Genomic DNA, 72,089 nt, shown 5'->3' with positions numbered 1-72,089 from the left:
CTAACTGGGCCCTGCTGGAAAGTCAGAGTCTGTTTATCACATCTGCACACACTATAGTAATTCCTATCCAGATGGCATAACTTTATTTAATTTCCTTAATTAATTTTAATATTATATCTTAATTACTTTTATATATCTTCCATATGTTTTTATATTTCTATATATTTAATTACTATAACATTATATTACTACAACAAATGCCTTTTGTAATAAGATTGGTAGTTTAGATCAGGGGAGGGCAGACTTTCTCTAAAGGACCATATCATATTTTAGACTTTGTGGACCATATAGTCTCTGCCACACTATTCAACTGCCATTATTGTACAAGATAGTGCATGGCTCTGTTCCAGTAAAACTACTTCTGGCTGCAAACTTGAATTTGATATGATTTTAACTTAGAATGGAATGTTAATTTTGGTTATTTTTCAACCATTTAAAAATATATAAACTTTTTCTTTTTCTTTTTTTTTTTTTACAGAGACAGAGAGTCAGAGAGAGGGATAGATAGGGACAGACAGACAGGAACAGAGAGAGATGAGAAACATCAATCATCAGTTTTTTATTGCGACACCTTAGTTGTTCATTGATTGCTTTCTCATATGTGCCTTGACTGTGGGGCTACAGCAGACCGAGTAACCCCTTGCTCGAGCCTGCGACCTTGGGTCCAAGCTGGTGAGCTTTGCTCAAACCAGATGAGCCCACTCTCAAGCTGGCAACCTCGGGGTCTTGAACCTGGGTCCTCCACATCCCAATTCGACGTTCTATCCACTGTGCCACCACCTGGTCAGGCTAAACTATTTTTAACTTGTAAATCATACAAAAACAGGTGGTGGGTTATATTTGGCTCATGGCCCCTAGTTTGCTGACTCCCACAAAAAGTGATACAAGTACTGTGGGTTTTTTCTTATACTCAGTCTTCAAAATTACAAATATTCATGTCTCTTGCTCTCCTTCTTTCCACTCTTCACACTCACACAATCCCCAAGGACTGTCTTGAGGGTTTACCTCAGCTCTATCCTTACATCTCCACTATTATTCAGTCTTTTCTTAACTCCTAACTCATCTCCCTGTGCTATTTACCGTATTTCCCCATGTATAAGACAATCCTATGTATAAGACACACCTTAATTTGGGGGCTCGAAATTTGAAAAAAAAATGTATTAAAGTTGTTGAACTCAAGTTTTATTCATCATAAAATTCATACAACACCTCATCACTGTCAAAACTCCCATCCATTAGCCTGTCCTCTCTGTGTCTGATGACAAATCATTGTCTTCAAATATGATCTCAAAAAAAAAAAGCATGAAAAAGCAGGAAATGCAAGTAAAAGAATCTACAACCACTGTATAAGATGCACCCAGTTTTTAGACCCCAAATTTTTTTGGGGAAAATGCGTGTCTTATACGTGAGGAAATGCGGTATTCCCCAAACCATTTTTTCTGCTCTCCTATTTCAGAGTTATTTAAAAAAATATAAATCCCACGATTATGTTTAAAAACCTTTATTGAATAAATCACTCAAGCCTTTTCCAATTATTCTAGCTGCTCTTGAGGAAAGATGTTTTGTTCATATGCATATGTTTTTTTTTTTTTAAGAAAATTAAATTTAACAGGTTGATATTGATCAATAAGAGTACATAGGTTTCAGGTAAACATTTCTATAGCATTTGAACTGTTGATTATGTTATATACCCATCACCCAAAGTCAAATCATTTACTGACACCTTGTATTTGTCCCTCTTTACACCCTTCCCTCCACCCCCTTTCCATCCCCCTTCCTGCATCCCTCTGCCCTGTAACCATTTCACTTTTGTCTATGTCTACGAGTATTAGTTTTTTTGTGGGGTTTTTTTGTATTTTTCTGAAGCTGGAAACGGGGAGAGACAGTCAGACAGACTCCCGCATGCGCCCAACCAGGATCTACCCGGCACGCCCACCAGGGGCTATGCTCTGCCCATCAGGGGGCGATTCTCTGCCCCTCCAGGGCGTCGCTCTGCCTCGACCAGAGCCACTCTAGCGCCTGGGGCAGAGGCCAAGGAGCCATCCCCAGCGCCCGGGCCATCTTTGCTCCAATGGAGCCTTGGCTGCGGGAGGGGAAGAGAGAGACAGAGAGGAAAGGGGGGGGGGTGGAGAAGCAAAGGGGCGCTTCTCCTATGTGCCCTGGCCGGGAATCGAACCCGGGTCCCCTGCACGCCAGGTCGACGCTCTACCGCTGAGCCAACCGGCCAGGGCCTACGAGTATCAGTTTTGTATCTCACCTTTGTGTGAAATCATACAGTTCTTAGCTTTTTAAAATTTACTTATTTCACTCAGTATAATGTTCTCAAGGTCCATCTGTGTTGTCGTAATGTCACTATGTCATCATTTCTTGTGGCTGAGTAGTATTCCATTGTATATATGTACCAGGTCTTCTTTATCCAATCCTCTATCAAAAGACACTTTGGTTGTTTCCATGTCGGCCACTGAATAATGCTGCGATGAGGATGGGAGTGCATGTGTCTTTATGTATCAATGTTTTCGAGCTTTTGGGGCAGATACCCAGTAGAGGAATTGCTGGGTCGTATGTAGTTCTGTTCTTAATTTTTTGAGGAACCACCATACTTTCTTCCATAAAATGCTGTACTATGTAATTTGCATTCCTACCAACAATGAATGAGGGTTCCTTTTTCTCCACAGCCTCTCCAACATTTGTTATTACCTGTCTTGTTGATAATAGCTAATCTAACAGATGTGAGGTGGTATCTCATTGTAGTTTTGATTTGCATTTCTTGAATAGCTAGTAAAGATCAGCATCTTTTTCATATATCTTTTGGCCATTTGTATGTCCTCTTGAGAGATGTGTCTGTTCAGGTCCTCTACCTATTTTTTAATTGGATTGTTTGCTTGTTGTTGTTGAGCTTTGTAAGTTTTTTTGCATATTTTGGATATTAACCCCTTATTAGAGTTATTGTTTGCAAATATCATCTCCCATTTAGTTGGCTGCCTATTTGTTTTGTTGTCAGTTTCTTTTGCTGTGCAGAAACTATTTAGTTTGATGTAGTCCCATTTATATACTTTTGCCTTTACTGTACTTTGCTTGCCTTTGGGGTCAAATTCATGAATTGTTCTTTACAGCCAAGGTCCTTGAATTTAATGCCTATGTTTTCTTCTATGTAATTTATTGTTTCAGATCTTATATTTAGGTCTTTAATCCATTTTAAATCAATTTTTGTGCAGGGGGACAAACTGTAGTCAACTTTCATTCTTTTCATGTGGCTTTCCAATTTTCCCAGCACCATTTATTGAAGAGGCTTTCTTTTCGCCATTGTGTGTTTTTGGCTTCTTTGTTGAAGATGATTTGTCCATTGATATGTGGTTTTATTTCTGGCCTCGATTCTATTCCATTGGTTTGTATGTCTGTTTTAGGTCAATACCATTCTGTTTTGATTATTGTGGCTCTATAATATAATTTGAAGTCAGGTTGTGTGATACCTCCAGTTTCATTTTTTTCCCCTCAGGATTGCTTTGGCTATTCAGGTTTTTCTGTGGTTTTATACAAACTGGTAATCTTTTCTATTTCTTTAAAAAACAACATTGGGATTTTGATGAGGATTGCATTAAATTTGTATATTGCTTTGGGTAATGTGGCCATTTTAACTATGTTGATTCTTCCAATCCATGAAAATGGAGTATTTTTTCATTTCATTGTGTCTTTTTAAATTTCTTTAATGTTTTATAGTTTTCATTATATAAGTCATTCCCATTCTTTGTTAAGTTGATTCCTAGGTATTTTATTTTTCTTGTTGCAATTGTAAAAAGAATTGTTTTTATTTAGTTCATTTTTTGAAGCTTCATTGTTGGCATTTAGGAAAGCAGTAGACTTTTGTATATTGATTTTGTATCCTGAGACTTTACTGTATTCGTTTATTGTTTCTAACAGTTTTTTGGTGGAGTCCTTGGGTTTTTTATATAAAGGATCATGTCATCTGCAAAAAGTTATACCTTTATTCTTCTTTCCCAATATGAATGCCTTTTATTTCTTTCTCTTGCCTGATTGCTCTGGCTAAAAATTCCAAAACTATGTTGAATAAGAGTGGAGAGAGTGGACAGCCTTGTCTTGTTCCTGATTTTAGAAGAAAAGCCTTCATTTTTTCACCATTTGATAGGATATTAGCTGATGGTTTGTCATATATGGCCTTTATTATGTTGAGGTACTTTCTTTCTATACCTATTTTACTGAGTGTTTTAAACATAAAGGGATGTTGTATCTTATTGAGTGCCTTTTCTACATCTGTTAATAGGATCATACAATTTTTGTTTTTTGTTTTGTTGATGTGATATATTAATCAATTTTCGTATATTGAACTGTTCTTGTGCTCCTGGAATGAATCCCACTTGATCATGATGTATTATATTTTTAATGTGTTGTTGTATTCGATTTGCTAGTATTTTGTTGAGGATTTTTACATCTGTATTCATTAGAAATATTGGTCTGTAGTTTTCTTTTTTTTCTGTTGTCCTTGCCAGGTTTTAGTATGAGGGTTATGTTGGCCTCATAAAATGTGTTGGGAAGTATTGCTTCCTCTTCTAATTTTTGGAAGACTTTGAGGAGAATAGGTACCAAATCTTCTTTGAATATTTGGTAGAATTCACTAGTATAGCCATCTGGTCCTGGACTTTTGTTTTTTAGGAGGTTTTTGATAGTTGTTTTTATTTCCTTCCTGCTTATAGGACTATTTAGGTTTTCCACTATTTCATCACTCAGTCTAGGAAATTTGTATAAGTCTAGGAATTTATCCATTTCCTCTAGGTTGTTGAATTTGGTGGCATATAATATTCTACTATGAACCTGTGTATATTTATCATGTCTGGGGTAATTTCTCTTCTTTTAGTTCAGATTTTATTTATATTAGTCCTTCCTCTTTTTTCTTAGTGAGTTTTGCCAATAGTTTGTTGATTTCTTTGATCTTTTTAAAGAACCAGCTCTTTTTTGTATTAATTTTTTCTATAGTTTTTTGTTCTCTATTTCATTTTGTTCTGCTCTAATTCCTACTATTTCCTTTCTTCTCCTGACTTTGGGATGCCTTTGTTCTTCTTTTTTTAGTTTCTTAAGATGTGATGTTAGGTTGTTTACTTGGGATCTTTCTTGTTACTTGATATAAGCCTATAGGCTTATATATAATGATATAAAATTTAATGATATAATGATATAAAATTTCCTCTTACTACTACTTTCACTACATCCCAGAAATTTTGATATGTCATATTGTCATTTTCATTTGTCTGTATATATCTTTTTTTAATTTTTGTTTTTTTTATTAAGTGAGAGGTAGGGAGGCAGAGAGAAAGACTCCTGTATGCATTCTGACTGGGATCCATCTGGCAAGCCCCCTGCCAGGGCAATGCTCTGCCCATTTAGGGCTGCTGCTTTGTTGTTCGGCAACTGAGCTATTTTAGCACCTCAGGCAAGGTCATGATGCCATCCTCAGCGCCTGGGGCCAACTTGCTTGAACCATTCAAGCCATGGCTACAGGAGGGCAAGAGAGGGGTTCGGGGGGGGGGGGGGAGAAGCGATGGTCGCATCTCCTAGGTGCCCTGACTGGGAATCAAACTCAGGACTTCCACACACCAAGCCAATGCTCTACCACTGAGCTAATAGGCCAGGGCTATATATATCTTTTGATCTCTGCTTTTATTTCTTCTTTGACCCAGTCATTTTTTTAGAAGTATGTTGTTTAATTTCCACATTTTTGTGGGTTTCTTTATTTCCTTTTTACTGTTGAATTCTAATTTCAAAGCCTTATGGTCAGAAAATATGCTTGCTATAATTTCAATCTTCCTGAATTTATTTTTATTTTTTTATTATTATTTTTTTTTTGCATTTTTCTGAAGCTGGAAACAGGGAGAGACAGTCAGACAGACTCCCGCATGCGCCCGACCGGGATCCACCCGGCACGCCCACCAGGGGGCGATGCTCTGTCCATCCTGGGCGTCGCCATGTTGCGACCCTCCTGGGTGTCGCCATGTTGCGACCAGAGCCACTCTAGCGCCTGGGGCAGAGGCCACAGAGCCATCCCCAGCGCCCGGGCCATCTTTGCTCCAATGGAGCCTTGGCTGCGGGAGGGGAAGAGAGAGACAGAGAGGAAGGCGCGGCGGAGGGGTGGAGAAGCAAATGGGCGCTTCTCCTATGTGCCCTGGCCGGGAATTGAACCCGGGTCCTCCGCACGCTAGGCCAACGCTCTACCGCTGAGCCAACCGGCCATGGCCTTCCTGAATTTATTGATGGTCGTTTTATGGCTCAACATATGATCTATTTTTGAAAACGTTTCATGCACACTGGAGAAGAATGAATAATTTGATGTTTTGGGAAGAAATGTCTTGTAAATATCTATTATGTCCGTTTGGTCCAGTGAGTTGTTTAAGGCCAATATTTCTTTATTGATTTTCTGTTCAGGTGATCTGTCTAAAGCCATCAATGGTATGTTGAAATCTCCAAGTATGATTGTGTTTTTGTCTGCTATTTTTAGATCAGTTAGTAGATGTCTTATATATTTTGGTGCTCCCTGGTTCGGTGCATATATATTAAAGAAATGTTATATCTTCTTGATGCAATGTCCCTTTTATCATTATTAAATGTCCAAATTTGTCTCTAGTTATCTTTGTTGTCTTAAAGTCAGCATTGTCAGATATGAGTATGGCTACATTTGCTTTCCTTTGGATATTATTTGCTTGGAGAATCATTTTCCAACCTTTCACTTTAAGTCTACTTTTGTCTTTGCAGCATAGATGTGTCTCTTTAAGGCAGCATATGTTTGAGTTTTGCTTTTGTTCTAATCTGCTACTCTGTGCCTCTTTATTGGTGAGTTCAGTCCATTTACATTTAGGGTAATTATTGACATTTGAAGATTTCCTATAACCATTTTATATTTTGTTTTCTGGTAGCTTGGTGTCTTTGGTTCTTCTCTTTTTTGTTTCTGTCTGTTGTTTTGGTTTGGTGATATTCCATACTTCCCCTCCACTCATTTCTTTTTTTTTTTAAGTTGTGTATTTCAATAGTGTTTTTATCTTGGGTGGTTAACATTAGGTTATTATGATAAAAATGTTCATATGTGCAAAAATTTGTCTTACGAGTGCTCCTGCATTCCATTCTCCTTTGCTACTGCAGATCTTTATCCTCTCCCCTTTTATGTTATTGTTGTCACGGATTATCCTTATTTTTATGGTGACCTTATTGGAGCTTTTACTTATAGTTTTGATTTGTTTTGTTCTTTGTATCTTGTCTGATAACTCCCTCCTTCAGTGGGGGTTTTCTGGTGATAAATTCCCTCAGCTTCTGTATGTCTGAAAAGTTTTTTTTTTAATTTTTTAAAATTTTATTTATTTATTTTTAGAGAGGAGAGAGAGAGGGAGAGAGAGACAGAGAGGGAGAGAGAGGAGAGAGAGACAGAGAGAGAGAAGAGGGGAGGAGCTTGAAGCACCAACTCCCATATGTGCCTTGACCAGGCAAGCCCAGGGTTTCAAACTGGCAACCTCAGCATTTCCAGGTCGACGCTTTATCCACTGCGCCACCACAGGTCAGGCTCTGAAAAGTTTTTATTTTTTCTTTTTATTTGAAGTATAACTTTGATAGATATAGTATTCTTGGCTGGTAATTCCTCTCTTTCAGTACTTTGAATGTTTGGGTCCACTCTTTTCTGGCTTATAGAGTTTCTGCTGAGAAGTCTGGTGATAACCTAATGGACTTTTCTTTATATCTTATGTTCTTCTTTTCCCTAGCTGCTGTGAGGATTCTTTCTTTGTTATTTTTGACAATTTTATTATGTTGTGCCTTGGAGTAGGTCTGTTTGGGTTGAGGTAACTCAGTGTTCTGTTTGCTTCTTGGATTCGAGGCTCTAACTCTTTCCATAGGCTTGAGAAGTTCTCATCAATTATTTGAATAGGCTCTCCATTCCCTTCTCCCTCTCTTCTACTTCTGATAAACTCATAATTCTTATATTGCTACTTCTGATGGAGTCACGCAATTCTTGTAGGGCTTTCTCAGTTATTTTAATTCACGACTCTCTCTCCTCTTCTCTTTGTAGCATCTCGAGTTGACTGTCTTGGATGTCACTGATTCTTTCCTCTATCTGGCTTATTGCATTAGCCAAACTTGCTACCTCAGTTTTCAGTTCATGTATTGAGTTCTTTATCACTGTTTTTAAAGTTTCAATTTCCTTGGTGAGGTATTCATTTTGTTTTCTGAGCTCATTAAGTTGCCTTTTGGTGTCTTCTCATATCTTGTTGAGTATTTTCAGAACTTCAATTTTTTTTTTACAGAGACAGAGTCAGAGAGATGGACAGACAGACAGGAAGGGAGAGAGATAAGAAGCATCAATTCTTCGTTGCTGCTCCTTAGTTGTTCAGTGATTGCTTTCTCATATATGCTTGACTGGAGGCTACAGCAGAGTTAATGACCCCTTGCTCAAGCAAGCAACCTTGGGCTCAAGCCAGTAACCTTGGGCTTCAAGCCAGCAACCTTTGGGCTTAAGCCAGTGACCATAGAATCATATCTATAATCCCACGCTCAAGCCAGGGACCCCTCGCTCAAGCTGGTGAGCCCGTGCTCAAGCAAAATGAGCTCGTGCTCAAGATGGCAATCTCTGGGTTTTGAACCTGGGTTCTCTGCATCCCAGGCTGACATTCTACCCACTGCACCACCACCTGGTCAGGCCAGAACTTCAATTTTGAATTCTCCATTATTTAACTCCAAGGTTTCCATGTGATTGAGATTTTTTTCTGGAGATTTTTCATTTTCTTTCTGATCTTACCTCTGTCTTGTGTAGCCATGGTATTCAATTTATTCTTTGATGGTATTTGAGAGTGCTGTTGTTATGAACCCTAACAAAAATCAACTAAAAAATAATAAATTAAAAAATACAATAAAGTTATAAAAATTTTAAAAAGTGTGCCAAGTAAAAAAGAACCACAGAAAAAAGATCAAAAACAATATACATATATATATATATCAAAAACAAAACACCTAAAGAATAATAAGAATAAAATATATAAAAATCAAAGAAGATGAAATTTAAAAGAAACAGAATAAAGAATAAGAAAAAAAGGATAAATAAATTTCAGTTTTGAAAGGTTTCTTCCAGTAGGTGTCGCTGTATTACAAGTTTTAGCTATGTAAAGTTCCTGTGCTGTCCTCTACTGAGATGTTGCTGTTACAATGGGGTAGGTGGGGTTGCTTGCTCATTGGTGGGTGGGGCATGTTGTGATGGCTTTACAACTTCAGCCTATGGCTTTAGTTTTACTGCTTCAGCTTCCTGGATTTATGTCTCTAGCAATGGTGATCTCAGGCTTTTCAGGTGCTCCTCCCCACATCTCCATAGACCTGGGTACCAGATGTAGAGCACCTCTGTTCTTCAGGGGAGAGAGTGGCTTTGGAGAGCTAGATGTGAGGTTTGTCACTCTTGGTACCACGGGTGAGCGAGGTGGGATCTGGGAGACTGGGGGCCACACTTTAGCTTTCTTTGTCTCTGCCACATGTGAGCTGCAGACAGATCGTGGGGATACTGGCCATGACCCCATGCTCTGGTTGCTTTGGTTTATCTCCCCCTCTGCTTCTCTACCTCACTGCTCCTTCCAGCAGAAGGAGTCCCAGTCACTCCGAGTTTCCCTCTTTGTATCCCTCAGACAAAATCGAAACAGCCTGAGCTTCCCTCCTCTCCATACTCTGGCAGAGAAAAAAAAAAACTTTGAGTTTGTCTCCTCCCAAAAGCCAACTGCCAAAGTGTTTTATCTTCTGCCCCCCTTTCCACCCCATCCCACTTTTACTCTATTCGGTGTGTGGATACTTCAGAAGCATTTGTGATCCCTGCTGGGGTTCCTTTGGTGCATTATAGTTGTTCAATTTGTTGAAATTTCTAGGGGAGAGATCAGGAGCATCTCTCATGCTGCTGTTACTCTGACATCATCCTGCATATGTTATTTTTCAGGTACATGTAGATGCTATTATGATAAAGAAAATTTAAGTTTATAAGAAGAGTTAGTTAAATCCTGGCGGCTTTTTATGATCTGTTTCCACAATCAATGGCTTACTGAAAGTATAATTTATGACTTGAAATATTTTGATGTTATACGAAGGATTTCATATTTGAAATTGATATATCAACCAAATAAAACTTTCTGTAAAAACGCTTTTTTAGTTGCAGAGCTTAGAGACCTTCCCCAGCCACCAGTATTTCATTGCTGTGGATCTTGATGCCAAAGGCATATTCTTTTGTATGCTACAGTAATTGGGTATGTGTGGGAGTATGTGGAGGCATTAGGTGGGATGGAGGTAATGATAGCTCAAGTGCCTTTGCTTCATAGGAACTGAGTTTTTTTTTCCTTTGAAGTGAGAAGGGGGGGCAGCAGACAGAGAGACTCCCACATGCGCCCAACCAGGATCCACCCAGAATGCCCACTAGGGGGCGATGCTCAGCCCATCTGGGGTGTTGCTGTGCTGCAACTGGAGCCATTCTAGCACCTGAGGCAGAAGCCATGGAGCCATCCTCAGCGCCCGGGCCAACTTTGCTCCCATGGCGCCTTGGCTGCAGAAGGGGAAGAGAGAGACAGAGAGAGAAAGGAAGGGGGAAGCGTAGAGAAGCAGATGGGTGCTTCTCCTGTGTGCCCTGGCTGGGAATTGAACCCGGGACTTCCATACACCGGGCTGACGCTCTACTGCTGAGCTAACTAGCCAGGGCCAGAACTGAGTTCATTCTTTTTTTTTTTTTTTTTTTTTTCTGAAGCTGGAAACGGGGAGGCAGTCAGACAGACTCCTGCATGCGCCCCACCGGGATCCACCCAGCACGCCCACCAGGGGGCGATGCTCTGCCCATCTGGGGCGTTACTCTGTCGCGACCAGAGCCACTCTAGCACCTGGGGCAAAGGCCAAGGAGACATCCCCAGTGCCCGGGCCATCTTTTGCTCCAATGGAGCCTCGGCTGCGGGAGGGGAAGAGAGAGACAGAGAGGAAGGAGAGGGGGAGGGGTGGAGAAACAGATGGGCGCCTCTCCTGTGTGCCCTGGCTGGGAATCGAACCCGGGACTTCCTCATGCCAGGCTGACGCTCTACCACTGAGCCAACCGGCCAGGGCCCTGAGTTCATTCTTAATAGCACAATTCAAAAAAAATTTTGTAATGTCTCCAGCATTTATAAATTCTAATAAATCAATGGGTCAGGAGTCAGAAAAAAAATATTTAGTGATAATATAGTGATAATTTTATACCATTAATACATGACATTTTGTTCTTCTGTTGTGTCTTGTAATATAAAAAAAAGATGATGAAACTGATTCTACCCTAGTGAAGCTAACTAACCAAATCAGTCTCATAATATATGAACAATACATTAGAGTTCAAATCAAATAGATTTGGGTTCAAATGCTGGACAGACATTGACCAACCCTTTGATTTTGGGTGGGTTATATCTTTGAATATCAAATCCATCACTAAAAATAATTTTTAAAAGGAATAAAATATGTAAAAATAGTATCAGTTTTAAATGATTACAAGTTTGATCTTTTGAAGATTAATAAATAGTATTTTCAGTACTTAAAAGTGTCATATTTTACTAACTCACATCTATGTAGTGTAAGAATTCTAGAACTAAGAGGAATCTTAGAGTGTATTAATCAGCACTCATTTTAACAGGTGTAGAAACCTCAGGAGGGAATGCAAGCTGCTAGTGGTCACATACTAACTCAACTATGTGATTGGGGCTTAAGCCTGTTAGCTAATTTTTCTTAGTTTTGCATACAGTGAGTGTTGTGGGAAATCTTAGGTAGTAGGTGGGGAAGTGTGTTGATTCCTCTCCACAGGTTTGGGGGATGAATTGAGCTACTGGCTGGACCAGAAGCAAGGCCTCTAAGCCACAACCGTGCTGTGAAGCCAAGGGTGAGAACCAACATCAGGTCTCAGGTTCGTAATCAGAGATGTCACATTTTTTTCAGCACCCTTTTGTGTAAGGCTTTATGTTACATATCTCTAAATTTCCAGTGAGCTCTAATTTATATAATTGGTGCTGGAAAGTAATTTTTCTATTTCCAACAGACAGGAGAAAGAACCAAAACCCAATGAAATAAAACCATTTATTCAACATCACACAACTTGCAAGTGATTTACCCAGGACTCTAGCATTCATGTATTATCTGATTCTAAAGCCAAATTCTCCCACAGATTCATAGCATGAACATTATATCCTGGGCTGTCTCTTGCCTTGTGTTTCTTTTTATTATTATTAGATTAGAGGTGTGGAGGAGGAGACAGACTCTCGTATGTGCTCCAACCAAGATCCATCGAGCAAGTCCCCTACCAGGAAATCCTCTGCCCATCTGGGGCCGCTGCTCTGTTGCTTGACAACCCAGCTATTTTAGTGCCTGAGGCGAGGCCATGGAGCCATCCTCAGAACCCTGGGCCAAGTTGTTTGCTGTGACACCTTAGTTGTTCATTGATTGCTTTCCCATATGTGCCTTGACTGCAGGCCTTCAGCAGATGGAGTAACCCCTTGCTCAAGCCAGTGACCTTGGGTCCAAGCTGGTGAGCCTTGCTTAAACCAGATGAGCCTGTGCTCAAGCTGGCGACCTCGGGGTCTCGAACCTGGGTCCCCTGCATCTCATTCTGATGCTCTATCCACTGTGCCACCGCCTGGTCAGCAGGGCCAACTTATTTGAACCATTCAATCCATGGCTGCAGGAAGAGAAGAGAGTCAGAAAGAGAAAGAAAGGATAAAGGAGGGGTGGAGAAGCAGATGGTCATTTCTTCTGCGTACCCTGACCGGGAATCAAACCCAGGACTTCCACACACTGGGCCAATGCTCTACCACTGAGCCAACTGGCCAGAGCTGCCTTGTGGTTTTTAATAGCACTCCTTTTATTCTCAAAAGTCCTGGGCTAGACAATAAATTATATGATCATCCTACCAATATTTCAACAAGTGTGCTATAAAAAATAGGCTTTAAGTATGATTGTGTCTAGGTGTTATCAGGGAAGGAGATGAGCTGCAATGTCCTCTTAGTTGGTCCAGAGGTGGCTGGCTGATATAACAATGAGTTTAAGAAGAGTGGGGGTCTGTGAGTTGGTTGAAGAGCAAACAGTAAATCGGAGAGAAGGTCTGGACAGACAGTGTGTGCACTCTGAGTGCAGTCTCTGTTCCCTGGGAGTCAGGCTTCACAGAAAGCATGGCTAACTGGCAGTTTTGACATTTAGACACTTAGAAAATGGTGAAATTCGACCGCATGAAGAAAGCCAAAGTCAGTAAGTCATGTGTACTATGGCGATGTCTGGATCATAGTTGCTTTAGTTACTGTAGGCCAAGGTGATAAAAACCAAAGCCATTTAACTTTCACCCTCAGTCTGGAGTCCAAGAACTGCACTATCCTGTCTACATTAACTTGGCCTTGCTATTCCACTGTCTTTGTTGGCGTACTTTACTTTCAGGAGTCTCCTGCCCAGGCAATTTGTTTTATTGTTTATTACTGGAGATTCTTGGAAGACAGAATAATGTCTCCCCAAAGATGTCTATGTCTTAATCCCTGACACCTGTATTTTTATTACCTTGCATTTTTTCAAGATAAAATATGTTACCTTACCTGAGAAAAGGGGCTCTGCAGATGTGATTATGTGAAGGACTTGAGATGGGAAGATTGTCTTGTGTTATCTGGGTGGGCCTAGAGTAATCACAAGAGTTCTTACAAGGAAGGTAGGAGAGTCAGAGTCATACTCAGAGAATGAGAGGTGACAACGCTGGGAGCAGAGGTCAAGGTGATGTGGGGAACAGGCCATGAGCTCAGGAACACAGGCCGTCTTTAGACCCTGGAAAATGGCAGGAAATACCTGCTCCCCTGGAGCCTCCAGAATCAGTGCAACCTGACCAGACGGTGGCGCAGTGGATAGAGCGTCGGACTGGGATGCAGAGGACCCAGGTTTGAAACCCCGAAGTCACTGGCTTGAGCACAGGCTCATCCGGCTCAAGCATGGGCTCACCAGCTGGAGTGTGGGGTTGGGGGCTTGAGTGTGGGATCATAGACATGACCCCATGGTCGCTAGCTTGAGTCCAAGGTCGCTGGCTTGAAGTCCAAGGCTGCTGGCTTAAGCAAGGGGTCAATTGGTCTGCTGTAGTCCCCCAGTCAAGGCACATATGAGAATGCAATCAATGAACAACTAAAGAGACTAAGGAGCTGCAATGAAGAATTGATGCTTCTTATCTTTCTTTTTGCCTATCTGTCCCTCTCTATCTTTCTGTCTCTATCTCTCTCTCTCTCACACACATAAAAACAAAAAACAAACCAGAATCAGTGCAGCCCTGTTGACACTTAGATTTGGGAACTTCTGACCTCCAGGGCTGTGAGATATTGTTTACAGACACTAAATCTGTGGTGATTTGCTATAGTAGCAACAGGAAGCAAATACAGACCCACCAACTCTTCAATGGGAAGCATTGACAAAGAGTTTGCACCCAAAATTATCTTAATCCTTTGGCTCAAAATCATTGTCTTGCTGTTTTCACTACTTCTGGACTTGTGACCCTTACCCAATCCTAATTGACCTCCTTCTTGTAGCTTTGAAAGAGCCACTTTGACCTTGCCATCCATTCCTGGACCCGCTCCCTGAGAATTGCCAAAGCTCTGTGAAGCTAGTGATCTCTCTTACCATAGTTAACAATAAACTCAGCTCAGTCTTATCAACAGATGGTATTTGCTGATATTTGAGCAGCCAGCATTTGACAGTTGACTGAATAAAGCCATCACCACTAGGTAGTTTTCCTTTTTTATCTTTTTAAATTTTTGTTAATTTCGGAGAGAGAGGAAGAAGGAGAGAGCGGCAGGAAGGGAGAGAGATGAGAAGCATAAAATCATAGTTGCAGCAGCTTAGTTGTTCATTGATTGCTTCTCATACATGCCTTGACGGGGTGGGCGGGTTGCAGCTGAGCCAGTGACCTCTTGCTCAAGCCAGCAACCTTTGGCTCAAGCCAGCAACTGTGGGGTTATGCCTATGATCCCATGCTCAAACTAGCAACTCCACACTCAAGCTGGCTAGCCTGCACTCAAGCCACATGAGCCTGTGCTCAAGGTAGCGACCTTGAGGTTTCGAACCTGGGTCCTCATAGTCCCAGGTTGATGCTCTATTCACTGCACAAGCACCTGGTAAGGCCGTCTGTGGAGATCTTTTTAAAAAGTACTGGTGTCTGCGCTTTAATCTAATAGTACATCTCTATAAACATCTCAGTGGGTGGAGATAAGATTGTGTATTTTGGAAAACTACCAGATAATGTAAAATCCTGTTCTTGACTGGCTCCTGAATGTCAAGAACCTTAGTATAACCTGTACAAAACAAATTGTTTCCAGTCCAAACCTCTTCCCCTCCCTCTGTTCATATGTATTAATAAAGTTACTATCCTTATGAATTAAATTTAGGAATTTAGGCTGGCCCCGTCCGGAGAGAGAAAGCACACTGCTATGAGAAAGTTTAATTAAAAAAACTATTAACTGTAAAAGGGGATAGTAGTCGCAAAAGATGGTCTAAGAAGAGGTGAAAAGAGCTGACGTGAACGTGGGAATGGAGAAAGAAGGAGCAGCCACCGCCCCAGGGCTGAGATCTGTTGCACTTAAGTCCTTCCGGGCTGATTCCAGACCTTGCTGCAGCGGGCACAGCCAGCTCACTGGGTGGCGAGCCGTTGCTCTGGTGCAGTACTCATAGAACTTGCCAAAAACGAGCTCTCTAAAGTGCCAAGGAAAGCTTTTTACAGAGGGAGGTGTCTCAGTGGAGGTATTTTACTACAGAACCTTGGGGAGCGGAGTGAGTGGGGAAGCTGCCGCCACTGGGAACACTGTGGCTCCAGTGCAGCTGCTGGAGAAGAGAAGACGCGCATGCGCTTCACCAGAAGCAGGGAGCAAATCCCTTTCCTCCTGTGCCCTCTACTGACAAAGCTCAGCATTGTGCCAGCTGGCACGGGGGAAAAACAGAGGGCCCAGATTTACTTCACAGGGCAGGCTTTGGGTGAATTTGGAGCTGAGTGGCTATCAATGGCCAACTAGTACATGGGGGAACCATCCCAGAAATCCCCCTTCCTCATCTTTCTGGTCCAGTTGGTACCATGTCCTACACAGAAGCGGATTTAATGGCGGGCACACTGGGCGTGCCCCCTGGGCCCTGGCTTCTGAAGGGCCCGCAAAACTTCAACTTTACCTTTTTTCCTTTCTTTCTTTTTCTATCTATCTTTCTTTCTTTCCTTCTTTCTTTCTTTCTTTCTTTCTTTCTTTCTTTCTTTCTTTCTTTCTTTCTCTCTCTCTCTCTCTCTCCTCTCTCTTTCTTTCTCTTTGTTTCTTTTATTATTATTATTATTATTATTATTAGTGACAGAGGCAGAGGTAGACAGAGAGAGGTACAGATAGGGACAGACAGACAGGAAGGGAGAGAGATGAGAAGCATCAGTTCTTCGCTGCAGCACCTTAGTTGTTCATTGATTGCTTTCTCATATGTGCCTTGACGGGGGGGGGGGGGGGGGGGTGTGTGTGTGTGTGTGGCATGAGCGGGGGCTACAGCAGAGCAAGTGATCCCTTCCTCAAGTCAGTGAGCTTGGGCTCAAGCTGGTAAGCCTTGCTCAAACCAGATGAACCGGCGCTCGAGCCGGCGACCTCAGGGTTTCCAACCTAGGTCCAACGAGTCCCAGTCCGATGCTCTATCTACTGTGCCACCGCCAGGTCAGGCTATCCTTTTTTCTAGTGACACTAAGTTTGGTTTCATATATGCAATTTTAACATTAATAGTACATAATTTTTTTGTTAATTTAAAAATATGGTTAACATGTATTTTTATTTTCCCTCTCTCTCTCTCAATCTACTTTAATCCTCCTCTGGTCCTACAGAGCTTGCCCTGGAAATGCCCAGGCTTCTCCACAGCTGCATCATCGTCTTCTGTGTCCTTACTGGCTTCCTGCTTCTCAATAGTTCACACTTCAGCTCTCCTTCCTATTGCTTCCAGAGACATTGTTCTTCAAGCCAAAATGCATCTATTGATGGACTATGTTAATTCCTCTATGAACTTATACAGGATGCGCATGAAACCTAGAGATATAGTTTTAACTGGTATAAAATGACAGCAAATGAGCATGACAATACTATATGCAAATTAGAAATTCTCTTCTTGATTTTTTATTCTCATTTTTTTGTTAAGTGAGAGACCAGGAGACAGAGACAGACTCCCACATGTGCCCTGACTGGGATCCACCCCACAAGGCTTCTACCAGATAATGCTCTGCCAGTCTGGGCCACTGCTCTGTTGTTCAGCAATGGAGCTATTTTAGTACTGGGGTAAGACCATGGAGCCATCCTTAGCACCTGGGGCCAATTTTACTCGAACCATTCAAGCCATGGCTGCTTGAATGAAGAAGACAGAGAGAGAGAGAGAGAGAGAGAGAGAGAGAGGTGAGGAAGAGAGGGGAGAAGCAGATGGTCATTTCTCCTGTGTGCCCTGACTGGGAATCGAACTAGGGACTTCCACATGCCGGGCCTACCACTGAGCAAACCAGCCACGGCTTGAATTTTTCATGCTGTTTTAACCTGTTGATTTATGGTTCAGAAGCAGTCAGTACACCTAAGGAATTGTGAGACACAACCGATGGAGTGGAGAATTAAAGATTAAAAGTTTACTTTCTCAAACCTGCATTTCAAATACTGAAATAGAAGTCCTTTAAGACCCTGGGTTAGAGAGATGAGAAATACCATGACTATTATCTGAGTTATTGGTTAATAACCAATTTACTATGAGTGAGACCTTGCTAGTTACACTGCCCGGAAGATGCTGACACCTGGGCGGGGCTGGCTTCTCCAATAAGCACAGTATTGAAGACCCACAATGAAAATATTTTCATTTCTTTTAAATCAGAAGGAAAAAATGAACTTTTAGGTCAAAGAAAATATTTTAACATAATATTAATATATTTGTATACCAAAACAATTATGAAAGATAAAATTTTGTAATTTTTTTTAAAGGGCAAGTTCCACAAAACAAAGTGCTTAGAGCCCCTGAAAAGTCATAATGTGGCCCCCTGGCTGGGGACTCTGACTTAAGTTGGGGATCAGGTTCAGCGTTTTCTAATCTGTGGCTCAGAGACTTACAGTATTGCTCTTGCATATTGTTTGTAGACTGAATAATAATCTCTGAAAAATAATTAGGTGTATCTTAGTAATGAATAAGATAGGAATTTATTTTAAAGAGTTTCTAAAGTCATTCTTTCATATACAGTCTCAGCAATGATTAACAAGAGAATAGCTACAATGATGTCTGTCTGGAAGGGGTCTACATAAATTCGTGATGCTGGGAAAGTTATCCATAAACTGGACTGGCTAAGAAGCATTGATTTAGTAGATCTACATAGCAACCATATCAACATTTTAAAAATCTTTATTAATTATAATAGCTGACCCTTTCTGGGCTGAGACAGGATTGGTTTATGCAGGCCAGCAACTTTCGACCTTTTTAATCTCATGGCACATAAACTAATTACTAAAATTCTGCGGCACACTAAAAAAAATATATATTTTGCCAATCTGACAGAAAAAAATAGGTATAATTTTGATTTATTCAGACTAGATGCTATTGTTGTGCTGGCTGTTGTCATTTTTTTTTTTTAATTTGACTATCTAAGGGAAAAGAAGTCAGTGTCCCTGACTGAATAGTCAGGTATTGCATGTTTTAAAAATTCTTTTGGCACACCGGTTGAAAATTGCCAGTTTAGGCCAAAAGCATACATGTACCATAGGGTAAATCAGAGAGATGACTCACCCTGGTCTTCACTTAGAAGGGGAGGATTTTATTCTGATTATTCTACGACTTAGTTAAAAGACTGATAAGTTCTTCCAGTGTTTACATCGGGTCTCTAAATTGTGAATGGAGTTAAGTTTGGAGATGTGCATATCCAATTTCCTTTTGTTTTGTGTTTAATTTTTAAAAGAGAGGGTACTTATTATTTTTCTTATCCAAAGAAAGCCATTCTACCTTGAGTCAGTACCTCTAGATGAGCAGTGTTATAGTAAAATACCAGCCTCCCCCCAGCCTAGAATGTTCTGATGTTAGAAAGAGAACGGGTTCCAGGTTTGGACAAACCTAAGCTGATCTTCAAGGAGTTTTTCCCGGTTATGTGCCCTTGGAAAATCACTTAACTTCTTTTCATTGTAAGTTGATTTGTATCCTTGTAAAATGAGGAGAAAAATGTTTTTCCCTCAGTTTTTCTCATTCTTACCGAAGCTGTCTTCTGGTTTCAGTATTCTTTTGTTTTGTCAAACACAGGGTCAAGGAGAGAGAGTGAGTGCAGTGTTGTCCGGAAACCAGCATAACATTGAAAGTTGCATTTTAACTCTATAAAACTTACTGATTTTATTTGTAAAATAAATATTGTTTCCTTAAAAGTTATTATTGTATTAAATTCTTAATTGCCAAATTAGCAAATTTCTTGCACATCTTACTGCTATTGTTTTATATTTTCATCCTTCTTTTATCTTTCCCACGGCCATCACTCTAATTCAGCCTTTTATTCCTTTATAAAATTTAAAAAAATTTGTTCTTTACAATGTTTTGCAATCACCATTTCCATCTAATTCTAAAATATTTCAATCATTTCAAAGTAAAATCCCTCACCCTTTAAACAGTCTGTCCCCATTCTCCCCCCCCCCCAATTCCTGGCAACCACCAGTCTGCATTTTGTTAGAATGAAATGATCTATTCAGGGTATTTCATATAAATGGTAAGATACACTGTGTAACCTTTGTCATTTATGGTAATGCTTCTGAGGGTCATTCATGTTGTAATAGGTATCTGTACTTCATTCCTGGTTATGCCTAAATTTGTACTTAGATCTCTATGTTCTTTAGAATGTATTTACCACAGTTTGCTTATTCATTCATCCATCAAAGGATATTTGATCACTCTGGCTATTGTAAACAGTGTTGCTACAAACATTCTTGTTATATGTACTTCTTTGAGTAACTGTTTTCGATTCTTTTAAGTATATTGCTGGGTCATATGGTAACTCTATATCTAACTTTTTCCACCCTTTCATATTCTTCCCATCCTCAGCTGCTTGCATTTCCTTTCCTTTCCTTTCTGACTTAAGAAAAAACTGCCAAGATGCATTCTGCAGTGGCCGAACCGTTTTACATTCCCACCAGTGGATGAGGGTTCCAATTTCTCCACATCCTCACCTTCGTGAAAATATTGACTTTGCAAGGTTTTCGAGTGGCTTTAACTGCGATGGGGGTTCCAGAAGGGAAAGCAGTGAGCAGCCATCCTCATCTCCTTTCCTTCTTTTCCTGGCTGAGCCAACCGGCCAGGGCCCCCGTCATTAATTCAATGAATTTATCGGGAGCAAAATGTCCCTTGCAGGTATTGTGTTTGACACATCTGAGAAAAGATAACTGACTGGAAGTCAAATAAGAAATTATCATTCCCCAAACAGATGTAAAGGAATGCCAAGGCTCCCTGTTTTACAAGCAATAAACCAGGCAACCTCCACGTAGCAGGCAAGGCAGACCTTTGGAATTAAGACCCAGATCAGCCCTGGATTTCTATTATTCTGATAGGCATTTGTGTTCTGACGTTGGGCTCAAGATACAGCTTGCGGGCTTTTCTCCCCTCCCCTTATTCTTCCTCCCTACTCTTGCTTCCTTCCTCTGACCTCTTTTCTTCTCATCCTACAGTTTAGAGTTGGCCTGACAGCGGCAACAAAGGCCCCACCCTGTCTGGAGACCTGGTTCACCCTTGCAGAAATGAGGTAGTGTCGGCAAGAGCAATGAAATACTGTGACAAGCAGCAGTGGGAGGAGCAGAGGGAAGGCTGAGAGCAGCTGAAGGCAGATGGAGTAGCTGAGGACAGAGGGAGCCCCCCACCCGGTTCTCCCTTCCCTCTGGACTTCAGAGTAACCTCGTGAATTGCCATATGCCAGAAAGTTTAGTTTTACATACATAAATCCATATAACTTTGTATAAATCCCTGCAAATCTATGAAGCGTATGAAGTGACAAGAGCCCTCTAACGTACTACCTCCACTCACCCACCTGATTGAGATGACTTTAGCTTCCACCCTTTCATGTTCTTCCCATCCTCAACTGCTTGCATTTCCTTTCCTTTCCTTTCTGACTTAAGACCATGGTCTATTGCAACATGTACAACTGTAAGTGGGAATCCTGGTCCTTGTGCTACAACTGGATTTTGTGATGTGCAAGGGGCGGGTAGAGGGAAGATTGGTGAAGGGCAGGGCTTGAGGTCCCAAGTGGACAAACTTGAGGAAGGCTATTTAAAGGGAACTGTCTACAGTTGAAAGAAGTTATGCTATTTATCCAATAGGGTATTTAAGATTTAAAAATAATTCACAATACTGGTCCAGGGGAGTAAAACATAAACACTCCATGAAGGAGTCACTGTGTTTATTCCGGAGAGCAGTGAACTAAGGAAACCACGAGATTTTATCTTTCAGGAAACATGACAAGACGTTCTGCTTAGTATGGAAGCTGCTTTTTCTCTTCATCAATTTTGCCCCTTTTTTGACCACGAGCCACACTTGTGTCCTTATACATCTGGGTCTGGACAAGTTTTAAGTGTCAGGGAGAACAGGTTGGTGTGTGGTAGGGCTAGCAGGCAAGTTTTTTTTTTTTTTTTTTAAATTTTATTTATTTATTTATTCATTTTTTAGAGAGGAGAGGGAAGGAGAGACAGAGAGAGAGAGAGAGGAGAGACAGAGAGAGAGAAGTGGGGGAGGAGCTAGAAGCATCAACTCCCATATGTGCCTTGACCAGGCAAGCCCAGGGTTTCGAACCAGCAACCTCAGCATTTCCAAGTCGACGCTTTATCCACTGCGCCACCACAGGTCAGGCTAGCAGGCAAGTTTTGATTGGGGATGAGGGGTGTGGAATTTGGCCTCTTATGCTCTCAGGTCAAAGGGCAAGAGAAAGCTCAAAGGAATTCCAGTCTGACAGAGTTTGGTCAGTTCTACATTCATCTCTATTTGGCCTAGGCACTGGATCTTCCTCATTGAAGGAGCTCTCACTTTGTAAAGGGCTCCAGTGGCCACACTTCTGTTACCTGAGTTCTATATATTGAAGAGTCTTGGTTCCAGGGTCATCCTGAGGGTGGGGTAACACAGCCACAGGGCCGTCTCTGTAAAATAACTCAAGGATCGCATTAACCACCAGGCTGCTATGAGGGAGCAGCACCAGTTTTAAGCCAATCACTGTGATCTGTGTGCTCTTTCAGATAGAGTATTTTGAAATTTCTGGAAAGATTCAGGCTTATGTTGAGAATCATCAGCATATAAGTTTTTAAAAAGTCATGAAACTGGATTAAATTGCCAAGCAAGTGATGAGTATATTTAAAAAAAATAATAGAGGTCCAAGGACTGACCAATATTAAGAGATCGAATGATAATAAGGAACCAGCCAAGAAGATGGAGTGGCTGTTGATAAAAAAAAAAAAAAATCAAGAGAGTATGTGTCCCGAAAGCCAAAGGTTTAAAGGGAGGACAGCGATTAGCTGCACAAAATGTTGCTCACAGGACAGCTCAGGTGAGGACTGAGGAATGCCCTTTGGATTTTGCAATGCGAGGGCTATTGGCAATTTTTGTGGAATGTGGGAGCAAAATCGTTTTGGAGTGGGTTTAGGAGAGAATAAAAGAAAACTGGAAATGGAAAGTTCAGATCAACCGTTGGAAGAGGTTTACTGTTGAAATGAGGTAGATGAAGGGAGAAGTAGAGTCATAGAGTGAATTATTTGTTGTTTGTATTGTTAAGACGGCAGGGAAAGTTCCTGGAGAGATCCACTTCAGCTGTGTCAATGTATTACCGTATTTCCCCATGTATAAGATGCACCTTTCCCCGAAAAATTTGGGGTCTAAAAACTGGTTACATCTTATACAGTGGTTGTAGATTTTTTACTTGCATTTCCCACTTTTTTGCGTGGATGAGCAGTTGTATGAATTTTATGATGAATAAAACTTGATTTCAATAACCTTATGCTTTATGTAATACATTTTTTTTCAAATTTCAGGCCCCAAAATTAAGGTGAGTCTTACACATGGGAACTCACATACAAGGTGAGTCTTATACATGAAGAAATACGGTAATTAGCCCCTTCCTGTTTTTAAGCTAGATTACATTCTCTCTCTTAGAATTGTATACCTACTTTTTTTTTTTTTTTTTTAACAGAGACAGAGAGTGAGTCAGAGAGAGGGATTGACAGGGACAGATAGACAGGAACAGAGAGAGATGAGAAGCATCAATCATTAGTTTTTCATTGCTCGTTGCAACACCTTAGTTGTTCATTGATTGCATTCTCATATGTGCCTTGACCGCGGGCCTCCAGCAGACTGAGTAACCCCTTGCTGGAGCCAGCGACCTTGGGTTCAAGCTGTTGGGATTTTTGCTCAAACCAGATGAGCCCGCGCTCAAGCTGGCGACCTTGGGGTCTCAAACCTGGGTCCTCTGCATCGCAGTCCGACGCTCTATCCACTGCGCCACCGCCTGGTCAGGCTGTATACCCACTTTTAATAATTAAGCTGACTCTGTGTACTGCTTCTACCCTTCCCTCAAAGTATTCTTTGTTCAGGTCAACAGAGACATCCTCATTAGCAGATCTAATGGTTAATTTTCTGCTCCTTAACTGCTTAGTAGGTTTATTCTGATCCATCCTCCTACTTGTTGCCAACGTTTTCACTGGCATCCAGGCCGCCCCTCCCCTGACTCTCCTGTACCATCTGCTCCTGCTCGGTCTGTGCTGCCTGTCCCTGCTGTGCCTGCCCCTCCAGGCACAGGGCTGGCTCCCCACAGCCCTGCCTTTAATTATCCACTCTCACTTGCTTCCGGTTATCAGCACCAATCCTCTGGCTTCAGTTTCTACCTGTATTCATGGTTCAATGATCTGTTGTAATAATAGTGGCATATAACACTTACTGGGCAGTTACTGTGATGTGCCAGGCACTTTGCTGACTGATATATCTGCCTTGTCTCATTCAGTCCACACCAAATACTCATCTGAATTGTACTGTTTTCATTTTCAGATAAGGAAGTTTGTGCTCAGTAAGGCTCCAAATTTTGTCCAACCCCACAGAGTTAGTAAATGGCAGAGCTTTCATTTAACCCAGTGGTCTCCAACCCCCGGTCTGTGGGCCATTTGGTACTGGTCCGCAGAGAAAGAATAAATAACTTACATTATTTATACTTAAGTCTGAATGATGTTTTATTTTAAAAAATGACCAGATTCCCTTTGTTACATCCGTCTAAGACTCACTCTTGACACTTGTCTCAGTCACGTGATACATTTATCCATCCCACCCTAAAGGCTGGTCCGTGAAAATATTTTCTGACATTAAATAGGTCCATGGCCCAAAAAAGTTGGGGACCAGTGATTTAACCCATTGCCTCCTTGACTCTAATGCAATTACAACTACTGTGTTTTATCTTTTACAACTCTAACTCAGATCTCCTTAGGTTTAGATTGGTACACCCATCCAGCTGCCTGAGGGCACTTCTATCTCCGTAGATATTAAACTGAACTCAATACTGCTTGTCCCTCATTCCAGCCCTACCGACCCACAAATGTCCCTTCTTCATGATCTCCTCTTCTGATATGCCTCTGCACCTTCTCCTGCTGGCACCTCTTTCTAATTGACCTCCTGCTGAGGGGCTCCCACTCCAGTTGGTTCCCAGCACAGCCTTCCAGCTTAGCTTTTGAAAGTCAACCTGATCATGCCACTCCACTGTGGCTCCTGTCACCTCCGTTGTCATTTCCATTCTCCCTATAATATCACTCTATAATTGGCCTTGCCCACTTGCCTATCAAGACATCATGAACACATGTGAAAAATTATATTTCAAGATATATGTGGATGCTGTTATGCTGAAGAAATGAAAATGTTCCAAAATCTTTACTACTTTTGAAGTGGCTGATTAGTTATTTTTCTCAATCAATGGGAAAGTAAATGTACAATTGTTTTCATGTGAGACTGCTCATTTTGACGTTAAAAAAGACATTGTTATTCATAACTACATACCAACTAGATTATTTTCCTGTAAAAGCTCTTCTTTTCATTAATCTGGACCCTACAGTTAGCAGGGGTCTCAAACTCGTGGCCCGCGGACTGTATGCGGCCCGCCGAACAATTTTGTGCGGCCCGCAGACTAATCCATGAAGTTCAAAATATTTTGGATAAAATTAAGTAAGCCTAGGGGCCTACTTGTATTTTTCATTTCTCTAGCATCCTAGCTAGATATTAGCTTAGTTAACGGCAGTTGTGATGCGAACTACAGTTTCTGGTCGTTTTGTGACACTGAAAAGTGTTGCATAACAGTTGCCTTTTGTAGACCTAGTGCGGCCCGCCAAACAGCTGTGATCTTGCTCTGCGACCCACATGCTGAGTTGAGTTTCAGACCCCTGAGTTAGGGCATATTAATTTTATATAATAAACTTTGGAAAAATGTGACAGTGGGGATGGGTAAGAAGAAATGTTATAAATTAAATTACAGTGGCCTGAGGATGAGAGAAAGGGACAGAAATAAACTGCTCACAAAAATTAGGGGATATTTTATAGCTTCATATTCATTTTGAAATATCCTCTAAGTTTTGTGAGCAGTAGAATTAACCAGTTCATAGGTATGGGCTAACTAAAAGAAGACTGACCGCATTCCAGAATATATGTTGGAGCTGTGAATCAGCCTTTAGGTGTCTATTAGCAGACTAAATTCACCACATCCTGCTTTTGCATAACTTTCCGGACTGTCGCCTGTAACCAATCAAAAGTAGTAACTGGCCTGGCATGCAGGGGACCCGGGTTCGATTCCCGGCCAGGACACATAGGAGAAGCGCCCATTTGCTTCTCCACCCCCCCCCTTCCTCTCTGTCTCTCTCTTCCCCTCCCGCAGCCAAAGCTCCATTGGAGCAAAGATGGCCCGGGCGCTGTGGATGGCTCCTTGGCCTCTGCCCCAGGCGCTAGAGTGGCTCTGGTTGCAGCAGAGCAACGCCCCGGAGGGGCAGAGCATTGCCCCCTGGTGGGCAGAGCATCGCCCCTGGTGGGCGTGCTGGGTGGATCCTGGTCGGGCGCATGTGGGAGTCTGTCTGACTGTCTCTCCCCGTTTCCAGCTTCAGAAAAATACAAAAAAAAAAAAAAAAAAAAAAAAAAAAGTAGTAACTATTTCATCCTTACAGACTGCACCTAACATGGAACTGCCCTCACTTCACCTTCTCCCTCTCCCTTTCTCTGTAGCCTGTATAAATTCTTTCAAAACAACCTCTAATCTTTCTTCCCCAAAACACAATATATAAAAGAATTGTCAACTCCAGGAGGGCGGACGTGCTGCCTTCTCCATCTAGCGCTGCTGCTGGTGGGCCCGACCGCATGTCCCAGGACCTGGTCCTTTTCTGGCTAGCAGATGGTTCAATAAGCCCTTTCTTTCGAAAAGCTTTAATCTTGAAAAAAAAAAATTTTTTTAACATAGTGATTATATCCCTAAGTGAAATGCAAATAAATACTGAAGCACTTTCTTTTACGTAAAGGCAAACTGGGCAGGCTCCAAATAGCTGGGGTTAAGGTTCCTTCTTCACCCCAGAAATAACGCTCAAACTCATCGTTCAGAGGAATTTCTAACCACCTGGCTCACATATGTAGCTTTAATACTTTCCTTCCATTTTTGTCCCTTCCTGTCTTCCACTCCCCCTTTTCCAGTGTTTTCTTTCTCCTTTTTTATCCGCTAGTCTTCTGGTATTTGGAACTACATAAGCCTTTTGTTGGAAGAATAGATGGTTCTCAGTTTTAGAAAATCTGTGGTTCTACAAAAAGCGTATGTACACAACCCATGTTAATTAATATTCTATTTTTGTTTTACTGAGACTAAGTAACAGATCTGGGAGTGACAAATCAAATCGTGTCATGATAGACTAATTCTTCTGGATTTTTTCACATTATTTTTTTAGCCTGCGGACTTAAATGTAGATATCACAGGGAATTTCTATGAAGTTAAAAGAGAAGTAGGTGTCAACGTAAAACAACTTTCAAACCTGTAAGAATTTTTCATGAGTTTATTTGAGCCAAACTGTTGACAATTGCTAGAAAAAGCAAAGTCTCAATGAATTGAGAAAGTGCTCCAGAAAATGGCAGTTTCACCACTTATTTTATACATTAGAATCAAAAGGGAAGACTTAAGGGGATTACATGAAGTTGACTGATGGTAGATTAGGGAGGCAGGAGAAGGAAAAGTGGGAAAATCTCTGGGATTGGATAACAGTGAAAATGTATATGTTGTGAAACGTTTACATAGCCAGGAACACGGCAGTCAACAGTTAATGGTTCACATAACAGTAACAACGAGGGGTCTTTTGGCTTCTGCTCTGGTGGGATGTCTAGCCTGCTGGAGAAGGAAGATGATCCTCACATCCCAAAGGCATGTTATCAGGTGCATGATCATAGATACAAAAGAGAGCAGACAGGTTTGAGTAAAAGCAAGCATTGACTTTTGTTTAGGAAAAGTTCTTTCCTAGGACATGACTATCCACCATAAACTGCTTTCAGTGAGAAAGGTTTGATTTAGATCAGGGGTCTCAAACTCAACTCAGCATGTGGGCCGCAGAGCAAGATCACAGCCGTTCCGTGGGCCGCACTAGGTCTACAAAAGGCAACTGTTACGCAACACTTTTCTCACTGCAGTTGAAAACAAAGAAAAAATCAGTACAACAAGCACAATCGTACATGCAGTTTACTCAGTGTCACAAAACGACCAGAAACTGTAGTTCGCATCACAACTGCTGTTAACTAAGCTAATACCTAGCTAGGATGCTAGAGAAATGAAAAATACAAGTAGGCCCCTAGGCTTACTTAATTTTATCCAAAATATTTTGAACTTCGTGGATTAGTCTGCGGGCCGCACAAAATTGTTCGGCGGGCCGCGAGTTTGAGACCCCTGATTTAGACCATCCTGTGTGTAACTTAGTTCCCTGAGTTCGCAAGGCCATTGTGTAGGCTTTCCCTGAGCTTGTCAGGTTCAGTTTACACATCTCTATTTACTGTAAAAAAATTTTTTTCATCCACATAGGGGACAGAGAACTAAAGATCAGAAGTCCTATTTCAAGTTGTATTTCAACACCTGATAGAAAGCATCATTAAAAATTTGATCAAACAGCAGAGAAACAAGCATAGGGCTGGTGAGAAGGTGTGTGGCCAGTAGTTGTTGTTGTGGCCATTCACATGCAGGTTCTCATTGAATTCGGACAGACAGAAGAGAAACAGCGGACCCAAAAAATGGTGGGCCATTCCTTTATTAAAGTCTCGCACCAGCTGACGAGCAACACACAGGGAAAGCACTTCCCTTTCACTCATTCAGAGCTCTCAATGCCCTGACATACTCTCTGGTTCCACAACCAGGAGAATCTTCTCTGGTTTCTCCTAGAATCAAAGGCCCCACCAGTCTCAGCAGAGCTTGCAAAAGCCGCTCAGCTCTGGTTCCCCACCTGCACACCTCCTCTTTCCCGGCCAACATGGCTTCTTCTTCAGCACTCTGCATTCCCTCCGCTCTCTCACTCATGTTTGCTCTGCAAACATGGTTTCTCTCTGCCTCTTCTTCTCTTCTTTTCAAAACTTTCTGGCAAGAAAACCACTCCCCCAGCAAACATTAGCAAAACAATGGCTCTTTCCAAGCAGGAAGGTAATCTGCAATTTCACTGACCACAGATACCTGGCACTGCCCAGCCCCCAATGCAAACCATAAGTGAGCAAACATAAAAATCACATTTTATGAACTTATTTGACCAACAGAAGGTCTTAAACATTTGAGAGACAAGGCAAGAATTTGGAGGCTGCAGCTCTATTTTTATCCTACTCTGAATCCATCCTGAATCATGAGAGCTCACCTACACAGGTGGCATCCTGAATTCTGCCCTGAATGGGCAAGGTCATGGCCAATGGAAAGCTCAAGTATGGGTGCTAGGTCAAGGGCTCTGGTTATTGTGATCCAAAAGTGGCTCCATTGCTGAAAACCCATCTAGTGTTTAGGAGAGTGCTAACATGTGGCCTACTCTAGAAGCATTTTCTGTTTTGGTGGGGAGGGGGGTGAGATGAGGTGGGCTTATAAACCAATAAAATTCTGATTCAGTGTTATTTAACATGTGGGTTGTAGGATCCTAGTAGCTTTGGATTTATTGACAGGGGTTGACAAATCTGAATGATTTTATAGCATTTTCTATAGACTTAATAATTATGTCTTACTCATTAAAAATATTAATTTTACAAAGGAATACTGTGTTGAAGAAAATGCAGCTTGTTGTTACTAACATGAATGAAGCTTTTTATAATGTACATGTTTTTAGTCAATGAATACTAAAGAATAGCTATTACTATCATGTGATAGGCTAATTATAATATATATATTTTTAATTCTAGAAAATGGATCTGACAAAAAACAATTGAGAAAAACCAATTTAGTTGACATTTAAAAGAACTTTAAAGTTATTTAATATAACTTCACTTTAATTAATGCTCTCAGGGCAGAACAAGTGCCATCTTGTGTTGTCTATTACAAGATAGCCTTAAGGTTTTGTTTGGCCGAGGAGAATTTTATTTGGATTCCTCAGTGACTCAGGTCAGAGAATTGTAAATGCTCCAAGGCTGCTTTTAGAGTGATGTTTTAATGTGAGGGTAGGATAGAATGTGGAAAAATAGGCCAACGTAATTGAGTTTTGATTTGTGTCTAATAAGAGAGGATATGAGTCATCTTCCATTGTAGTTAAATCCACCGCATCCTCAGTTATATCTTAGATCAATGTATCGGGTAGGGTTCTGATAGGAAGCAGATGGTACAATGCAGTAGGGACTAATTACAGAAGTATGGGCAGGGTTTAGGAAAAGCAGGAGAGCTCAGTACCCAAGGGCTAGGACTGAATGGGAAAGAGGAGAGTTGCTTCAATCTGAAGAGGCTATGGAGAGAGACAGCTGATAGGCGCTGTGGACTTCAGGAGAGGCGCTGTCGACTTGCGATAAGGGAGTCAGGGGAAGGAATACCCAAAATTTCTCCTTTCTACCCTCTGTATCTCCTTGAAGTGTCTCTCTTTGGACATTTGAGCCAGGGCATAAAGTGAGGTGGGGAAGGATGGGAGTGGCTCTGGAGGGACAAGTGGAAGCTATCCATTCAGTGCAACCAACCACAGTAGGTAGTATATATTTATCAATCAAGTGTCTGTCTTCCACTGCATAGGGTGGTATGGGAAACAGGCTCTGGATTTATACAAATCACGAGTCAGTTCTTTATGATTTAATTCAACCTGTGTGTGTCTGGCTAAATCCCTCATTTTTATATTTGTAAAATGTGGATTGAAGACCTACTTTCCCAGGTTGCTGTCAGGTTTAAGGGTTACTGTGTAGATGAGGCTATAGGAAAATTTGTTTGATGATGAAAACTATAGGGCAAAACAAAACCCTTAGAACTTAGTCATCTTTCATCTTTGTTCTTGCCTGTGAACCACTATGTCCACTGCATGCTCTGTGCTTGGGTTATTTGTATTCTTGGCAATTTTTGGAGTAGCCAGAATTTATTGTGCAGGGATATCAAACCTAAACTTGTACACTCTACAAGCATTGACTGTAGTCTGACCTTAGTATGTCTTATTATTTTTCAATTTATTTTGGTGCTGATATAATAAAATACAAATTTACTTAAGAGTTATGAAGTCATGATAACTTGGTTGTTTTATCAAGGTGGTACATTTTCTGTATCAAAGGCATACTAAAACACACTTGTGGGGTCAGGTCAAGAAATTCTTTTTCTGTGTGTGATTCTAAAAGAAATCCTTGTACTTAAAATGTTTAGGGACCACTGATCTATTTTGGCTATCAACTGGACTTCGATTTTTATTTTTTTTGGTGACAGAGACAGAGAGAGGGACAGATAGGGACAGACAGACAGGAAGGGAGATGAGAAGCATCAATTCTTCGTTGCAGCAACCTAGCTGTTCATTGATTGCTTTCTCTTATGTGCCTTGACCCGGGGGGCTACAGCAGAGCGAGTGACACCTCGCTCAAGGGAAGCGACCTTGGGCTCAAGCTGGTGAGCCCTGCTCAAACCAGATGAGCCCGCAGCCCAGTTCGATGCTCCATCCACTGCGCCACCGCCTGGCCAGGCCGGGCTTTTTTATAAAGACATTTCAGGCCTTAAACATCAGTTTCTGAGGACAAGTCTTTCCCTGCACTGCACAATGAACTTAAGGGTAGTGCTGGTACCAGCTCCACAGTACCTTTGAAATGAAGAGTCTCCCCTTTCAAACTCTCAGTGCAGGAAATAAATAGGAAAAATATCTTTTTTTTTTTTTCATTTTTCCGAAGCTGGAAACGGGGAGGCAGACAGACAGACTCCCGCATGTGCCCGACCGGGATCCACCTGGCATGCCCACCAGGGGGTGATGCTCTGCCCCTCTGGGGTGTCGCTCTGTTGCAACCAGGGCCATTCTAGCGCCTGAGGCAGAGGCCACAGAACCATCCTCAGTGCCCGGGCCATCTTTGCTCCAATGGAGCCTCGGCTGCGGGAGGGGAAGAGAGAGACACAGAGGAAGGAGAGGAGGAGGGGTGGAGAAGCAGATGGGTGCTTCTCCTGTGTGCCCTGGCCAGGAATCAAACCCGGGACTCCTGCACTCCAGGCCGACGCTCTACCACTGAGCCAACTGGCCAGGGCCTAGGAAAAATATCTTTTTTTTTTTTTTTTTTTGTATTTTTCTGAAGCTAGAAACAGGGAGAGACAGTCAGACAGACTCCCGCATGCGCCCGACCGGGATCCACCCGGCACGCCCACCAGGGGGCGACGCTCTGCCCACCAGGGGGCGATGCTCTGCCCATCCTGGGCGTCACCATGTTGCGACCCTCCTGGGTGTCGCCATGTTGCGACCAGAGCCACTCTAGCGCCTGGGGCAGAGGCCACAGAGCCATCCCCAGCGCCCGGGCCATCTTTGCTCCAATGGAGCCTTGGCTGCGGGAGGGGAAGAGAGAGACAGAGAGGAAGGCGCGGCGGAGGGGTGGAGAAGCAAATGGGCGCTTCTCCTATGTGCCCTGGCCGGGAATCGAACCCGGGTCCTCCGCACGCTAGGCCGACGCTCTACCGCTGAGCCAACCGGCCAGGGCTAGGAAAAATATCTTAATTGGAGCATGATGTCCCATTTGGGACAGGATGAAATCTGGAAATAAAAATGTATTTAATCCTGAATGGAAAGCATTCGTGTTCAGTTAAAGTGAGAGAGGCTCTGTAGGCCCCTCGCCCTCTGTCAGTGTCTCCAGCACAACCCAGCTCTCCCTGCCCTTTTACTCCACCAGCAGTCCGGGATGAAAAGAGAATGGCCTGTCAATCCAGACAGCCCTGACTTCACATCCTGTGTCTACAAGTACCAGGAGCGTGAATTTGCATCATTCATTCTAACTGGGCCTAATGTGAAAATATCAAGGTTGCAAGGTTATTTTGTGAGGATGAAAAAAAATTAATTTCCCTCCTTGGGTATTATGGCTATACAGAGTTCTCATCTCTTTAGTACTTAGAGTTTCAGGACTGGTGGGACCCCAGTGGTCTCTGATTTCCTTATTTTAAAGGTAAAAGCATAAGGAGCTTATAGGACATACCTATGGTCGTATAAGCCTTAGTGGTAAAATTCAGACTGGAGCTCAGCCTTTTCCTGAAAAGGAAATTTGTCAGTGACCAAATGTAGTAAGGAATCAAACTAAATACACGTTTGAGAATCTATCAGTGGTATCTGCTGAGCTGATCCCGGGACTCAAAAGGTGAAGATGTCAATGCAACCAAGAAGGTGACCATCTGGTGGAACACAAGTACAGTGCAACCACATCACAGGTTTTTTGGTGCTCTGTCACAAAATACAAATACACTGAGCTGAACATCCAAAGGAGCAATTTAACTCTGCCTAAGGTAAAACACAATGAAATCTAATTTGTATTGAATAAAAAGAAGAAATCGTTCCAGCTACTCCTGCCTCACTGTTTATTAATTTAGCAAATATTTGTGTACTCACATCTACATATCAGACACTTTCTCAGGAGTAAGGAGGAACTCCAGTACTCCTAATGACCTTGCAATTAAGGGTAAGAAGGAGATCTAATCCTGAGCAGATACTGCAACCAATTTGGTGAGGATTTCCCTAAGAACAAAGTGCAGAAGACCCCCTAATTTTCAGAACAGCAGGCAAGGTAACCCTAGTTACCTTGGGGTCCCTGTCTCCATTAACTCTTGAAGGAGCTGGTAACCGAGCAGCGCCTCTCTGCTCCTCCGCCCCCTTAGCTCCCCGCCCCATCCCGCCCGGCCACGCCCACGCCCACGGCCACGCCCACGCCCCGGCACGCACTGGTTGGTCCTTGCGGGCATGATGAAACTTCCCGCACGCATTACAGGAGCGAGGCGGCTATAAAGTGCGCGGAGAGCCGCCGCGCCGCCCTGGCCGCGTGCTGACCGCAGGTCGCATCTCCGCCTCCGCGCCACCTGCTCACTCGACCTGCTCTCGCCCAGGTAAACGGGCTCCCGCGTGCGGCGGCGCTGCCCCGGGAGCGGGTGGAGGGTGCGCTGCAGCCTGGCCGGGAAATGGGAGGCGGACGCGGCTCCCGGCTCCCGGCTCCCAGCTCCGGCAGATGCTGCGGCTCCTGTCGGGTAAAGAGGGCGGGACCTATTGTTGCTCACCTGGGGGCGAGCGCGAGAGGAAGGACCTCTGTCATGGTCCCCGGAAGGAGGGGTCAGTGAACCGAAGAGGGGGGGCCGGCTGCTTCGGAAGGAGCTGGCGGCCTAAGTTGCTCTCTGTAAATGTTATTATTTTTTGTCGTATTGCGTCGAAACCTTTGGAAACTGTCGCAGTCGGGCGGCCTTCCCATGCAACAGCCGGAGGGTGCACGTGGCCGGCGTGCGATAGGGGTACGGGGGGGTGGGGTGGGGGTGGCGGTGGCGGTGGCTTGGTAGCGTAGACCTGGTTTAAGAGGGAGGGATTCCGGGGTTGTGGGTCTGGACTTGGGGGTCTGTACTTACTCCGTCACCTCCGGCTGCCTTCCTTTTATCTAGACACCCCTACCCTCTACTCCAGTGACTTGCTGAGCAAACCCAGCCAAAAGAGATCCGTTGAGGAGGGCAGGCGACGTGGTACGAAAAAAGGGCACAAGAACTGGCATACCCATTTTCAGTGGATATCTCTTACACAGAACTGCCTTCAGATTGTTGATATTTTGAATACCGGGCCAATTTTCCTCTCGTCCCTTGACCCACATTATTCACTGGCTATTGCCCCGTGTGTTTAACCGAGAACTCTGTTTTCATTGATTGCTCTCACATTGCTGTAAGATTAATTATAAGCAACTTAATCTTGAACCTGATTAGGAGTTGATTGTTGAAATCTTAATGTAAAAATAAAGTGATAAAACGCTTAAGTACACTGCTCACAAAAATTAGGGGGCCAGGGAACGTGCAGATACTCCAGTACTTTCAGCCTTTTATATAGTGCATTTTCACCAAAGTAATAAAAGTTGGTTTTGCATCTCATTTGCATAATTGAACAACTTTCTTTGACTTGTAGGTTGCTTTTCTTATGTTCTTGTTTAATAAAAAAATCAAATGCTTTTTTTTAATTGCTTTATGTTTATTTTGAAATATCCCCCAATTTTTGTGAGCAGTATAAGTGGTAATTAGTATAGAATGCCCTGAGACAACGTTATCCTGTTCAATAGAGGCTGGCCATATGTGACTCCACTGAAAACTTGAAATGCCGGCTAGTCTGAATTGAGATAGGTGTGTTATAAATGTAAAATATACCAGCTGTTCATGATTTAATAGAGAAAAGCAGTGTAAAATGTTTTCTTGATAATTGCTTATACTGCTTACATGTTGAAATGATACTATACTATTTTTGGTGAATTGTGTTAAATAAAATTAATTTTATATTTTCTCTCTTTTTTTGATGGAGCCACTAGTATATTTAAAATTCCATATGTGGCTCTCAGTTATATTGGACAGCACTGTTCTAGAAGTTTATGAGGAAATACGGAAAATTATTGGGAACCGTGACAGTAGCTGGACCTTTGCCCTTTAATGAGACTGACTCCAATAAAAAGCATAGGTGATGGTTTTACTTGCTTTTTTCTGCTAGAGAAATAAGTGTTCTTCACAAACTTGTTCTCCCTTTTTCCCCTCCGAGGTAGTGGTTAGTATTTATCTTTGGCAGACTTAATAATGGGATTCTCTAAGCAGCATTGGGGGGGACCTGGGTGAATAAGTGATTCACTAATGACCTCAGGTAATTATCAAAGCACTTTCCCAGTCCACTTTTTTTTCATATAAGTTTCAGTTGACAACGTTGTAATTTGATATGATCACCCCCATAAGTCTAATTGTTATCTGTCACCATGCAGTTGACCCCTTCCCACCTTAGCCCACCCTCCATCCTCCTTTCTCCTCTGGTAGCCACTCATCTGCTGTTCTCTGTATCTATGAGTTTGTTTTTGTTTTGTTTTTTAGATTCCACATATAAATGAAATGACATAGTATTTCATGTGACTTCTTTCACTTAACATTATACATGTTGTTGCAAATGGCAAGTTTTCCTTATTTTTTTTATGCCTGAGTGGTATTCCATTGTATACATATGGTGTAAAGTCAAAGGTAGATGACTTATCAATCAATAGTCATCTCACTTCAGTCTTAATGAATTTTCCCACTAAATCTCAAAGTAAATATCTCAGTATTGGCTATTTGGACCAGTGTATGGAAGGGACTGCATAAGACGTGTGATATTTTATTTCCAAGTTTCTTGAGTTAATACCACATTCCATTAATTTTATCTAGTCTCTTTAAAAGGCCAGCAGAAGCTTTGGTTTATTTAGATACGAATGACATGCCCTCAGAGGATTGCTCAGAATGATTGATATAACTTGAATATATATGTTTTCTTTATGATCTTTGTCCCAAATTATCTAGAAATCTGTTGCAAAGTTGCATTTTTTAAAAATACCAAAATCATTTCCAAATTAATAGATATTTTGGTAAAATAAATATTTTGAGCAACGTCCAAATAAAAAGTAATTAACATTTGTAACAATTATCTATTTGCTTCTTGGCCTACAGGGATGAGCCCAGCTGTATTTCAGAGATGTTATCACTGTCCCTGTCCTACCTATTTTGCTTACTTATTGACCAAGACAGCTTTGAGAGAAAAATACTTGACAACATTATGTCCATTAGGATGTTTTGATGGTGAACATTTTGTATCTCTGCAGTGTAATTTCTTTTTTTGTTATAAAGCCAAGATATCTGTGTCAGATAGTATTGGTTTCTCTTTCTCTTTATAATTTACTTTATTACACTTAAATAAATCACTTAAAGCAGGGGTCTAGAACCTATGGCTCACGAGCCAGATGTGGCTCTTTTGATGGCTGCATCTGGTTGCAGACAAATCTTTAATAAAAAAGTAATAACGTTAAAAATATAAAACATTCTCATGTATTACAATCCATTCATTTCCTACCACTCATGTTCATGGTTGCGGGTGGCTAGAGCCAATCATAGCTGTCTTCCGGGACAACACCAAATTTTTATTGGATAATGCTTAACGTACACGGGTCGTTGTGAAGTAAGGAAGCAAACTTCCCTTCTTTAATCAAGTAGTCAGCTAGCTAATTGCAGAAACTTTTTTTTTTTTTTTTTTTTCCAAAGCTGGAAATGGGGAGGCAATCAGACAGACTCCTGCATGCACCCGACCAGGATCCACCCAGCATGCCCACCAGGGGGTGATGTTCTGCCCATCTGGGGCGTTGCTCTGTTGCAACCAGAGCCATTCTAGCTCCTGAGGCAGAGGCCACAGAGCCATCCTCAGTGCCCGGGCCAACTTTGCTCCAATGGAGCCTTGGCTGCGGGAGGGAAGAGAGAGACAGAGAGAAAGGAGAAGGAGGGGTGGAGAAGCAAATGGGCGCTTCTCCTGTGTGCCCTGGCTGGGAACCGAACCCGGGACTCCTTCACGCCAGGCCGACGCTCTACCACGGAGCCAACTGGCCAGGGCTGCAGAAGCCCCTTTTAACGAAGAAGATGGCTAAAAGAAAAAAAGAGGACTATCGTACTTTTCAGCAGGAATGTTCAGAGGAATTCGCTTTTGTGGAGAGAGCAGGTTTTGCAGTGTGTCTAATATGCAATGATAAAATTGCATCCAGGTCAAATATAAAGCGGCACTTCGACACACGCCATACATTTGCATATCGAAATATTTAGTGGGGAACAGCAGGAAGAAAGCACGTCAAGAGCTACTGTGCAGAGTGCAAGCTAGTTAGCAGCAACTCCGTGTTTGGACCCAACAAGGTTACTGAAATTTGGCTAACTCTGCTGGTGCTTTAGCAATTGTGAGAAACAGAAAGCCATTCACAAATGGGTTGTATGCCAAAACATTCATGGTTGATGTTGCCAATGAACTTTTTGACAACTTTTCGGATAAAGACAAGATAATCAAATGAATAAAAGACATGCCTCTGTTGGCCAGAACTGTTCACGATCGTACCATCATGATGGCAAATCAAATTGAGGCAACACAAGTGAAGGACATAAATGCAGCACCATTCTTTTCTCTCACTTTGGATGAGTCAACAGACATAAGCTATTTATCCCAGTTCAGCGTAATTGCAAGGTATGCTGTCGGTGACATACTATAAGGAAAGTCTTGCTGTTTTGCCTATGAAAGAGACCACAAGAGGGGAGGATTTATTCAAGTCTTTCACTGAGTTCGCTAAAGAAAAAAATCTACTGATGGATAAACTTATTTTGGTGTGTACTGATGGTGCTCCGTGCATGGTGGGGAAAAACAGGATTTGTAGCGCTTCCTCGTGAATATGAAGAGACCCATCCTAAGTTTTCACTGCATCCTACATCAGGAGGCGCTTTGTGCTCAGATGTGTGGCAAGCAGCTTGGTGAGTTGATGTTGCTGGTCATTCGGGTGGTCAACTTTATTGTTGCCTGAGCTTTAAATGATCGCCAGTTTAAAACACTGCTGGATGAAGTTGGGAATAATTATCCTGGTCTGCTTCTGCACAGCAATGTGCATTGGTTGTCAAGAGGGAAAGTGCTCAGCCGTTTTGTGGCTTGTCTGAGCGAAATCCAGACTTTTTTGAAATGAAAAACGTTGAGCATCCTGAGTTAGCTAACACTGAGTGGCTCTGATGTTCTACTATCTCGTGGACATGACTGAACATCTGAACCAGCTCAATGTGAAAATGCAAGGTATTGGAAATACAGTCTTATCCCTTCAACAAGCAGTGTTTGCATTTGAAAACAAGCTGGAACTCTTCATTGCAGACATTGAAACAGGTTATTTACTACACTTTGAAAAACCGGGAGAGTTTAAAGATGCATGCACAGCAAGTGACCCTGCTCAACATCTTGATCTCCAGCAGCTAGTGGGCTTCACATCTAATCTGCAGTCATTCAAAATGTGCTTTGGAGAATTTCGTGAGCATACTCGTCTTTTTTTTTTTTTTTTTTTTAGCACACTCATCTTTTTAAGTTCATCACCCATCCACACGAATGTGCAGTGGACAGCGCCAACCTGAGTTACATCCCCGGTGTCTCCGTCAGAGATTTTGAGCTATAAGATGCTGACCTGGAGGCCTCAGACATGTGGGTGAATAAGTTCAAGTCACTGAATGAAGATTTGGAAAGACTTGCAGGACAGCAGGCAGAGTTGGCGGGCAAACACAAGTGGGGAGAAATGAAAATACTTCAACCCACGGACCAGCTGATTGTCAAAACTTGGAACGCGCTTCCCATCACATGCTACACACTGCAGAGTGTGAGTATTGCTGTACTGACAATGTTTGGCTTTACGTATGCATGTGAGCAGTCTTTCTCACATCTAAAGAACGTGAAGACCAATCTACGATCACGTATAATGGATGGAAGTCTCAACGCCTGCATGAAGCTTAACCTCACCACATATCAACCAGACTACAAAGCCATCAGCAAAACCATGCAGCACCAGAAGTTGCATTAATGGTAAGAAGTACTTTATTCATCATTGGTTAGCAACAGCACAACAACGTTATTAAAAAGAATTCAGAGACTTATTGTATGATACTTTAAAAGTGTTGGTCTTACATAAAATGCACACATTTACTTGTATTTAGTGTTAAACATATTGTATGGTTCTCAGGGAATTACATTTTAAAATATGTGACATTCATGGCTCTCTCAGCCAAAAACGTTCCCGACCCCTGGGTTAAAGCTAAGCTAGAAATTGTGAAATACTTATAGGAGTTGTATCGCTTAATATTATATTTTAGCAGTATGTATCATCTTCCATTCGACCCACTGTATTCTATGTGCAGTTAGTGGAGGTAAAGAGAGTACATTTAATTGTCAAGGAGACCTTTGAGGAGACTGCAGTAATCTAGAGAGTCTGGTAGATTTTTGAGGGCTTTTGAGATTCAGGACCGGAGAGAGTAGAGCTGGGATATCTGGGTAGATGGGAGCCAGCCTACCTGTGCCTTTGTATCATGGGAGTAAAACTAGGATACAGTGCAGGAGGGGGCCTGAACACCCAGCTCTAGCTGATCAAATCCTAAGGTGAGAGAGATGCAGGCTTTGGGTGCCACGTGGACATAAAGTTCATCCATCTTTTCTAAATACTTGTAAGTAAATTAAGTTGTTCATTACTCCTGCGCGCCTGCCATGCGAATGAAAAATTGCTGTAGTTTGTATTTCCGTCTTTGAAGTGGTTTATGCAGGGTTTTTGGAATCGAGATTTAATACAAACTTGGATTGGAAACTTAAGTATTTAATCGGTCTGCTTTTCTCTCCATAGAGAGCCCTAGCTCCATTGCACCATGTGTGGCATTTGGGCCCTCTTCGGCAGCGACGACTGCCTTTCTGTTCAGTGTCTGAGTGCTATGAAGATTGCACACAGGGGTCCAGATGCGTTCCGCTTTGAGAATGTCAATGGATATACCAACTGCTGCTTTGGATTTCACCGGTTGGCGGTGGTTGACCCGTTGTTTGGGATGCAGCCAATTCGAGTGAAGAAATACCCTTACTTGTGGCTCTGTTACAATGGAGAAATCTACAACCACCAGAAGGTAAACAGAATGAAACCAGATGATACCTGGATGTGATTAAACCTCAGAGCTTAGTGATTATAATCATTTTATATATTTTGTATAATGGTTTTTACTTTTCAAAGGACTTCCATGTTTATGATCGTATTTGTTCCAATTATGTGGATAGGGCACTGAAGTGATTTGGTCACATACAAAAGGATAAAATGAGGGTTACAACTCAGGTTCCTTAATTCTTAGAATCTTACCCTCCGCCCCATTAAGTGGAGCCTGTGCTGGGCTCTGTGTTAAGTGCTGAGGATATAGGAACAAACACGAGAGGTAGGTCTGCATTGCAATGGAGCTTATTCTGTTAGGAAGCAAGCAAGCAAAAAAAAATCATACATAAAACAGGTATTCTGAAAACATGAATGTGGAGCTGATAGCTACAGAAGATCCCGTTTTAAGGAGGGTGGTCAGAGAAGGCCTCTTGAAAAATTGACACTTGAACAGGGAGCCAGTGCACAAAGATCAGCCAGCAAGGCTGAGAAGGGCATTACATGTAGAGGGAACAGCATGTGTAGAAGCCCCGAGTCAGGAAGCAGCCTTGGCATTGTCCTAAGAATACAAGATAGGGTTGGGAAGGTAGGCAGGGCCAGATCAAACAGGACTTGGTATAGTAAGAAATTGAATATCATTCTAAGAGTAGAAAGATTTGAGAAGTTTCAAATAGGGGTAGAATTGAATAGTTTGGGGTGATCATGTTTGCAGCTTTTATACATCCTGCCATTAAGATTTATTGCTATTGCATACTTCACTTAGAGCCAAAGGACAGAAAAGGGGCGAAATGCAATGGAGTGTAAGAGGTAGGACTTTTAGCAGCATTAAAATTGGAACAGCTTTCTAATCTGGTGAACGTGTACTCTTAAGACGAGAGTAGGCGAGTGAACGGAAATTCTAACCTGAGGAAGCTCAATTTGCTAAGAACCTTCCAATCCGGAATTACTTAGCTACGGTTTCATAAGAAATTTTTTAAGCTAAAATCGGCAGGGATTTTTCTGTTTGTTTGTCATCCTTCTTTCCTACTTTAATTTTGAAAAGTCCAACTTACAAAAGGAACAGAACAATGAAAACCTGTATTGAATAGTTTAGTTATAAATGTTTTGCCATATTTGCTTTATTTCTCTGTCTCTACATATTTATATTCACACATTTATTTTTGGTTGTATTTAGAGTATATTATAACTTTCCTAAATATGTAAGCATTTATCTCTTAAGAATAAAGACAGCCTTCAGCCTAACACCAATACTATTATTACTATTAACCCAAGAACCCACAATACCATCTAATACTTAGTTCATATTTCCCCAGGAATATACAGTGTGTCCGTAAAGTCATGGTGCACTTTTGACCGCTCACAGGAAAGCAACAAAAGAGGATAGAAATGTGAAATCTGCACCAAATAAAAGGAAAACTCTCCCAGTTTTATACCTATTCAGTGCAGTTTGATGTGGGCTCACGCACAGATTTTTTAGGGCTCCTTAGGTAGCTATCCCATATAGCCTCTACAGACTCGTCACTGACTGATGGCCTACCAGAATGGAGTTTCTCCACCAAACTGCCGGTTTCCTTCAACTGTTTATCCAACTGAGTAATGTTATTCCTATGTGGTGGCGCTTCGTTATAAATGCACCGATATTCACATTGCACTTTGGTCACGGATTCGAATTTAGCGAGCCACAGAACCACTGAACTTTCCCCTGTACCTACCGTCTACATCTCGACTGGCATGGCCATGGGCTGCTCCGCTGTATACACGGTGTTACATCATCATCTGTGCATGCGCACATACTGCCACATCATCCTACAGAAACTGGGAGGGTTTTCCTTTTATTTGGTGCAGATTTCACATTTCTATCGTCTTTTGCTGCTTTCCTGTGACTGGTCAAAAGTGCACCGTGACTTTACGGACACACTATTTATAGCTGTTTATTTATTTGTTTTTGGTTGGTTGTTTTGAGCCAGATTTCACTCAAGCTTTATACCTTTATTGGTGATGCCACTGGGTATATTTTGAGCCCTTTTTATATATGACTGTCAGTCATGGGTAGGGTTTTATATTCTTCACACCCTTTGAACATTTTTATCTCTAAACAGTAGCTTCTGTCATTGTTTGTTGTCTGCTTATAGGAACACTCTCAACTACAGGCTTCTCATTTGAAAAGTTTTTGTAGTGATCAAATTCCTTTCACGTTTGTTAAGGTTCTACTCTATGTCAGGCATCGTTTTTATAGTTGTTTGGAGGCTAAAGGGTGAACAGGGAAGGTAAGAATGGAGTTTCATGTTAGCAGGAGTACTGGGGAAGAGCGGTTAAAACTTCCTGACGAAGCTAAATTACCACCAAGCACATGGGAAGGCTCGATTGTATGATGGCGATATTAATCTGACTTCCACCTTCAATGAGACAGGAAATTAGGAAATTCTTTGTTTACTTGAATAGCATTGCTGCTTTTGTGTATTTTGTTCATAGTTATAAAAAGTGAAATATTTTGAAAATAATTCTTATATAAATTAGCCAAATGTGTGTGTTGTATTTCCCAAAGCAGAGTCTCCATTGCTTCTGTCAGTCATCGCAGTATTGCAATTTGAGCAGCTAGAAGTCTGGCTGAAGAGTGGAGTGGGCGTTTTTAGGGTCTTAAGAGTATTCTGCAATGTAAGCTCCAAGGCCCTTCTGTTTTGATGGAAATGAACTTTCCTACTAAAATCCAGCCTGAGGTGTGCTGGGAGTGGAGGGAGAGTAAGTCAGGGAGAGGAGGACTCTGAGTAAAGGCTGGAGCACGGGGGAGGGCCTCTCCCTGCAGGGAGAGGCGGGGCCGCCGCCAAGTCCAGTGGCAGTGTGATTTCTGGATGGCCCCAAGGTAAGGGGGGCTCTTGTCTCAGGAGAGTTGGAAGTGGTACTTCTGAATCCATAGGTAAACCTATGGATTACCTGCGAAGTTTAGGCCCTAGAGCCACTATGATGTTATGGTGGGGGGAGGGGTTGGGGGACGGCATGGGTTTGGGGAGCTGTTGCTTTCTAGAATCGTTGGACACTTTAGGGTCATTTATGCTTCAGGTGCTTAAGTCCAGAAGGGCCAGCAGAATACCATTTCCAGACCCACCTGCCAGTGACAGAGATTATCCCTGATAGTCTCTCCGAGCTGGGAGAGGTGACCAGGAGGTGGCTTTGTAGATGCTGAAGGTGACCAAAGACCATTTTGGACAGTGCTTAAAGACAAAAGTTTCACAAACTTATAAAGTGAGCGAGATTGTGAAGCGTATTTTCTAGGTCACATGTATGCAAACACTTTTTGAAATTTAAAACATGTCTTAAATGTTTAAACTTATCTAGAATTTCCACCTGATTTCATATGAACCCTTTTCTCTCCATTGTCACCCCAAAATCATGAATTAAGTACAAACAAAGAAAAACATACCAAAGTTCTTCACCCTTCAGCTTGGCAATGGTGGTAGAAAGTTACGGAGTTTGTCGGCGTAACTTCAACTCTCTTACTCTGTATGCAGTGATACTGACAGTGTCTGTGTTGTTCCTTTGGGGCATGCGCACTAATAAGCTTCACTGCCACTTTGTCCATCAGGGAGAAGTAGCTGTAATTTCACTGGTGGAGGACTGGATGTTGTAGCCCTCCCCGAGGCCAGGAACCAGCAGCTTGGTTTGGGTCATGTGTCTCTATTGTTGTGATGGAATCATTTATTTGTCAGGGAATAGTGACAGATTTGTCCTTTTGCTTTCTATTTTCATCTTTGAGGCTAAATTAGAAACTCAGCAGGTACTCTCAAACTAAAATTGTGCAGTAGCAGAAAGTACATTTTTAGTGTCATGGCAACTGGGCAACCTGTTTGCTTAACTTACATATATACTATGTAAATATACTGGTATTACATACACACACAGTATGTATATAATATGCATTTCCGTCCCTCCATGCATTACTTACTGGTACATTGTCTCTGCTTTGTTTATCAGAATGCAGCTAAAATTTTCACAAGGAATGTATAGGATGATCAGTTCAGACAAGCTATATTTTTTAATGCCACAATTCTTCTCAATCACTAAAGTGCATGAAATGCATGAAATGATTGAGCATAAAAATATTGAAACTTGGCAACAAAAAATTAGTAATGAATGCATAAGGATTCTAACATTGTTATTTTGCTATTGCTTCTTTAAGCTGCAGCGCCATTTTGAATTTGAATATCAGACCAAAGTGGATGGTGAGATCATCCTTCATCTTTATGACAAAGGAGGAATTGAGCAAACAATTAGTATGCTGGATGGGGTATTTGCGTTTATTTTACTGGATACAGCCAATAAGAAATTGTTCCTTGGCAGAGATACCTATGGAGTCCGACCTCTGTTTAGAGCGATGACAGAAGATGGATTTTTGGCTGTGTGTTCAGAAGCTAAAGGTAATAATAGAAGTTTTTTTTAACAGATTTTCATTCTGGATTTTGTGGGTTTTTTCTAGGTCATGTTTGCAAATCCCATACGGGGCAATACAAAATTTTACAGTTGAGTAAGTCATGGAGCCTCTGAGCTTTGTGTTTTTTAAACCAAGTTGGAGTTTCCTTTTTAGCACTTAGATTCTGTAATCCTTGAAGTTTAAATCTGTCTATAAAGCCATTTAATTTTTGTTGTGCTGATATGCTTTGCATCTAGTTTGATCCCATATGTATTGGCAAGTATTATAATATTAGGATTGGCCTTGCAATTATTGAACTGTGGTACTAGGTCATAGCTATAGCAAGTTTTTTTTTTTGTTTGTTTTTTAACAGAGATAGAGAGGGAGAGATAGGGACAGACAGGAGGGAGGGAGAGAGATGAGGAGCATTAATTCTTCATTGCAGCTTCTTAGTTGTTCATTGATTGCTTTCTCATATGTGCCTTGACCGGGGGGATCCAGCAGACCGAGTGACCCTTTGCTCAAGCCAGCGTCCTTGGGCTCAAGCCAGTGACCATGGTGTCATTATCTATCCCACGCTCAAGCCAGTACCCCTCGCTCAAGCCAGATGAGCCCGTGCTCAAGCCAGCAACCTCAGGGTTTTGAACATGGGTCCTCCACGTCCTAGTTTGACGCTCTGTGCACTGTGCCATTGCCTGGTCAGGCTATAGCAAGTATTTACTTAGCATTTTGAAAACAGCTTTATTGATAACATAGTTTACATACCACACAATTCACCCATTTAAAGTATAAATTCAGTGGTTTGTAGTACATTCACAGATATCTGCAACCAAAACTCCTGTCAAATTTTAGAAATTTTTTTATCACCTCTGTGGATTTCCTTATTTAATAATTTCATATGAATGGGATCATGTCATATGTGTTCTTTTGTGACTGACTTTTTTCACTTGAATAAAGCTTTTAAGATTTGTATATTTTATAGCATGTATTTGTTACTTACTTTTTTATTTTTACTTATTCTTTATGGCCAAAAGATACTCCATTATATGGATATAAATATACTGCATTTGGTTTATCCATTTGTCAGTGGGCGGACATTTGGGTTGTTTCTCCCTTTTGGTTATTATGAATAATGCTGCTATACACATTTTTGTGTATAAGTGTTTGTGAAGAGAGATGTGTTCATTTCTCTTGGATGTAGACCTAGGGGTGGACTTGCTGGGCCATGTGGCAGCTCCGTGTTTAGTTGTTTGAGGACCTCTGACACTATTTCATTGTAGTTTTGATCTGCCTTTCCCTGTTGACAGTGACATCAAGCATCTTGTCTGTGTGCCATTCCTGTATCTTCCTTGGAGAAATGTATATTTAGTTCCTTTGTCCTTTTTTCCTACTGAGGATCATTTAATTTTGAAAATATTTAAAAAAAATTAACAGACTACATTTTTAGAGCAGTTTTAGGTTGCATAAAAATTGAACAGAAAGTACACTTTCCATCTAGGGTGAGGCAAAAATAGGTTTTCAGTTGTGAGTACACAGAACAGAGTCTATTCTTATTATTTATTAGTATACTATTTTCCATACGAACAACTGCAAACCTACTTTAGTCCCACCTTTTAGATTCCTCCCATTATATTCAGCAGGGTTGCCGAATACATGGTCAATGTGCAAAAATCAATTGTATTTGATACACTTGCAATGAATGTTATGAACTTGTAATGAACAATCTAAAAATAAAATTAAGAAAAGTTTCATTATAATAGCATCAAAAATTATAAAATACTTAGTATTGAGTTTAACAAAAGAACAGCAAAATTCGTACTCCGAAAACTATAAAACATTATTGAGAGAAATGAAAGATTTAAATAAATGGAAAATCATCCCATGAGCATGAATCAAAGATTTAGGATTGTTAAGATGACAGTATTCTCCCTAGTGATCTTCATGTTAATGTGATCCCTGTCAGAATCCCAAAGGATTTCTTTGAAGAAATTGACAAACGGACTCTAAAATTCCTATGGGAGTACAGCCCCAGGATAGCCAGAAGAATCTTTGCATCCAGCCCGACGCTCTGTCCACTGCACCACCGCCTGGTCAGCCAGAAGAATCTTTTTTTTTTTGTATTTTTCTGAAGCTAGAAACGGGGAGAGACAGTCAGGCAGACTCCCGCATGTGCCCGACCGGGATCCACCCAGCACGCCCACCAGGGGGCGACGGTCTGCCCACCAGGGGGCGATGCTCTGCCGCGACCAGAGCCACTCTAGCGCCTGGGGCAGAGGCCAAGGAGCCATCCCCAGCACCTGGGCCATCTTTGCTCCAGTGGAGCCTTGGCTGTGGGAGGGGAAGAGAGAGAGAGGAAGGAGAGGGGGAGGGGTGGAGAAGTAGATGGGCGTTTCTCCTGTGTGCCCTGGCTGGGAATCGAACCCGGGACTTCTGCACGCCAGGCCGATGCTGTACCACTGAGCCAACCAGCCAGGGCCCAGAAGAATCTTAAAAAAGAGCAAAGTAGGAGGACTCATACTCCCTGACTTGAAGACTTACCATAAAACAAGGGTAAGCAGGACAGAATAGCACTGGCACAAGGATAGACGAGATGTCTAGTATAGAACTGAGAGTCCAGGAAATGATCCCGGACATCTGTAGTCAACTGATTGTCAACAAGGGTGCCAGGACCCTTCAGTGGGAAAGAAGAATCTATTCTACAGCTGGTGTCGGGACAGCTGGACATACACAATAAATGAAGTTGGATCTTTGCCTCACATCACATATAAAAATGAAAATGAATCAAAGACCCAAATGTAAGAACAAAAACTATAAAGTTTTTAGAAAACAAAGGTAAATGTTTATGACATTGGCTAGCACAAAGATTTCTTAGATACGACACCAAAAGCATAAACAACAAAAGAAAAGTAGACAAATAGGATGTCATTAAAATTAAATGTTTTTTGCCTGGTCTGTGGTGGCGCAGTGGATAAAGCGTCGACCTGGAATGCTGAAGTCACTGGTTTGAAACCCTGGGCTTGCCTGGTCAAGGCACATATGGCAGTCGATCAATGAACAATTAAAGTGAAGCAACTATGAATTGATACTTCTTGTTTACCTCTCCTCCTTCTATAAGGTCAATAAATAAAAATAATAAAAAAATAAACTTTTGTTGTACTAAAAAGAACATCAAGAAAATGAAAACAACCCAAAGAATGGAAGAAAATACTTGCAAATCATATTTAGCATTTTTTGAGTCAACTTGAAGAAGATACTCATCTTTCATCTCTCACCTAGAGAGCAGTAATATCCTAAGATTTGGTCTACCTGCCTGCCTCTTTTTGCTTTATTCCTTAAGTCATTTCTCACTTAGTTTCCATATTTAATATTGGCTGAGGCAAAGATAATGAGAATAATAAAAGGGTCCTTAGGATACTAGTCACAGTGTGGGTACTAATAGTTGGCTGAATTGGTCTATTTTCAGGCATTTTAAATGGTCGAGAACAAATATGTACATTAAAGTGCTATTAGGGAAGCCCAGTAAAGGATACAAGGGAAAAGTAAAGTAGACCTCCACTGTGTCTCTTGGGTCTAATAACTTGATACAGAATTATAATCTTACATTCAGTTTATCCTTTGATATTTTCCTTGACTTGCTTTTTTTATATCCTTCATAAAACTGCCCTTTTCCAGACTGAATCATTGCAGCCAGAGTCCTGTTAAAAGTCTTTATTTCTCATTTCCTTTAGAGCAGGGGTCTCAAACTCAACTCAGCATGTGGGCCGCAGAGCAAGATCACAGCCATTCGGCGGGCCGCACTAGGTCTATAAAAGGCAACTGTTACGCAACACTTTTCTCACTGCAGTTGAAAACAAAAAAAACTCAGTACAACAAGCACAATCGTACATGCAGTTTACTCAGTGTCACAAAATGACCAGAAACTGTAGTTCGCATCACAACTGCTGTTAACTAAGCTAATACCTAGCTAGGATGCTAGAGAAATGAAAAATACAAGTAGGCCCCTAGGCTTACTTAATTTTATCCAAAATATTTTGAACTTCGTGGATTAGTCTGCGGGCCGCACAAAATTGTTCGGCGGGCCACATGCGGCCCATGGGCCGTGAGTTTGAGACCCCTGTTTTAGAATGACTTACCAGAAACCCATCTGATCAGGTACGACTCCCTGCTTAAAACCTTTTCAGTACCGGTCACCCTCTGCCAGGGTTGCGTGGCTCTGAAGGTCTGCTAGCTGGGGACGGGACCTGAGCCTTCCCTCGTCTTTGAATTCAGTGCTACACTGGATGACTGGCTTAACCAACTCCAATTGGAAGTCATGATGAGCATTTTGCAGAGAGAGAGGCCTGGCTGATTTCTCTTTACAATAACATGTTGCTTTTGTATCAAAAGATTATGGTGATGTCAGGTTGGCTACTCCTTGTGAGAACTTATTGAAGAAATTTATACTGTTTATAATAACTAGTTACAGGATAAATTCTTGACTTCTTAATACCTGACTTTAAAAGTGCCTAACGGTGTGGATTGTTTTACTTGTTAAAGGACTGGAGTGGGAGAGGGGAGAAGCTTGAACTCTGTTTCACTTAGTTTAAGTTCCATTTAGTTGTGTATTCATTGATTGTTTCTCATATGTGCCCTGACTGGGGGTCAAATCCACCATCTGTGGCATGCTGGGCTGATGCTTTGTCCACTGAGCCACCTGACCAGGGCATGGTGTTTTCTTTTTTTCTTTTTTGGTGGTGGTGGGGGGGTGACAGATACAGAGAGAGGGACAGATAGGGACAGACAGGCAGAAAGGGAGAGAGATGAAAAGTATCAATTCCTGCCCTAGCCAGCTGGCTCAACAATAGAGCATCAGCCTGCATGTGGAAGTCTCGGGTTCAATTCCTGGCCAGGGCACACAGGAGAAACGCCCATCTGCTTCTCCACTCTTCCCCCTCTCCTTCCTATCTATCTCTCTCCCCCTACCGCAGCAAAGGCTCCATTGGAGCAAAGTTGGCCCCAGGCACTGAGGATGGCTTCATGGCCTCTGCCTCAAGCACTAGAATGCCTCCCCCCCCCCCCCAACAGAGCAATGCCCCAGATGGGCAGAGCATTGCCCCCTGGTGGGCATGCCAGGTGGATCCCAGTCCGGTGCATGCGGGAGTCTGTCTGACTGCCTCGCTGCTTCTAACCAGAAAAATACAAAAAACAAAAAATATAGTATCAATTCCTCGTTGCATCTCCCTAGTTGTTCATTAATTACTTTCTCAATTGCCCTGATTGGGGGGGGGGGGGCAACAACAGCAGAGCGAGTGACCCCTTGCTCTAGCCAGAGACCTTGAACTTCAAGCCAGTGACTGTGGGGTCATGTCTATGATTCCACACTCAAGCCAGCAACCCCGTGCTCAAGCTTGGGATCTCAGGGTCTTGAACCTGGGTCCTCTGTGTCCCAGTCTGACGCTCTATCCACTGCACCACCGCCTGGTCCAGCAGGCATGGTGTTGTTTTCTTAAAATAGTGACAACAAAGAAATGACTGCAAGGGGATTATAAAATTAACATTTCAAGTCTCTCTCTTTGCTGGATAAATGTATCTTATTTTTCTTATAAAAAAATAGGGTTTCTTGATCAGAAATTCTAGCTAGGCTGAAGAAAACAAACCCTGGAGATTTTCCTGTTACTTTGAATTCCTCGAATTCAGTGTAACATTTCTGTGCACCTCTGTACCATTGTCATCTCTGTTAAGTAGATGTAGGGTTTAAACAGCGATTTAACTTTATTTTCCTATTTCACGTTTATAATGGACATGCATTTGTATTTAAGAGAAGGGAAATAAATAAGAATTTAAAGGGTATTAACTAACTGAGCCTACGCCTGTAAGTTCTGTGAAGTGTTACCCTGGTTTGAAGAAAGCTGCATTTTGGATTTGTAGGTCTGGTTAACTTGAAGCACTCCACAGCTCCTTCTCTAAAAGTGGAGCCCTTTCTCCCAGGACACTACGAAGTTTTGGATTTAAAGCCAAATGGCAAAGTTGCGTCAGTAGAAATGGTTAAATATCATCACTGCAGAGACGAGCCCCTGCACGCCCTCTATGACAGCGTGGAGAAACTCTTCCCAGGTAATAAAGCAGACGCCCACCCACCTATTCCCCACCTCTCTCTCTCAGAGGCAAATTATACTCTTGTATCACCGGAATGATTTCAGTTTGAAGATCTGTTTGCTATTTAACTTGCAAATGGCACACTGGGGTCTGGCAAACTCCACTGTTGAGTAAATGCCATCATGATAGCTGTAGATGATTATATAGCATGCTTCAGCCCGGGCTTTTCGGGAGCTGTTTCACTTACCTCGTGTGTTCATAGGTTTTGAGATAGAAACCGTGAAGAGCAACCTCCGGACCCTCTTCAACAATGCCATTAAGAAACGTTTGATGACAGACAGAAGGATTGGCTGTCTATTATCAGGTGAAGACCATTAAAAAACTTGGTAGTATTTATTTAGTGTATATTTGCTTACATTAAATGGTTTGTACTCTCCTTGAAGTTTTGCCTAGGAAACATTTACTTTGTGACTTAGTCCCCTCTCCCCCATGATAGGAGGAAACAGTTTCTGTAAGCTTCGTGTAGTATTGATGGTAATTTAGCAACTTTAAGTTATACTGTAATTCTGTTATTGCTATGGGTGTTTAAACATTCTTTAGAATTGTGTGTAGTGATTTTTAACCAATTCAAATACTGTTACTATTATCACAGGTTATATGTTAGATTTTTTTCTTACTAAAGTTTATTTTCAGTTTATAAACCTTGGAGGTTTTAAATGGTAAAACCCTAATCATGGTGCTTAACAGCAATAGAAGTCCTCTGTCCCAGCCTCTGCAAGGCAGGTGACCAGTGCACTCACTGTCTTGCTCGTAGGGGGCTTGGATTCCAGTTTGGTGGCTGCCACCCTGGTGAAACAGCTAAAAGAGGCCCACGTCCAGTACCCTTTCCAGACCTTTGCAATTGGCATGGAAGACAGTCCGGATTTACTAGCAGCCAGAAAGGTAAGACACTGTCTCTGCCTGTTGCTAGAATGAAAATAGTCAATAATCGATGATTCTGTTCTTCTCTTGTATTGACTCAGTTCTGTTGTATTTTAAATTAAATAAATTAAAATGTAACAAAATGCCTGTTTAATATCAACTGTGTTGCACACCGTATTCTGGGTACTCTTTATCTATCGTGGTCAATGCCATTCGTACAAAAACCCTATGATGATAATTCTCCTGTGGAAAGTGAGGGCCTGGCCCAGTGCTTAGGGCTGATGGCCTTGGAGCCTGGCTGCTGGTTTGAAATGCTAGCTCCTCCATGCAGCTCCTCGTGGATGTAATAGGAAATGGTATCTACTGTGGGATAGTTTTGAGGTGAAAATTATTAATTTATGTACAGTGCATAGGATAGACCCTGGCATATGGTAAGTACTTGGTGAATGTTAGCTGTTACTCTTTTTATAAGGCAGTATGTTTAGGACTGGGTAAAGGAGACCTGGTACCCGTTTAGTATTCAAGACACTTCATTCCTACTCTGGAGAAATTTAATATAGAATAGATGAGAAAGAGCTAGAGAGCAGTCCCAAAGCAAGTTGATTAATAGCTGGTCCTGGCTGGTGGCTCAGTGAATAGAGCATCGGTCAGCATATGGACATCCCAGGTTCGATTCCTAGTCAGGGCACACAGGAGAAGTGTTCATCTGCTTCTCGCCCTGCCCTCCTCTTCTCCCTCTTCCCCTCCTCAGCCAGGGGCTTAGCTGGTTCGACTGTGGCCCCAGGTACTGAGGAAGGCTTGGTCAGTCCAAGTGCATTGGTCTCAGGCACTAAAAATAGTTTGGCACTTGAGCATTGGCCCTAGACGGGTGGACACTGGTTGGGCGCATGGAAGACTCTGCCACACTATCTCCCCTTATCTCATCTTTTTTTAAAAAAAAAAGATTCCAAAATACCCAAAGGAAATAGAAGAAGGGGAAGGGCCATTTCATTACGCATAACGTCCTGGGTATAAAATTCAGCATTGCAGGAGGGCTGAAAAATGGCCAGGGTTAGAGCAGGACCATGTTGGGCCAGAGAGAGGTGAGGTGGGTTAGGTAAAGTAAGTGCGTGTTTGGAGAGTGGGGGTGGTATGCTAATTAGAAGTTTCTTAACTGTCAGGTTGAAGTCTTAAAGTGCAGAGGCTGATGCGAGGTTTCCCTCTCAGTTGCGAATGGAGGGGAGGGACTGGGAATGGCAGGGGAACTTGACTGGGCGGGTCTTCTATGTGGTGGCCTGCAGATCCATTTCCCTTTATTTTGCCTCGTTTCTTGCAGTGGATAATTCATAATGCATTGTGAGCTACTGTCATGTTTCATTTTAAGTAACAGATCTGTGGGTATTTGTTTGTATAATCAGGTGGCAAATCATATTGGGAGTGAACACCATGAGGTCCTCTTTAACTCGGAGGAAGGTATTCAGGTCCTGGATGAAGTTATATTTTCCTTGGAAACTTATGACATTACAACAGTTCGTGCTTCAGTGGGTAAGGTATTTTATGATATCAAAAAGACCTGTCACTCTGAAAAAGTATAAGGTTTAAAACATAACTATTTCAAGCAACAGTTTAAAAAAACAATACTCGGGAATGAATGCTAATAAAATTCCTATGTCAGCAATTGTCTTAGACAAGATGACTTAAGAAGGAGTGAGAGGAACAGTAAATACATAATTAAACTTTACATTTATAGTATCACTAGATATATTTCTCCAAAGACTAGATAAATATTTTTGCAACCTCTTCCCCCAGGTACTCTGTACTGTATACATTTTCTTGGGCTATATAGGGAAATAGGTTTATGCTGTAACTAATTTTTTGTAAGGAATACTCATTGAAGATACATCTTGGTAATATTTCATCATGTGCTGTATCAATCACTAGCGATTATTGCCCAGTAAGCAATACTAGTTCTATCCCGTGGATATACACTGAGATCAGAAATATACTTCAAATCAGACGGATCCAATGTCGCTGAGCTTCTAATATGCTGCTGGCTTAGATATGTCCCTCTTTTAAGAGACTCAGAATCTGATAGGATTCCATTGCAGGGAAATCTCTCCTGCAACGGAGCAAAAATACACGAACAGACATACAGTATATCTGGTATTAATATTTCATTGTGGGGGAGCAATTAGGAAAAAGATCTACAAAGTCTCCCTAAGGAGATAATAATGAAAAAATAGGAACAATTACTGGTTTACAGGGATGTAGAGCAGGAGCCAGTGAGCATCTTTTAATAACTTTTGTAATATCCTTAACTGTATGTGAAATTTTGGTGGACGTAGAGTAATTGGAAAATAATTTATAAACTACCAAAACCTCAGCTCTTATTTTTGAATAATCTGAACGTAGTGCTTTCACAATGAAGTAGGCCAAAACCATTTCACAATTTTTTATATAGAGCTATTACAATTTTAATGTTTTTAGAGCAAGCATGTCCACCTTAAAAATTTGCTAAACTGAGCCTGACCTGTGGTGGCGCAGTGGATAAAGCGTCAACCTGGAAATGCTGAGGTTGCTGGTTCAAAACCCTGGGCTTGCCTGATCAAGGCACATATGGGAGTTGAAACTTCTTGCTCCTCCCCACTTCTCTCTCTCTCTCTCTCTCTCCTCTAAAATGTATAAATAAATAAAAATAATTTTATAAAAAATTGCTAAACTGAACGATGCAAATATCTTAAAAGTCATACTTTTCATACCAGTATCACTGTATAAAAATAATAAGAGAACAAATATTATTAATAATACTAAAAGAACAAAACTTGCAGTTGTTTTCAGAAGCCACGTAAGACATTTGTGGTGAAGCAATATGTCAATGTTCACAATAATTTCTGTCTCTTCTTGAAGGTATGTACTTAATTTCCAAGTACATCCGGAAGAACACAGATAGCGTGGTGATCTTCTCTGGAGAAGGTTCAGATGAGCTCACGCAGGGTTACATATATTTTCACAAGGTGAGCAATTGGAAATGGAAGGTTATCAGTGGTAGAGTAAGAAAGGTATGAATTATTTGTCTTTTCTATCATCTGCCTTTTCAGTATAGCAGTAACACTTTTGAGTATCTTGGGAGGTATATGAGGAAATCTAATCATGTCTGCTTCGTGTTTCCTTTGGGGAGAAAGAAGTCAGTGCTGTCAGATAACCTCTATTCTTTAAAACTAGTTAAGCATGAAAATCATACTTATATTTCTTAATCCTCTGAGATATTTAATTGCACAGTGTGTCCTTTTGATTTGTTCTCTGGTGTGAGGGAAGACCTATTTATGGCATTTCCTCCATTCCCGAAACTCTGTTTAGCTTTTTGTCTTATACGCCTTTGGAGTTGGAGTAGCTGTAAGAGTAAGAAATAAAAGCTGTTGTAGCCTGACCTGTGGTGGTGCAGTGGGTAAAGCGTCAACCTGGAACACTGAGGTCGCCGGTTTGGAACCCTGGGCTTGCCTGGTCAAGGCTCATATGGGAATTGATGCTTCCTGCTCCTCCCCGTCTCTCTCTTCTCTCTAAATAAAATCTTAAAAAACAAACAAAAAAGAACCCTGCCTGGTCTGACCAGGCAGTGGCGCAGTAGATAGAGCATCAGACTGGGACACGGAGGACCCAGGTTCAAAACCCCAAGGTCGCTGGCTTGAGTGCGGGCTCACCGGCTTGAACGCGGAGTCACTGGCTGGAGCGTGAGATCATAGACGTGACCCCAAGATCACTGACTTGAGCCCAACGTTGCTGGCTTGAGCAAGGGGTCACTCGCTCTGCTGTAGCCCTCCAGTCAAGGCACATAGGAGAAAGCAATCAATGAACAACTAAGGTTCCGCAACAAAGAATTGATGTTTCTCATCTCTCTCCCTTCCTGTCTGTCCCTATCGTCCCTCTCAATCTGTTAAAAAAATAAAAAGATGTTGTATTTGCAGAAAGCAAATCTGTGTGTGTATTTGTAACTTGGAGCTCTTTGTTTGCACAACAGGCCCCTTCCCCCGAAGAAGCAGAGGAGGAGAGCGAGCGGCTCCTGAAGGAGCTCTACCTGTTCGACGTCCTCCGCGCGGACCGGACGACGGCTGCCCACGGGTAAGCGGGAGGAGGTCATCAGAGCCACCTCGGAAACAAAGTTCCATGGCTGATTTTTATTTCCTGTCCAGTTGGTTATTATATCGCAAAGTGTGACTCGTATAGAGAAATGAAGCTTGTCTCTTCGCCCCAGAGGAGTCGGGCGACACGCACTTGCTGTTGTGGGAATGGCGGGAGGACTTGGGCAGGTCTGAGTTTCCGCCATCAGAGCATGACAACACTCTGCTCGCAGCCGGACAGCCACCGGGGGGGAGGCAGGCGCAGCTCACTGTGAGTCTGGAAGGGAAGTCAAGATCACACACCTCCTTGTGCCAAGTGTTGAGCTCCTGGCATGCCGTGGTGGCCGTGTGTGGGGACAGGGCAGTGACAGCGCGAGGGGTTTGGTGAGATTATAAAACCAAGCTTTTTCGGGGTCATTTCTGGTTGGCTGAAGTTTTCACTTTTTAGCTGATGGTGTTGGAGAGTTGGAGACTCTTGCTGTACGTGATAAATAACCAACGTCAAATATTCCAGTTGCTTTTGCCCACCACACTTACATGAGAAAATAATAAAGTAAGGGGCTGGGCATGAACTGAATCTGCGGTTATAGTCCTATCTGTCCCAATCAGTCACCAGGGTTCAGGCAGCGGGTGATGTGGCCTTTGGGGAAACACTGAGAACAAGGGCTTAATCCGAGTCTTGTGTGTAAATTATTAATCAGCTGAGTAAAAAATATTGAATTACCATGAGCTTTTAATCGGATGAGAAATGGTCTCACCCAGAAGAAACATTGAGTCAGAAAGGTCAAGGCAAAATCATTCTTTTTTATTTTTTTTTTTCATTGGTTTTGGTGGGGGGTGAGGCGGGAGAGTGCTGTGGACCAGCGCAGCTAGAAATTCTGGGTCTTGAGGGAGAACGGTGTGGAATTAAGAAAATAGAATCGTTGAGAAAAGAGTATGGGATCGGGAGGCCTCTTCAATGCTCTTGGCAACATCAGAGAGCCCAATAGCCCCCAGTTTGCTTTATTATATAGCCATATACAAATAAGGAAATCTTTGATGCAAAGTCACACATCTGAGGCAAAAACAGGAACTCTCTTAAGGCATAAACAGGAATCCCCCCACCATGCATAAGTGAAATCAACCAACATCTGAACAAAGGGTGAGAAGAAGGGCATGTAAATTGCTTCCAGCAAGTTAAGTGAAGTGGGGCTATGAGATGAGTGCAAATACTCAGCTTCATAGCCAATATGGGGGGGGAGAACTTAGCCTTTTGCTAAGCCTTGAACTTACAAATTTACAAAGGCTTTTTGCTACTTGCAGTCTACCACAGGAGAGAGAGAGGGAAAGAAAGAAGCATCAACTCCTGGTTTCACTTAGTTCTTCCACTTAGTTGTGCAGTCATTGCTTGCCTCTTGTATGTGCCCTGACTGGGGGTTGAACCCGTGATCTCTGACGTACTGGATTGATGCGGGGGTTGAACCCTCGATCTCTGATGTTCTGGATTGATGCGGGGGTTGAACCCGTGATCTCTGACGTACTGGATTGATGCAGGGGTTGAACCCGTGATCTCTGACGTACTGGATTGATGCGGGGGTTGAACCCGTGATCTCTGACGTACTGGATTGATGCAGGGGTTGAACCCGTGATCTCTGATGTACTGGATCGATGCGGGGGTTGAACCCACGATCTCTGACGTACTGGATCGATGCGGGGGTTGAACCCACGATCTCTGATGTACTGGATTGATGCGGGGGTTGAACCCGCGATCTCTGACGTACTGGATTGATGCAGGGGTTGAACCCGTGATCTCTGATGTACTGGATTGATGCGGGGGTTGAACCCGTGATCTCTGACGTACTGGATCGATGCGGGGGTTGAACCCACGATCTCTGATGTACTGGATTGATGCGGGGGTTGAACCCGCGATCTCTGACGTACTGGATTGATGCAGGGGTTGAACCCGTGATCTCTGACGTACTGGATTGATGCTTTAGCCACCGAGCCACCTGGCTAGGGCCCAAAAAACATTCTTAATGATCAGGTTACTCTTGATTGTTTTTATTTTGAGATAGGTGTTTACTTGTTCACAGAAGTACTTGTTCAGGGAAAGTAAAGATAATTATTCTCGAACAGTTTGTTTCACTGTCTAGATGGGATAATGTATATCATACTGAAGGAAGCTTTTTGTATTCACACATTCCTATAGGGCAGTCAGGGGGATTGTAATAATGATGTTACAATCACTTTCTAGATGGGATACTATATAAGTTTTTTGTATTCACACATTCCTATAGGGCAGTCAGAGGGATTGTAATAATGATGTTACAATCTTAACATGGAGGCTGGCTGACTTGTAGGAACTCTAAATCAGCATCTAAACAGGCAGGCACTGAGTATTGATTTTGACTTAGATCTCTTCTCTTCCCCTGGAAGCCTTGAGTTGAGAGTCCCGTTCCTGGATCATCGATTCTGTTCCTACTACTTGTCCCTGCCTCCGGATATGAGGGTTCCCAAGGTAGGTGAATCGCCTCAGGATGAAAACTGTCCGTAGGTGTTGGCTGCGGTTGGAATTGTTACTGACGCTCCTGTTGTTGTCCTGTCAGAACGGGATAGAGAAACATCTCCTGAGAGAGACGTTTGAGGACTCCAATCTGCTACCCAAGGAGATTCTCTGGCGACCGAAAGAAGCCTTCAGCGATGGTATAACTTCAGTTAAGAATTCCTGGTTTAGGATATTACAGGACTATATTGAACATCAGGTATGACGTCTCTGAAAATATTTTCTGGAATAGGACAGTTTGGATGCAGAGTTTATTTTGTACTTAGTTTAAATGTTTTGTGTCTGTAGGAGAGATTTCCTCTTATAAGAAGTAGCATGCAGAATTATAAAGTAGAACCTCATATTAAAAGAGAGAGAGGAGAAATGGAACCAGTCATCACTGACCTTCATTTAACATATTTTTGGGCACTGTTGGGGCCCAGACATTAGGCCTGAATGAATGAAACACTCATATGTGCATATGGCAAACATGCATCTGAATGTTCTTTCAGAGTTCCACAGCTAATGCTTTTTATGGTTTGAATCACCCGTCACCTAGAAACTAGGACTATTTATAGTCAAGCCTTTTCATATCTTTCTTTTTCCTTTTGGTTTTACAAAGCCAGGTTAAAAACAAGTATTTCCATGCTGTTTACAACACCATTTTGCTTTCATATTCCTGTTCTTGCAGGTTGATGATGCAATGATGGCCGCCGCAGCCCAGAAGTTTCCCTTCAATACTCCCAAAACGAAAGAAGGCTATTACTACCGTCAAATCTTTGAACGGCACTACCCAGGCCAGGCTGACTGGCTGACCCACTACTGGATGCCCAGATGGATTAATGCTTCCGACCCATCTGCACGCACTCTGACCCACTACAAGTCAGCCACCAAAGCTTAGGCACTTTCTGAGCTGTAGAGGGAAAGTAAATGTTTCTCCTCATTGTGAAGGGTAGAGGGCTGGGGGGGCTAGAAAGGAAGCAATGAGCATCATCCGCCCAGAGGGTAAAATAATAATAAAAGTCTTAAATCTAAAGCATTGCTATAGTCATTTATATTCCTACTGTTCTTTCCTTAGAGGTAACTAGAAACTGAGTGGGGGACGCAGCCTGGCGTTTGCTGCGTGAATCTCAGACACTCATCATCAGAGCGTGGTCTCTCAGCCATGCCTCTCGCAGTCCTTTCTGTATCCCTTACAGCTGTCTAGGCTGGCTCTGGAGAAGTCAGTCCTTTGCAAGAGTTCACGATAGCCCTGTTTTGTAAGATTTGGATTTATTGTTGAGCCAATGCAATTTGTCTTCTGGAAAAGACTGTTCTTGGTCAGGGGTCAGCAAACATTTTTTGTGAAGGGCCAGACAGTAAATGTTTTAGGCTTTGCAAACCTCTGTTGGAACTGATTAATCTGCCATTGTAGTGCAAAAGCATCCGTAGACAGTGTGCAAACCAGTGGGCAGGGTTGTGTTCTAGTAACACTTGATAAAAGGAGGCTGGATGTGTTCTGTGGGCCGTTTGCTGAGCTCCGTTCTAGAGAAACAGCCCAAGACAGACATTTTTTTTTTTTTTTTATTTTTCCGAAGCTGGAAATGGGGAGAGACAGTCAGAGACTCCCGCATGCGCCCGACCGGGATCCACCCGGCATGCCCACCAGGGGGTGACGCTCTGCCCACCAGGGGGTGACGCTCTGCCCACCAGGGGGCGATGCTCTGCCCCTCCGGGGCGTCACTCTGCCGCGACCAGAGCCACTCTAGCCTGGGGCAGAGGCCAAGGAGCCATCCCCAGCGCCCGGGCCATCTTTGCTCCAATGGAGCCTCGGCTGCAGGAGGGGAAGAGAGAGACAGAGAGGAAGTGGGGGGAGGGGTGGAGAAGCAGATGGGCGCTTCTCCTGTGTGCCCTGGCCGGGAATCGAACCCGGGACTTCTGCACGCCAGGCCAACGCTCTACCACTGAGCCAACCAGCCAGGGCCTTTTTCTTTTTTAAAAAAATTTTAATTTATTGTGTTAACATGGATTCAAGTGTCCCACTGAATATAACAACCTCACCTCCCACCCCATGTTCCTGTTTACACCCCATTTGCCCCCTCCCCCGTCTCTCTGGGATTTGCTGTCCTGTTATCTGTATCTCTGTTATGTATATATAATTTCACTAATCCCTTCACCTCCAAGCCAAGCATTTTTTTTTTTTCAAGCCAAGCATTTTTGATAAAAGGCAAAAGCATTCTGAACCCTGTTGAGGAAAGAAACTATAAAGGGGAAACATTTTGGGGAGAAAAATGTATCCTCTACCGTTTTCGGTTATTTTTTTCCAAAGTTAAAAGGGGAGAGGCAGTCAGACAGACTCCTGCGTGTGCCCAACTGGGATCCACCAGGCATGCCCACCAGGGGGCGATGCTCTGCCCATCTGGTGCTCTGCTCCAGTGGAGCCTTGGCTGCGGGAGGGGAAGAGAGAGACAGAGAGGAAGGAGGGGGAGGGGTGGAGAAGCAGATGGGCGCTTCTCCTGTGTGCCCTGACTGGGAATTGAACCTGAGACTTCCACATGCTGGGCTGATGCTCTACTACTGAGCTAACCGGCCGGGCTCCTCTACTATTTTAATAAATCAAATTAACATGACAGATTAGCAGGAGAAAAGGTTTTATGAGGTTTACTTCCTGTATACCAGAGAGGCCTTCAAAAAATGAGGATTTTGCCATCTTGGGAGCCATCACTTTAAATACCAACCTCAGCTGAAGACCTGAAGAGATGTTGGGGGTGGAGAGTACAGCCCTTACCTGGAAGAGCACCTCAAACAAGGCTAAGATTGTTACGCAGGTTCAGTGCAAGGCTTCTCCACTGCTTGTGCAGTCAGGCCTGGTGCAGGGAGATGCCTTACCAATGGAGATCCCCTTACTGATGTGAATGTCCTTTGACAAAGGGTTGCTTCTACTTATTTTTTAGAGCTGCTCCCCACATCTGGCTTTTGATTGAAATTAGCCTATAATAATCAATATTTTCTAAGAGGCATATTTTGGGGTGGCACATTCTCCCCTTCACATTTAATTAACAGGTAGAATATTTTCATTTGAATGCTCATTGGTTGTGTAAATGGCAAATGACACCAGAATGTTAATCTCCGTCCTTGACTTTGGCAGGAAAGAATTCAAAGTCAAGACTATTAAAAGAAAATTTATTTATTTATTTGACAGAGACAGAGAATGACAGATTGGGACAGACAGGAAGGGAGAGAGATGGGAAGCATCAATTCTTTTTTTCTTTTTTTTTTTAAAGAACTTTTTTATTTGTATTTTTCTGAAGTTGGAAATGGGGAGGCAGTCAGACAGACTCCTGCATGCGCCTGACCGGGATCCACCCGGCATGCCCACAAGGGGGTGATGCTCTGCCCATCCAGAGCGTCGCTCTGTTGCGACCAGAGCCATTCTAGCGCCTGAGGCAGAGGCCACAGAGCCATCCCCAGCACCCAGGCCAACTTTGCTCCAATGGAGCCTTGGCTGAGGGAGGGGAAGAGAGAGATGGAGAGGAAGGAAAGGGGGAGGGGTGGAGAAGCAGATGGGTGCTTCTCCTGTGTGCCCTGGCTGGGAATCGAACCCTGGACTCCTGCACGCCAGGCTGAGAAGCATCAATTCTTTGTTGCAGCTCCTTAATTGTTCAGCGATTGCTTTCTCATATGTGCCTTGACGGGGGTGGGGGGGAGGCTGTCACAGAGTGAGTGATCCCATGCTCAAGTCAGAGACCCTGCACTCAAGCTGGTGAGCTTGTGCTCAAGCCAGTGACCTTGGGGTTTTAAACCTGGGTCCTCTGCTTCCCAGTCCTCCACTCTATCCACTGCACCACTGCCTGGTCAGGCAAGAGAAAATTTATGTAGAATGTCATAAAGATTGAAGAAGTGAGCAAGCTGGGCGACATAGACTCAGAAAATAAGTTATAGAGACAAAAGGAGGGCCCTTGGAGCTTACTAGAAAGAAAGGCAAAGAAAATACGCTTGTGGGAAGGAGAAGGGGGAGGTGTGGGCATGTTCCAGAGAGAGAGGGGGAGAGCTGCTGCGTCCTAAAGGCAGGGATTTGGGGGAAGATCTTGAGAGGATCTCAAACAGGGGTCCCCAAACTTTTTACACAAGGGGCCAGTTCACTGTCCCTCAGACCGTTGGAGGGCCACCACATACAGTGCTCCTTTCACCACCAATGAAAGAGGTGCTCCTTCCGGAAATGTGGCGGTGGGGGGGGGCAGATAAATGGCCTCAGGGGTCCACATGTGGCCTGCGGGCCGTAGTTTGGGGACACCTGCGAATGTTCATCGGCTTTCCAGGTGTGTCCTTTTAGGGTCATGATCTCTACTGATGGTCTGCTCTAGGGAAGGGAGCCACTGGTCACTGCATTTGGTCCTGATGTCAACACTGGGGTGCTTCATCTGGTTTTGATGCTTTTCTGGGCCTGGAGCTGAAACAACTGAGGCCTAGATGTGTTCTTTTGTTTGACCAAAACTCCATCTCTGTGGTCAACAGACCTGAGGCTTTGTTCCTCAGATTATTTGATGCTGATGAGAACCTCATTGTCCTGAGGGCTTAATGCCTAAGGGGTAAATTGTACAAGAGCTTTATGGGTTATGTGGGGCTATTATTCTATGGCTCCCTTGTTTGTCTGCTAAGGGGGTGTAAACGACATGACTGGTGACATGCCAGGGGAGGAAGGGTTGGGGTCTGAGCTGCATGACCAGCGATATGAAAGGTTGGGGGCTCTAAACCGCATGACTAGCTGAGGGAGGAAAGCTCACTCTGGGGGCAAGGTCATAGCCTTCAACTCTTTCCCAGTTTTGCTTGTTGCTGGGCACCTTGCGCTTTCCGCCCTGGTGGCCTTGTGTACCTGGCCTAGTCCTGCTCTGCTCATGTCTGTCTGCCTGTTATACTGTTGTTTAGGGACAAAACTTTGAAAATGTAAAGATGAATTGAGTTACTAGAAACTTGCAGAGGGAACTGCTGGTGCATCTGTAAGGACGAGAGTGCTGGACGGGAGGGTGAGCAGCCAGCGTTCGCTGTGAGGCTGAAGGCTGGGGGCTGTTTGGGGCTCTCTGTAATACTAAATGTCTCTAGAAAGCTGTAGAAATGTTACTAATTAATATCGGATGACTCTTAATAATAATCTTTTATTGGCAGGAGCTTAAATCTAACATGATTGGGTTCCAGGCATTCGTGGTACACCCCACCCAGCCAGGTTGAGTGACCCCAGGGATGTTTGGGAAACTTAGCTGATAGTGATTATGTGGCGGGAGGTGCGAATAGGGAAGAAAAGACAAACTGTATCCCCCCTTCTCTGTGTTAGCTGGAGCCTCACAGACCTGGCCTTTACTGACCACCTATTTACCTGCTTCCTCCTCAATTTTCTGTGAGTGAGAGGACCAAAAAAGAAAATGTTATCTGGAGAGGAGGAATAAGGACAAGCAATGTCAGTGGTCACCCCACCAGTGTCAGAAGCAGAGGGACAGCCCTAGCCCTCACCTTGCCCACAGTTAATAAAACCTTCCACCCAGACCCCACTGGGGCACCGGGTTCTCTGAGGTTGCCTACTCTCAACCTCGAGTGCATACTGTCACCTCAATAAATTTACTGGCGTTGCCACGTCCTCCTGTCACGTTCTTAGATCCCTCTTGTTCGTGATGAGCCTGGATTGGGTTGAGGCCGCCCTTGGCCGCCCCAGCTGCCGCCCAGCAGCAAATTAGTGGTATAGAGTTGACCCTTGAGCCACACTGGGGTTAAGGAATGCCAACATCCTGCACAGCCAATAATCCAGGGGTCGGGAACCTATGGCTCGTGAGCCAGATGTGGCTCTTTTGATGGCTGCATCTGGCTCGCAGACAAATCTTTAATAAAAAAATAATAACGTTAAAAATATAAAACATTCTCATGTATTACAATCCATTCATTTCCTACCGCTCATGTTCATGGTTGTGGGTGGCTGGAGCCAATCACAGCTATATTCTGGGACAAAACCAAATTTTTATTGGATAATGCATAACGTACACGGGTCATTGTATGGCTCTCACAAAATTACATTTTAAAATATGTGGTGTTCATGGCTTTCTCAGCCAGAAAGATTTCCGACCCCTACAATAATCTGTGTGTAACTTTTGACTCCCCCGAAGCTTAATTTCTAACAGCCTTACTGTTGACTGGAAGTATTACTGATAACATAAACAGTTGATCAATATATTATGTAATGTGTATTATATACTGTATTCTTATAGTAGAGTAAGCTAGAGAAAAGAAAACATTAACATCCTGAGGAAGAGAAAATACATTTACAGTATTTATTGAGGAAAAGTCTCTGTATAAGTGGACCTGCACAGTTGAAAGCCATGTTCAAAGGTCAACTGTACCTTGCAAGATGAAGGTATGCCATAAACCACAGCCAGTTTTTGAGGGTGTGAGTTTGGTTCCAGTTCTCAACTTCAGTGACTGGAATCTGGCCTATTCAGATACACCCAAAAGTCTGACAGCAGAGATATTCTCAGCTCAGCCACTGTCCTGGCCATGGACCCAGCCCCGCAGGTCAGCCGTAACTGCAGCAGCTCACTGGACTTCAAATTGCACCTTGAGATCTACAGAAAGTTTTTGGCACGTGATATAAAGTTGGCCTTCTGCAACTAAAGTAGATAATTTGAAGACTCTTGCCGCTGGGGCATGCACAGATGGACAGCTTCGCACTGGCCGAGCCTGTCCCCCTGGACTGTTCTGATTCGGTGACTCGGAGCTAAAGAGGGACGCGGGGTCTAGTCCACACGAGCATAGTGAGCAGCAGGCAACCCAGCCCTCTCAGCATTATGTAAAGGTCACCAGCTGATCGGATCCCGCGCCTCCAGCCTCAGCTGGGCACCCTGGTGGAAGATGTGCCCCTTCAGGGGTTTACTTCACTTTGCCCTAACACTGACTCTAAGAAAGACACTTTGTAGTTTTTGATAGAATGATAAACTTCCAATAGTATGGAGGTCCCTCAAAACAAAAACACAAACAGCTGGCATATCCAGCAATGCTACTTCTGGGTATTCGAGAAAAACAAAAGCACTAATTTGAAAAGTTATGTGTACTGCTGTGTTCACTGTAGTAGTCATTATTATTAATAGCCAAGATATGGAAGCAACTGAGACAGTCACTGAGATGAATGCATAAAGGAGAGGTGACATAAATATTATGGAATATTATTCAGCAGTAAGAAAGGAAGGGAGCCCTGGCCAGTTGGCTCAGTGGTAGAGCATCAGCCTGGCGTGCGGGGGACCCGGGTTCAATTCCCGGCCAGGGCACATAGGAGAAGCGCCCATTTGCTTCTCCACCCCCTCCCCCTCCTTCCTCTCTGTCTCTCTCTTCCCCTCCTGCAGCCAAGGCTCCATTGGAGCAAAGATGGCCCGGGCGCTGGGGATGGCTCCTTGGCCTCTGCCCCAGGCGCTAGAGTGACTCTGGTCACCACAGAGCGACGCCCCGGAGGGGCAGAGCATCGCCCCCTGGTGGGCAGAGCGTCGCCCCTGGTGGGCGTGCCGGGTGGATCCCGGTCGGGCGCATGTGGGAGTCTGTCTGACTGTCTCTCCCCGTTTCCAGCTTCAGAAAAATACAAAAAAAAAAAAAGGGAATCTTGCCGTTTGTGACGACACAGGTGGACCTAGAGGGTATGCTAAGTGAAATAAGTCAGAAAGACAAATACTGTAGATTTTGCTCACATGTGGAATCTTAAAAAAACAAACAAATAAACCCAAAACAGAAAATAGACCTACAGAGAGAGAACAAGCTGATGGTTGCCAGAGGGGATGAGGATGGGGGAATGGGGAATTTTAGAATGCTCAGGGAGTTTGTTTAAAAAAAAAAATTAAAGCCTGACCAGGTGGTGGCGCAGTGGTTAGAGCGTCAGACTGGGATGCGGAGGACCCAGGTTCGAGACCCCAAGGTCGCCAGCTTGAGCACGGGCTCATCTGGTTTGAGCAAGGCTCACCAGCTTGGACCCAGGGTTGCTGGCTCGAGCAAGGGGTTACTTGGTCTGCTGTAGCCCCCTGGTCACGGTACATATGAGAAAGCAATCAATGAACAAACTAAGGTGCCACAACAAAGAGTTGATGCTTCTCATCTCTCTCCCTTCCTGCCTATCTGTCCCTGTCCTTCTCTGTCACACCCCCCAAAAAATTAAAAAAATTAAAAAATATTAAATCTTACCACTGCTTTAAACAGTTTTAACATTTTCTTGCAGGTCTCTTATATGTATAAAGGCACAGTTGTACATCTGCAAAGACACGATCTTGGTTAAGTAAGTCCTCAAGGCTTCAGAAACCTTCACAAGGAAAGTATATAAAAGAACTACCCTCGAGCCTACTGGTGTCACAGTTTCACAAACACCTTTTTGAGGCTGCACAGTCAGAAATGGCTTCTTACAATCTCCTATCTTCGGGTCACCTTGGTTTGGTCTGGAGTCTGAGATGACAGACAGATCTTTGGAAGGGGTTCCCAGGGAGGCTGTTCCATGATTCTAAACCTGTGCACTGGATAAATCATGCCAAGCACATATCTACCGACTCTTCTGAGTACTTTATTGTGTTCACGCACTCAGGTAACTCCCACTTGAGGAAGTGTGGCAGATTTTATCTTCTAGAAGTGGCTACAGCAGTATTTTTGGCCCCACAGACTTTTCCAGAGCCCGCTACCCCACTGAAGAGGCCATGCTAGGCCTCCTGTCCCGGAACCTGGGCTGGGTTTTATGATTGCCTTGACTATAAGCCCAGTGGAAGCAACACTGACTTCTAAGGGGCCTGGTCACAAGAGGAGATTTGGCTTTTTCTGGAGGCATATTGTGAAGAAAACGAGACCACATGGAGAGGCCATGTGTAAAAGTCAGGGCTGATGGCCAGCCGAGGTCTTGGTCAACAGCCATCAACCAGCAGGTATGCGAGTGAGTGACCCTCCAGATGATTTGAGCTCCTAGTCAGTCTTCCAGCTGAGCCTCAGTCCTGGGGAGCAGAGATAAGCCATCCCTGCTGTGCTTCGTCCAAATTCCTGATGTGTAAATCCATGAGGGTAATGAATGTTGTTGGGTGGTTCCTTACATAAGTATAGTGACTGGAACAGGTAAGCACTATTATTCTTATTTTATACAAGTCACTTGTGCAAACCAGTCTTTATCTACAATAGTTACGAAGTGGTGGGGCCCCAAGTTAGCCAGAGAGACTGTCTCTAGAACCTTTCTGATGTTTCCTGACTTTCTTCCCATTGTCAGCATGAAACTGCAGCCGGGTCTATGCTGTGAGCGGGAGACCCAGGGAGAGGCCCTCTGGGCTGGAGTTTGGGATAGGGGCGGGGCAGCAGGGCTGCCTCCCAGGGGATAGCGGTGACGTTCATCGTTTTCTGTAATAGGATAGGCTAGATGATGAGGAGAAAACAGTTTCAAATGTTCAGAGCATTAGCACAACCCATGTTATTTCTTGCTCAAATTATAAGGTGATCTGGTTTTCTAAGGGGCCCTGCTCATTGTCGAGGGGTTTATAGTTACTCCAGGACCCAGGCTGAGGCACAGTCTTGACACAAACTTTCATGACCAGCAAGCCTGGGGGATGGAGACAAGGGGGACCTTGCACTGAAACTGGGAGCCTCCGCCCTGGGCTGACACATCACTTTTCTCACATTTTATGGGCCAAAGCAAGTCACATGACCATTCCTGATCTTAAGGGTGCATGTACCAGAAAGGCAATTGAAATATTTAGAAAAGAGTACCGGCTTGACTTGTGGTGGCGCAGTGGATAAAGCATCAACTTGGAGAACTGGGGTCACCAATTCGAAACCCTGGGCTTGCCTGGTCAAGGTATATATGGGAATTGATACTTCCTGCTCCTCCCCACCTTCTTTCTCTAAAATGAATAAAATCTTTAAAAACGGAAAAAAAACCCAGTGCTAATAATTCCCCAAAAAACACCCTTCCATCACCAAATAGTCAATATCTTACATACAAATTATACTTATCCCCTTTTCAAGAGTGACAACCTTCCCCCAAAAAGTGACAACCCAAGAATTCCATTTTGTCGTAGCCATGAACCCAGAGCTCAGGATTTTGGGTGATGTACTGAAGTCACTACAAGATGTACTGGGTTGGTGGTTACACCTATATGAACAAGAGGGCAAGTTCTCTTTTCCCCACCTGTTCAATATATAGTATAATAAACTCACAAAAATTAGGAGATATTTCAAAAAGAATATGAAGCGAGCCTGACCAGGTGGTGGCACAATGAATAGAGCATCAGACTGGGATGTGTAGGACCTAGGTTTGAAACCCCGAGGTCACTAGCTTGAGTGCGGGCTCATCTGGCTTGAACATGGGCTCAACAGCTTGAGTGAGGGGTTGCTGACTTGAAGGTGGGATCATAGACATGACCCTGGCTTGAGCCCAAGGTCGCTGGCTTGAGCAAAGGGTCACTTGCTCTGCAGTAGCGCTGTCCCCTCCCGTCAAGGCACATATGAGAAAGCAATCACTGAACAACTAAGGAGTTGCAACAAAGAATTTATGCTTCTCAGTCTCTCCCTGTGTGTCTGGCCCTGTCTGTCCCTCTTTCTGACTCTGTCTCTATCAAAAAAATAGAAACAATAAAAAAAAGCATTTGATTTTTTTTTTTTTATTAAACAAGAACTTCAGAAAATCAAACAAGTCAAAGAAAGTTGTTTGATTATACAAACGATGCAAAACCAACTTTTATTACTTTGGTGAAAATGCACTGTGCAAAAGGCTGAAAGTACTGGAGTATCTGCACGTTCCCTGACCCGCTCATTTTTGTGAGCAGTGTAGCAGGGCAGGAATAGGATAATTGCAACAACAAAATCATGTATCTCCTCCTCTTCGAAAGGGATGGACTGGGAGACAGCAAGTCCTCGCTGGTAGCAATTCTGACACCTTGCTCACCAATCCTGAGGGCCCTCACCTTGGGCCTCCAGCAGAAACCTGCCTTTCGGGGGTCACCCACAGCTGAGACATCAGCGTTTAGGCAGAAGGAGGCAGGAGTGAAAGCTCGGGGAGGAACGGGGAGAACTTGGAAAGGGGATGTCTGATTTCTAATTTTTTCTTTAATTTTTTTTTGTATTTTTCTGAAGCTGGAAACGGGGAGAGACAGTCAGACAGACTCCCGCATGCGCCCGACCGGGATCCACCCGGCACGCCCACCAGGGGTGACACTCTGCCCACCAGGGGGCAATGCTCTGCCCACCAGGGGGCGTCGCTCTGCCACAACCAGAGCCACTCTAGCTCCTGGGGCAGAGGCCAAGGAGCCATCCCCAGCGCCCGGGCCATCTTTGCTCCAATGGAGCCTTGGCTGCAGGAGGGGAAGAGAGAGACAGAGAGGAAGGGGGGGGGTGGAGAAGCAAATGGGCGCTTCTCCTATGTGCCCTGGCCGGGAATCGAACCCGGGTCTCCTGCACGCCAGGCCGACGCTCTACCGCTGAGCCAACTGGCCAGGGCTGGGATGTCTGATTTCTAACGGTAGCGCTAATTGGACTCATGCCATCATAATTTTGGTTACTCAGAATACGAGTTACCCCTTTATCAGTCACCTTTCTGGAGGGCCAAAGACTGCTCTAAAAATGAGAACTGATTTTCACAACATCCCTGTGAGGTATGTACTATTGAGCTTATCCACATTTTACGAATGAAGAAAGAGGCATGTGAATATTATGTTGCATGCCCAGGTTTATTTAATAAGTAATCAGAGTAGGATATTTGATCTCAGCTTAGAGACTTCCTACTTAACCCTTACTCAGTTACCCATCAAAGGATTCGAGTATAGGATATAATTATGTACATGGAAAAATATAATTCCATAATTTCTAATTCTGTATTTTCAATTGGAATATATATTCCATTTTATGGGTAGTTCATAAGTTATTTAGCACATCTAATTTGGCATTAGATAATTTTTTTCAGTTTTTAAAATTTGTGACAGACATATGCACACATCACTTGTACAATTTAGACCCTACATGACTTAGAGCTTATGTGATTTAGATCTTATGTGAATTCTTATCTGATTTCAGGCCATAGCTAGTGAGTAAACGGATGCCAAGAAATTAATTCATAACCCTCTTTGCAACTTGGAGAATTTTCAATAAAGCTAGGGGGAAAAGTCATACTCAGACTGTTGGCGTATTCTAGAAATTGATTATTGCAATATAAAATACTTGATTTCTGAGGGCTAATATAATATTTATACATAAAACCACAAGGTGGCAGTCATGACATGATTTTGTCTTCATGGAATTTTATGCATTTCTCAAACATAACAGTGTTGACAAACTATTTAATGCCAAGTTGGAGAGATGGTTTGTTCATTTCATAAAATAATCTTAGCATGGAAGCTCTGTAATTGGCTATAGGTAATTAGCAAGTAGTTTTTACTTGCTAACAGCATATACCTACTGTATAGTCCAGTATGAATTTATACATATTTTTTTCAGAATCTCTTATCTCCCTCCTCTTTGATCCACCATCCTAAACATATGTGCACAAAGTGTGTCCATAAAAGGTAAGATCACTTATACTCTGATAGGTGAGAAGGTATGTGGACACCCTAAGTCTGTTTTTATTTGCCTTGTATAAATATTTTATATATGTAATAAAATCTATATATAAAGTGTCATTTTATAACCACCCACTCTAGGTAGCCCCGACTCATCTCAGCTTATTCTAATTCACCTATCTGACAAAACCTTGTACTGAACACTTTGTTTACACATAAAACAAGCTAACATGGACTGGTGATTTGCTGTGAATCCAATACTGGTCCAAGACCATGCTAGGTCTCTACAACAATTCTGAAAGGTGCCCACTATTGTTGCCATCCCCATTTTATGGATGAAGACACAGAACGTATAAAAAGCCTAGGTATTGAAAGGGAAGAGGGTCAATTCATGATCAGTGGAAATACCTGTTGATGATAATGGATACCAAAGGAAAGAGTTTTGTATTAGCAAGGCAATTTTTATTTGCAGATAACACAGAGACACTTGGTGAGCCTGTTACAATGACCCTTACCTTGTACATGAAATGCCTTCCTTAGTTCTTACTGAAGTGGTACCTTCTATCCATGAACTTTACATTTGATTTGGTTGAGCTCACCAGTCCGGACCTTTGTGGGAATGTTGTTGAAGTTTCTGGAGCAGGCCAGTGAAGAGGCAGGGAAGAGCCCGAGATTGGGGTTGGTCTGTTTCAGGGAGAAGGAAAAGTGAAAAGAATGGTTCATTATTGCGTAAAGAGGCAGGGTTTTGGGGGCCGGGCACAAATTTTGATCGGAACAAATTTTATGAACTTAAAATGCTTTAAACACATTATCTTAATGCTCTTACATTATCCCTTGACCAAGCCATATTCTGCTGTATTTGATATGGAAACAGTCTGTATGGTTCTCAAATGACCACAAGGTGGGGCACGATGATACTCAGTCAAATATATATTCCAGTAGGGTTTTTTGGCGGTGTGTGTGTGTGTGTGGGTGGGTGGGTGGTCTGTCGTATCTGAATTGTGTATGTGCACACACACGTGCCTGTGCACGCGTTTGTAGTCTAGCACTCCTTTGTGGACATAGTTTAAAATCACAAACCCTTGGTGATGACATAAACATCTCAGTAATGAAGGCAGAAAGCCGCTGTGGAGGGGAGGGCACTGCCACTGAGGAGGACCTGGTGTGAAGTACACAGAACAAACAGCAGGCGGTTCTCCCCAGGGCGCTGCTGTGGTTCTTCAGGCTCTCCCCGAAGCGCTCTCAGAGTCTCAGGGCGCAGCAGTGACACGTGGTCCCCAAGAGCTCACCAGGCGGCCACTGTGAAGCTCTCATCTGCTCCTGAGCCTGGCTGCAGTCAGCGATAGAGAAGGTAGCTTCTCTTTCTCTTCAGCCTTCACATCTCCGGCGATTCCTCTGACGGGCAGCTCCACGCGCCAGGGAAGGGGATTGGGAAGGAGGCC

At 43.0% G+C, this 72,089-nt stretch overlaps 1 protein-coding gene across 1 annotated transcript; it reads left to right on the top strand.

Annotated features, from left to right (window-relative positions):
• Positions 1-33,383: 33,383 nt before the first annotated feature.
• ASNS (asparagine synthetase (glutamine-hydrolyzing)) lies at positions 33,384-59,171 on the top strand. The gene is made up of 12 exons (XM_066239921.1): positions 33,384-33,523; positions 39,832-40,102; positions 44,294-44,531; positions 50,432-50,617; positions 50,862-50,963; positions 51,414-51,541; positions 52,918-53,044; positions 54,407-54,513; positions 55,515-55,615; positions 58,030-58,111; positions 58,200-58,355; positions 58,827-59,171. The coding sequence occupies exons 2-12, from the start codon at positions 39,854-39,856 to the stop codon at positions 59,034-59,036; spliced, it is 1,686 nt and encodes a 561-aa protein (XP_066096018.1). The 5' UTR covers positions 33,384-33,523; positions 39,832-39,853; the 3' UTR covers positions 59,037-59,171.
• Positions 59,172-72,089: the final 12,918 nt, after the last annotated feature.

Source organism: Saccopteryx bilineata, chromosome 7, assembly GCF_036850765.1.
Source record: "Saccopteryx bilineata isolate mSacBil1 chromosome 7, mSacBil1_pri_phased_curated, whole genome shotgun sequence".
NCBI classification, from domain to species: domain Eukaryota; kingdom Metazoa; phylum Chordata; class Mammalia; order Chiroptera; family Emballonuridae; genus Saccopteryx; species Saccopteryx bilineata.
This window is presented reverse-complemented; position numbering and strand designations above follow the sequence as displayed.

Bases quoted from the DNA above. Each gene is read 5' to 3' on its own strand.
- ASNS (XM_066239921.1), top strand. From the start codon at position 39,854: ATGTGTGGCATTTGGGCCCTCTTCGGCAGCGACGACTGCCTTTCTGTT. The intron at 50,964-51,413 runs GTGAAGACCATT...TCTTGCTCGTAG, and splicing joins GATTGGCTGTCTATTATCAG to GGGGCTTGGATTCCAGTTTG. The intron at 53,045-54,406 runs GTAAGGTATTTT...CTCTTCTTGAAG, and splicing joins AACAGTTCGTGCTTCAGTGG to GTATGTACTTAATTTCCAAG.